At 40.0% G+C, this 72,089-nt stretch overlaps 2 protein-coding genes across 14 annotated transcripts; both read left to right on the top strand.

Annotated features, from left to right (window-relative positions):
- The first annotated feature begins 15,718 nt into the window (after nt 1-15,718).
- On the top strand, nt 15,719-41,063 carry LOC132640812 (uncharacterized). 2 transcript variants are annotated; one of them, XM_060357582.1, is made up of 9 exons: nt 15,719-16,110; nt 16,791-17,132; nt 17,218-17,433; nt 23,297-23,943; nt 32,736-32,832; nt 32,921-32,974; nt 33,064-33,164; nt 37,908-38,116; nt 39,223-40,166. In XM_060357582.1, exons 1-9 carry the CDS (start codon nt 15,895-15,897, stop codon nt 39,339-39,341), a joined length of 2,001 nt encoding a protein of 666 aa, XP_060213565.1. In that variant the 5' UTR covers nt 15,719-15,894; the 3' UTR covers nt 39,342-40,166. The 2 variants fall into 2 exon arrangements, with proteins under 2 accessions (XP_060213565.1, XP_060213564.1); XM_060357581.1 differs by lacking the exon at nt 39,223-40,166 and adding an exon at nt 40,213-41,063 and having other exon boundaries at nt 15,720-16,110.
- Nucleotides 41,064-42,070: 1,007 nt separating this feature from the next.
- On the top strand, nt 42,071-51,424 carry LOC132640813 (probable NAD(P)H dehydrogenase subunit CRR3, chloroplastic). 12 transcript variants are annotated; one of them, XM_060357589.1, is made up of 5 exons: nt 42,075-42,432; nt 42,529-42,668; nt 42,759-42,823; nt 49,062-49,133; nt 50,033-50,083. In XM_060357589.1, the coding sequence occupies exons 1-4, from the start codon at nt 42,194-42,196 to the stop codon at nt 49,113-49,115; spliced, it is 498 nt and encodes a 165-aa protein (XP_060213572.1). In that variant the 5' UTR covers nt 42,075-42,193; the 3' UTR covers nt 49,116-49,133; nt 50,033-50,083. The 12 variants fall into 12 exon arrangements, with proteins under 12 accessions (XP_060213566.1, XP_060213567.1, XP_060213572.1 ...); XM_060357585.1 differs by lacking the exon at nt 49,062-49,133 and adding an exon at nt 51,108-51,320 and having other exon boundaries at nt 42,076-42,432; nt 42,751-42,823; XM_060357591.1 differs by lacking the exon at nt 49,062-49,133 and adding an exon at nt 51,108-51,320 and having other exon boundaries at nt 42,076-42,432.
- The last annotated feature ends 20,665 nt before the right edge of the window (nt 51,425-72,089 follow it).

Consider the following 72,089-nt stretch of genomic DNA (forward strand, 5'->3'; position numbering starts at 1 on the left):
GAAATGGAGCTCTCTATGTAATCTCCGAATAGGCAGCTATGGATCAAGTCTGTCTCCCTGTGCACCTGCGGGCATGACGCAGTGTCCACAAACAAAAGGACGTCAGTACGAAGAATGTACTGAGTATGTAAAGCATGAGCAACATCAATAAATAAGCATCATGAACAACATATGAAATATCATAGGAGGGGGAGACAATAATATCATCGTCATAGCACTTACCTGCCTTTCGTAGGACTTTCCATTTTCGATACATATTTGTACACCTACGTCATCATCCGTATTCCATAATAGTACTCGTACCATACTTGTGCTCATATTCGTATACATGTCCTTATTCGTATTCTTATACATAGTCTTATCACATTCATATTCATATTATATACATAGTCATTTCATATACATAGCATTTACATAGCATACCCGACCTCATAGGATCGGTGTTTCATACATACTTGGCCAACCAAGGCTCAAGGTTACTCATACCTGGCCCTACCAAGGCTTCAGGGTTATCCGTACCATCTGCAGAGGTGTGCGCGCGTTTCGTAATCGTATACATACTTTATACATAATCATATACATATATCCTACCCGGCGTTATAAGCTCCGGGTGTCATTATAGCCCTTGATAGGCACATGTAAGTATAATAGCCCGTAGGCACCTTTAGCATCATTATTATTATCATCGTCATCACTATTATCATCATTTTCGCTACATCTATATCTTATGCTTATTCGTCACATGGGGTGGGTAGTACAATCGTAGCACATATCGAGGATCGTGAGCTTATGAGCTCGGAGTGTCAATCATTTGAATACAACATACTCATATAGAGGATTTAAGAGTTTGGCCAAGGAACCATGCCTTATGAAAGAAAGGTTAGCCTTACATACCTTTTCGTCGGACTATTCTACACTTGCACGCTTCCTTCCAATGCTAGCGTCTATACCTTCATTAATATCATAACAATGGTCATTAGTCATTCACATTATCTAGATTCCTTAATTTGCCTCTAATTCACCCATATTCATGGTCATAACATCCAACTTCATCCATTCGTCTAAAGTGTCTAGTTCATGATCTTAGTACCATTTATAATACATTCATATCCCAACACAATAACATTCATGATTCAATTCAAACTATTCCTCAAAATGTCACTATTCATCATTCATGACCTACTTGACCATATTTTCTACAATCCATGTATTTAACCTCTTCAATACCTTAAACATCATGTAAAAATCATGAATCTTACCGTAGAAGTTGTAGGAACAAGCTTTGGTTAATAATACTCCACTTTGAGCAAAACCCTAGTTTTTCTCCATTTGGATTTCTTGACCTAGATGATCTTTGATGATGTTCTTACTCTTGATTCACCTTGTTTTATGTTGTTGATCCTCAAATATCCTTGAAAACTTGTATAATAAATGTAGAGAGAGGTTTTAGAGAGAAGTGGTGTAATGTTGTAATGAAATAAAACAAGTGTTGGTCCCTTTATTTAATGACTTGCAAAATTTGTGCTGAGGTGAACAGTGGTCGTCCATCATGGTTTACGGCCCGTATTGCATTTTATGGACCATCCCTCGCGATCGTCTTTAACCATTTCCAGAAGTAGAAGCTTTGGCTGCTTGCATGGTGATTTACGACCATGGTTTACGGGCCGTAAATCACTTTACGGTCCGTCTTCCAGGTCATATTTTACCATTTCTCGGCTGGCAGAAAGTTGAAGCCTTGCATGGCAGTTAACGACCTGCTAGTTTACGGACCGTATACCAGTTTACGGTCCGTCCTAGCACTTTACGACCACTGGGCAGTTGCAATTCTGCAACTTCCCATATTTCTTAGACTTCTCATTTTAATCACCCACGTCCATGCACATGCATTGCTCACCTTATATCTCATCTTAATTTAGCCAACTTTCTCATCTCACATCGGATACCTTCAAAATCTCTCCTAAGGTCATCAAACGTCATTTCTTGCTCATGGACATCATGCACTCATACTTATCACTAGTTCGTTCACTTACGTACCAACGGAAAATTTTTTCGAGGTGTAACAGTATTATGAGTCCAGTAAGGCCCATGAGAGGCAAACTGTCATTTTATTATTTTAAGAATCCTGTCGTTCAGTTCTACTTGTACTATGCATTCACTTTCAGTTCTCAGGGGTACAATGAAAGGCACACTTGACAGGGGGTGAGGGTGTGACCTGTGATATTACGTTGTACATGTGAAAGGCACGCTTGACAGAGGGTGAAGGTGTGGCCTATGAGTGGCCTATGATGTTGGGATATGTATATGAGAAAGGCACGCTTGAAAGGGGGGTGAAGGTGTGGCCTGTGATGTAACAATGAAGTGTGTACCTACTAGATATATATATATATATATATATATATATATATATATATATATATATATATATATATATATATATATATATATATATATATATATATATATATGCATGTCCATGTGTTCCGACATACAGATTCAGTCAGATACAGACAGATACTAGTTCATACAGATTCATGCAGATAGTTATTTCAGCTTATGAGTTTAGATCTTATCCATGATTTCTATACATATATACATGTCTTATTTCCTTACATATTCAGTACATTATCCGCACTGACTCCCCGTTGCTCGGGGGGCTGCGTCCATGCCCGCAGGTACAGGTAGACAGGGAGGTAGTCCAACTTAGTAGGACCCTTATCCAGCAGAGATCAGTGCACTCCATTCTATCCGGAGTTGCAGTTTATTTTGGTTGTCCATTCTTTTGAGATGTATATAGATGGGTACGACGGGGCCCTGTCCCGTCCTTTCTACAGCTTTATTCCAGTAGAGGTCTGTAGACAGTTGTATGTAGTAGTCAGACGATGTAGCCTTGTCGGCTTATATTCTTTTGTGTACAGTATATGTAGCAGCCTAGCCGACTTGCATTATTCTTCCGCATGTTGTGTATATATATATATATGCAGATTGTACAGAGTTCGGATGTTTCCTCTTTATGAGATTAGTTTGTGCCATTATGGGCTATTGATGTTCAGCATGTTTCAGATAAGTGTTTAGGGGTGTTTGGTCGCTAGAGGTCTGATCCCTTGTCACGGCTCATCGGTTTGGGTCGTGACAGAAGTGATATCAGAGTAGTTCCGTCCTAGGGTTGTCTACAGACCGTGTCTAGTAGAGTCTTGTTTATGGGCGTGTTGCGCACCATACTTATAAACAGGAGGCTACAGGACATTTAGGATGATGTCATTCTTTCTCTCCTAGATTGTGCGATAGAGCCATGTGTTAGGCGTTCGCTTTCTGATGAATTGTTATGATTTCAGCAATGCCTCCCAAGAAAGCTACAGATGCCCAAAAAGGCAAGAAAGCCACATCAGAGGCCACTAGCCGTACTTGGCAGGCCACTAGGGCTCAGGATAAGATTCAGAGTGAGAGCCCATCCGAGACATCACATACACCGTCTCCAATACCGATCCAGTTCCTCAGTCAGATACATTAGGCCAGGATGTGCGGGATGCTGTACAGTTATTGACCAGATTAGTAGCCTTTCAGGCTCAACGGTAGGGAGCTGGTAGTTCGAGGGTTAAGACCTTCCTTGAGTTAGATCCTCCAGAATTTTCAGTGATAAAGCAGAATATAGATCCCCTAGATTTCATTGATGGTATGCAGAGGACATTGAGGGTTATGCATGCAAGTGAGGTTGAGTCAGTGGAGTTAGCTTCGTATAGGCTTCGTGATATTGCAGTACAGTGGTATCAGACTTGGGAGTTATCTAGAGGGGATAATGCTTCTCCAGCTGTTTGGCGAGAGTTTGCAGATGCTTTTATCTGCAATTATTTGCCTCCTGAGGTCAGGCGAGCCCGAGCAAACAAATTTCTACGTATTGAGCAGGGCAGCATGAGTGTCCAAGAGTATTGTGTGTGATTCAATTCTATGGCTAGATATGCCCCAGCCATGGTGGCTGAGATGGAGGACAGAGTTCACCGTTTTGTGGCTGGTTTAGGGCCACATTTGATAGATGCTTGTACGACTACTGCATTACAGCCAGGCATGGATATTCTTTATCATCCCAGGAAGGCTAATGTGGTAGTCGATGCCCTCAGTCGCAAATCTATGGGTAGCTTGTCTCACGTATCGCCAAAGAGAAGAGAAATGGTCCGTGAGGTTCATCAATTGGCTAGGCTCGGAGTTCGATTGCTAAACTCAGGTGATGCAGGAGTTATCGTTCAATACACAACGATATCATCCTTGGTAGTTGAGATAAAGGAGCGTCAGTACGAGGATCCTGTTCTAGTTCATTACCGAGCTACAGAACCTCAGAAAGAAAAGACACCCTTTGGGATCATAGGTGATGGGGTACTCAGATATCGAGGTAGATTGTGTGTCCCTAGTGTTGTAGGACTCCGGTAGCAGATTATAGGAGAGACACATTAGTCCCGCTATTCTATTCTTCCAGGCTCGACAAAGATGTACCATGATTTTAAGGAGGTTTATTGGTGGGATGGTATGAAAAGAGATATAGCAGAATTTGTCGCTCAGTGTCCAAATTGTCAGCAAGTCAAAATAGAGCACCAGAAGCCTGGAGGTATATTGTAGGCTATGGAGATTCTGACATGGAAGTGGGAGGTCATTAATATGGACTTCATTACAGGGTTACCCCGTACTCAGCGGAAGTGTGATTCGATATGGGTCATAGTTGATAGGCTCATAAAGTCAGCTCATTTTCTGCCTTTCAAGACTACTTATGCAGCTGAGGATTATGCGAGGCTTTATCTTAGGGAGATTGTACGATGCCATGGTATTCCTTCGGCCATCATTTCAGATAGGGGAGCACAGTTCACAGCCAGATTCTGGAAGTCTTTCCAGCAGGGATTGGGGACTCATGTGAGTCTTAGCACCGCATTCCACCCGCAGACTGATGGGCAAGCAGAGCGTACTATACAGACCCTTGAGAATATGCTTAGAGCTTGTGTGCTTGACTTTCAGGGCAATTGGGAGGATCATTTGCCTCTTATCGAGTTTGCATATAACAACAATTACCATTCCAGTATTCAAATGGCTCCTTATTGAGGCCTTATATAGGCAGAGGTGTAGATCGCCCATAGGATGGTTTGATATTGGGGAAAATCAGTTGCTAGGCCCAGACCTAATTCAGCAAGCAGTTGATAAGGTGAAGGTAATTAGAGAGAGGTTGCTAACAGCCCAGAGCCGACATAAATCTTATGCGGATAATCGACAATGTAAGCTAGAGTTCAAAATGGGGGACTAGGTGTTCCTGAAAGTTTCGCCTATGAAGGGAGTGATGAGGTTTGTTAAGAAGGGTAAGTTGATCCCTCGATATATTGGGCCATATAAGATCATTCGTATAGTGGGTACAGTGGCATATGAACTGGAATTGCCTTCAGAGTTAGAATTGGTACATCCAGTATTTCATGTATCAATGCTTCGTAAGTGTATCGGAGATCCTTCAAGAGTTGTACCAGTGAATGATATCCAGGTGACAGAGCAGTTATCGTACGAAGAGGTTCCGGTGGCTATATTGGACAAGCAGGTCCGTCGGTTGCGAACCAAAGATGTAGCCTCCGTTAAAGTCTTGTGGAAGAATAAGAATGTTGAAGAAATGACTTGGGAAGTGGAATAAACGATGAAGATTAAGTACCCGCAATTGTTCCCAGCAGTACAGGAGGTGCAGTCGGAGGCATCACTTTTCTCAGGTATTATTTCATTTCAGTTATCGTGATTGGTCGTGTGAGGCCATAGTATTGTATGTCATAGTATGTGTCCCTATGAGGCATTATTTTGGGTTGTTGCGTACACGACGGATTGATATAAGTACAGGGGAGACTATGCCGAAATCTTTATAACCCAGGATTGTTCGAACATTCAAGGACGAATGTTCCTTAGGGGAAAGGATGTTACACCCCTCGTCTTCGTAGTGGTAGAACTTATAATTTCCTACTTGGGTATGCCTTGGGAATCAAGACCCGAGCCCGAGTTTTGGAGACAGAAAGTGTCTTACCCCGTCTGCAATGACACCAGCAGGAATTCCTGGTGATTTACAGGGTTAGAAGTGAACGAATCGAATCGACGCGATCTGAACCCAATTGGAAAAGCCTGCAGACACCAATCATGATCGACGGGCCGTCGTTGTGCGGCGTCGATAGGGTTCTGCAGCCCTGCATTCTGCAAGCGCAGTTCGACGAGCACGTCGATGTACCGTCGACACGTCGACAGGTCTCGACCCACTCGTCAAACCGGACCACTGAAGCATTTAATTCTCCGAGTATAAATACGTGGTCCACGACTTTATGTCTTATTTTCCCTCATTCCCAGATCAGAAAACCCTAATATTTTGCTCTCCTAACATTTATGGCATAGTAGTGAAGATTTGACAAAACCCGGACCCCCATAAACCCGAGCTTGTAAAGAAGAAGGTTGTTTCTAAGGTTTCTCCAAGAATGGGAAGCTTAGGGAGTTGAAGTTAAAGTGATTCTTGGGATTCTTGACCCCTCAAGGTATGTAAATGATTTCTACCCTTGTTAGTTACTAAGAGTTTTGGTGGTTCATGTGAAGAGCAGATAGCTATGAAAGTGATAAGTCAATGAAAGGTTAAATAGTGCTTTTGGGATTATGTCAAGAGATGATTGAGGGATGTGTTTGGGTATATCTTGTTATGAGAGTGTTGCCATTAATGTTATCCTTGATATTGTCGTTGAGATTGGATGGAATTAGGAGTTGAGGGTTTTCTACGCTTTCAAGGGATATGTTGTCCATAGTTGTTAAGCTCTTTTGTAATCATGATGATTAGTGAGTAAGGTGAATAGCCTAATTAAGGCCTATGTTATCTTAATTGTAGACTTACGAGTTCAAGGAATAAGAGTTGGACGATTGAATATATCTCCAGGTATGTTAAGGTTATTCCCTTTTTTTTTGGCATGATCCTATGATATGAACCGATAAACAAGTAAGAGAGTTTCCATATTACTCTATTCTTATAAGTACTAAGAGAAACACAGTTTTGATGTTCCCGTACCCCGGCTATGGTATTTCCCCATATTCAGACCTTGTGATTTCTTGTCCTAGTAGTATGGGTCCAGTAAGGCCAATGAGAGGCAAACTGTCATTTTATTGTCTTAAGAATCCTGTCGTTCAATTCTACTTGTACTATGCATTCACTTTCAGTTCTCAGGGGTACGGTGAAAGGCACACTTGACGGGTGTGACCTGTGATATTACGTTGTACATGTGAAAGGCACGCTTGACAGGGGGTGAAGGTGTGACCTGTGATGTAATAATGAGGTGTGTACCTAATAGATATATATATATATATATATGCATGTCCATGTGTTCCGACATACAGATTCAGTCAGATGCAGACAGATACTAGTTCATACAGATTCATGTAGATAGTTATTTCAGCTTATGAGTTCAGATCTTATCCATGGTTTCTAGACATATATACAAGTTGTCTTATTCCTTACATATTCAGTACATTATCCGCACTGACTCCCCGTTGCTCGGGGGGCTGCGTTCATGCCCGCATGTACAGGTAGATAGGGAGGTGGTCCAGCTTAGTAGGACCCTTATCCAGCAGAGATCGGTGCACTCCATTCGATCCGGAGTTGCAGTTTATTTTGGTGGGCCATTCTTTTGAGATGTATATAGATGGGTACGACGGGGCCCTGTCCCGTACTTTCTACAGCTTTATTCCTGTAGAGGTCTGTAGACAGTTGTATGTAGTAGTCAGACGATGTAGCCTTGTCGGCTTATATTCTTTTGTGTACAGTATATATAACAGCCTAGCGGGCTTTCACTGTTCTTCCGCATGTTGTGTATATATATGCAGATTGTACAGAGTTCAGATGTTTCCTCTTTATGAGATTAGTTTGTGCCATTATGGGCTATTGATGTTCAGCATGTTTCAGATAAGTGTTTAGGGGTGTTTGGTAGCTAGAGGTCAGACCCCTTGTCACGGCTCATCGGTTTGGGTCGTGACACTTAATATCATTTATAACAATATTATACTCATAACATCTCAAGAATTATGATTCATGTCAACTACTATTCAAGAATACCATATTTTTACACTTGAGCTCCATGTTCCACTTTCTTCCATAATCTAAGTCTTTCAACCATTCAATATGCTAAATATCATGTAATGATCATGAAACTCATCTTTGATTGTGTAGGAGCAAGTTTTGGATGAAAATGCTTCACTTGAAGGAAAACCCTAGCTTAAATCCAAAGAGATTTCTTGACTCCAGCAACCCCTAAGAGCTTCCTTGCACTTGATTTCCTTGGATTAATGATATTGTTCCTTGATTTCCCTTGGATTCTTGAATATGAAATGTGTGGAATGTTCTAGAGCCTTGGAGAGAAGTGGAGAAGTGTGGAAAATGAAAATAATGAAGTGGGAACATCATTTTATACTTGAAATTAACTCAGCCCGTCGGGACTTCTACGGACACTTATACGGTCCGTATAATATTATACGGTCCGTATAAGTGACCGTACTTCACCATCAGAGAAAATGACATTTCTGTTGGGTGTTATACGGACCGTATAACGGTCGTATAACCCTACCTTTCTGAAATTGTTTCCTTCGTTCATTTGATCTCCAATCCTTATGGAACCTTCTTATCACTTGTTTAACACTTCATTAACCATCTAAGGAGCGTTGCAACTTTTCCTCAAGACATCATTAATTCAGCATTAGCTCGGTACTTTGCAAACCCTTTTTCAAACACGACTTATACTCTACATTTTTCAATGAACTTTCTTCGCTTACCTCAAACATCTTTGGAATCTTAATTAGATTCGTTAAGTAGCCTTTCTTACTTGTAGGAACATCGTATACTTCTCACCCGACGTTAGTCTAACTATCACATGACGGCATGAAATTTTTCCGAGGTGTAACATCCTTCCCCCCTTTAAAAACATTCGTCCTCGAATGTTAAGTTCTCGGGAATTCTACGAAAATTTCGCCAGAGTTTCCCCTGTAATATGGCTCTACCATCCTATCACAACAACCCACAATAACCATGCCACACAGGGCTACAACACAATAGCAATAAATTATGGTCACACACGACCAAAAACATGAAAAGAAAGCATACATACCTTATAATGTTGATGTCTCATCTTGTATCTCTTCCGGAGTTTGAAACAAGTGTGGGTATTTAGACTTCATGTTTTCTTCTACTTCCCAAGTCATTTCTTCTCGGTTATTGTTTCGCCACCAAACTTTAACTGAAGCTACCTTTTTATTTCTAAGTCTTCGTAGTTGCCTATCTAGTATAACAATGGGCACCTCTTTTCTTGGAAGCAGGACTTTGTTCACCAGTTCAAACATGAACTAACACTCTCCTTTCAGCTCTTTCTTCAAAAGTCTATCCTTTGACCCAGCATCCTTTAATCCATTTTTGACTATCATATCCTTGAAGTCACTTGAGGCTTCTGCTTTTCCATTTATGGTTCTCCCCTTTAGTAGGAACTTTCAGAATTTCTCCCAATATCTTTTCCTCCAACACAAATTTAGTCCTACTAACTGATGCAATGAGAGTACTAAGATCATCGGAGTAGCAGAGATTTGCATAGAATTCAGAAACCTGTCCCTCATACACACTCGGTACAGGTGGAGAAAATAGATGAATCCATCCCTGAAATTAACAATTTCAATCAGTTCTTTTATTCCAGATTTTTCAGCAACTTCGGGGTCAAACACCCATCCCAGCAACACCTTTTGTTTCCCTAGAGTTTCTCTCCTCCCAATTTCACTTTGAGCAACAATTTTGCTCACCCTTTGCTCGTTTAAGGAACTGGATTTCTTAATCATCTCACTCTTTCTCTTCTTTGAAGGGTTTGATTCATTTGTCGACTTGTCACCCTTAGCTAGTGTGACCCTTGACTTACTGTTCCATTTTTTTCCTTCTTCTTAGCAATTTCCCTCACAAATGAGACATTTTCCGCTTCTGTTTCTTTCTCTTTATCATTACCTTTGGCAACTTCAGTCTCCACATCCACTAACTTAATTTCATCAATCAATCTACCCTTTGTCTGAGAACCCCTAGCTCTTATTCTACCCTTGGCTTTACTTGCTTGAAGAGCTGATTCAAGGGTTGTCTTAGCTGCATGCTTACTCTGCCTAGTTCTTGGTACGGTTCGACCAAAGGTAGTTCTCACTGAGGATATGGATTATTTGGTTTCTTTGACCTTTGACCTTTGCTTTATTTTAAACATCTCAGCAAGAGGTATGACATCATGAGGTGTAGGCTCAGGACTTAGGATCAGGTCTAGGTTCCTCCTAGATGACCTTGGTGCTTCATCTCACACAGGAACTATCATAAGTCCAGTTTTAAGGGTTTCTCGTGAAGAGGAAACTGGTCTCTCATTTGTTTCTTGTGAAGACCTCACATTTTCTAACTTACTCATGGTATACATGGTCTGAACAAGTTCATCCATAAGAGCAATATCACTACTCATCGTCCCTGACCAATCCCAGAAATAGTACCATCTACTTTTATGGGAGACTCATTTATTGACTCCTCTACTCCTTTACCAAGATCAACAGAAGAAGAGTTACCTTGTTCCACATTATTTTTGTCAATCTGAGTGGTTTGTTTCTCTTTGCCATGCGTAACTTTTCCTTCAACAGACCCTAAAGTGACCAGGTCCTCTTTAGCTTGATTTAATTTCTCTGTGTTCTCGAAGGGTTGACTAGTAAATTCTATACCATTGTCCTGTTCTTATCTTTCGTCAGTTGTTTGAAGGTACTTAGACACTGATACTGTATACCCACTGCTGACGGAGTCAGGTTTTTCGATTTGGACAGAGATGGCTGAAGAGGGTACAATTTTTCTACAAGTTTGACTGGAGACAGAGGATTTTGAGGAGGAGGTACCAAGATTTAAATTAATGGAGGTTTGGGATTTTGGGGAGAGCATGCGCCGGTTTGATTCAGGAGGATTTTGGGTGGTGAATCCTTCTCTCAACATAATCAATGGTTTGATTTGAGAAGGAATGGAAAGAGTTTTACGAGAATGAGAGAGAGAAGGTATGTAATCGAAGATGAGAGGTGAGAAGATATATTTGGATTTTCAATTTCAAGTGAGGAGAAGGGGAATGTAGTCGTGGGTATTTGAGAAGGAACAAGGATGAATGGGTTGAGTCGATATAGAGAAGGTGTAGCGTTTTGGGGAGGATTTTCAAAGAGCTAACTTAACACTTAAATGACATTTTTAATTTTATACAAATGCTGAAAAGGCTACCAACCTGGGCTACAGAGACTAGGTTTCTGAGATTATTTCGGCAAAGGCTCTGAAAATGTGTCATGTCATTTCTGCTTGCGTTGACTTGAGACATCCATGCATGTATACCTGTAACAGTATAGAAGTGAGTTAGATATCGCAGAAAAACACTTTTTACAGGATTATACCACTCCTCTTGATCTAGCCATTTTTAGCAGTGTCCTTTCTGCATTCAAACGGCGCACGTTTGGAGCTTTGCTCTGCATCTAGTGAGAATACTTCAGCATTTTCTCTTAGAAGTATCCCGTGTTTTGAATCACAAGAGGATATATTGTCATGTTTTCTAATCCCAGTGACACGCCATCTCCTTAGCAGTTACTTGAGTGAGAAAGCAATATTCATTTTCTTGATATCATCCCTTTTTCACACTCAAGCCTTCTATCACAACTACTGACTCAGCTTGGAATAACGAGTGGAGTGAGTTGAACTCCCCTTTTCTTGTTCAGGAAAGTTTACTACTTCTTGATGCAACAAGAATTCCTCCTCTCTCGATTTCTGTTTGGCAGTGTCTTCATTGTGTAGATAGTTGGAGATGCTGATCTTCTAAAGTCTGTGCCCTTGTCTATCTTTTGTGCTCAAGAGATCCATGGATATGGTTGAGGGACGGGTCTCTTTCAACATATTCACCTTGTTCAGGATTTTCTAGAGTTGATTTTCTCTTGTAGCTTCTTCAACCTGTTCCCTCGAATCTATAATGCACACCACCATATCATCCCTTTCTTACTCGGAACTGTTGAGTTTTTTTAATTATCTCCTTCTTTTCTTTAATGAGTTCATGATGCTCATTTAACAATTTCTTAATCAACGAGACTAATATCTTATGGGACATCCCTTTATCTTCACTTAATCATCAAGAGGATTAACTTCAACCTTCTTTCTTTTACTTCCAGTTTCAGATTGTTCACTTGAAATAGAGTCTGACGCATCCGTTGAAGTTTCATTGTTGTCCTCGCGGTGATTCTGCTTGAGATCTTTGCCATGTTTTCTTCTTTTCAGAGATTTATCACGTCTTCGAATCAATCTTTGAAACCGGTCAGTGAGATACTCCATTTCTGATTCATCATCGTAGCTTGAATCTCTTCTACTCTCATTATCCAGATGTGCCTCATTTTCTTCCAAATCTGACTTTCTCGTAAGCTCATGTATCTTGAGGTAGCTAAGGAGTTCCTCAATGGTCAGATTTTGGAGATCCTTGGTTTCAGTGATGATATTCACTTGGTTCAACCAAGATTCTGGAAGTGCATCAAGTAGTTTGTGAACCAAAAGCCTTGTCTCCATGATTGACCCCAGAGAGTGAAGTTCATTATGATTGAGGTGAATCTAGTATGCATGTCATGAACTGATTCACCAATGTTCATTATGAAAAAGTCATATTTTGATGAGAGCATTTGACGGGCATCCCAGATTTTCTTTTCAGAAATACATTTGCTCCTGAGGCTTGACGATGCTTGCTGGATTCTCCTTCTCCGTTTGATAAGACATCCATTAGAATGAACCTTTCTAGGTGTTAACCTTTTAGAAAAGGGCTTGCTCTGATACCAATTATTGTAGGCTATGCATCCACCAAACACAATATGAAGTGACCTGATTGTGTATCAGTTCCCTTATGCAGTGCAGTAGTAAAGAAGGCATGTTTACCATGGAAAACTCCTTGCTCAAAGGATTAAAAACCACGACCTACCCTAGTAGGATTTCAACTCCACTAACCGAGCAACTTCAGATTACAACCTATTTCAAATTAGGAATTAACTCCCATAATCCCTCACCCTTACAATAGTTGCAACTAAGGAACTAACTCTCATAGTCCCTCAAATTTTACAATACACCGATTGCAAACACCTCCACCTGACTAGCTCTAGCCAAGGAAACTAATACACCTAGGCTAAAATTAGCCTAGTGTGCCACTCAAAATCTTGTGGAACACACACTTCCAACAAACACACTTTGAGAATTTAAAACACCTATAAACAACTTCTAAACAAGAAGAGTAGGTTTACAATTTAAGCACAAATGAACAAAGATTTACAAAAACCTAAAGAACATAGACGAAACTCATATCAGGATCTGGTTCTTTAGCTTGCAAGTAACTTTGTTCTTGTGATCACTTGAATTCTTGCGGCGGCAGCTTTTGCACAAGTTAGATTAGGTTTTTCAAGTGATACCTATTATGTTGCACATGTTGTATATCTAGTGGGAGCATGTGAGATGGATAGAGACCACTCTTTCAATATTTGACCTAAAGCATGGGTCAGCTCAACTACTGTACTTGTGTGTAGTGAGTAGCTCAGCTTTACAACTGTCTCTACTGACAATGCAATATGCACAGAGAGCAGATCACATATCAGGTCTCTATTTGGTTCTGAAGCAATTTGAGAATCATCAAAACACGAATGCACTTGGACTTATCAATAATAATTTCGCAAGGTATAGGTTTCTATGATGCCTATTCGGGTAAAGTTACATAGAACCTATGCCTTGTCCAACAAAGGTTCGTGTAAATAAAGTTCTGCCTTAATTTCGCAATTATGCCTATAGGCATAGGTTCTATATAGTTTCATAGAAACCTTTGACGGCATAGTTTATATGTAACTACATAACGAATAGGCATAGTTTCATATGTATGCCTTGTGACATTTTTTTTTTACTGAGCAGGGGTTCGAACCCAAAACCTCGGGGTATTTTCGGTCACCTTTTTAAGCAAAGGGCAAAGATTAAAGACCAGCAATTTGAGGGAAACGACCTAGCCGGAGGGCCATGACGGGTACCCGGTACTAGCCTACCGAGCACCTCTAGTCTAACATTCCATAAACATTTCTAAGTGGGCCATATAAACAACCAACAACAATAACAAAAATATCAACATCAACAACAACATTGTCAATACCAATATGCTCCATAAAACATCCCTCATGATGTTTTCCAAATTTCTCAACTAACCAACTCGTTATACGATTATTTAATAACCTTATCTCCATAAATAAACCTAAATCAGTATCAATAAAGGAAGATTCATACCTTTCTTCCGGTAGAACCACAATATCTTCACTTTCCACCTTGAGTTCAAGCTAAGACTCGCCGCAATACGATTTTATAACCGCAACTATATGCTGTCTGAACCTAAATCTGGGGATTATACTTGATTTGGGCTTAAAATTTGATGTTGGAAGTTGGGGGGGAATTTTCCAGAAGTTTGGAGGAGGTTTGGGGTGTTTTGGATGAAGAAAGAGGGGGTAAGCCCCTTATATAATGTTCCAGAGTCTGCCTGGACCGACTCAAAAATTGCTCAGCGCGACCGCGCTGCCTTATGGCACGTTCATGTTGAGTTACCGGGTTCTCCCCTGCGCGTTTGCGCCACCTTCTGGCGCGTTCGCACAAGGTTAACTCCCTGCTTTGACAGCCCATCTTAAAATGCTCATAACGCTTGATTCTGATGTCGGATTGATGCGCGGTTTGTTGTGTTAGAGACTAGACTTCCCGAACTTCATTTTAGGCTTAACTCCTAATATACTAAAAGATTTTCTTTCTCCAAGTTAGACCAAAATTATCGTACCAAATCTTACCCAACTTCTCTCCAGAGTTCTGAAAACTCAATCTCCTTGATTCACTTGTTCTCTAACCCTTCCATGACCTATTACATGAGCTTAAACCCTCATAATCATAAGATGAGCGCATATGATCTCATATCTCCTCGACAATAACTCTAGTCTCCACAATTGGACAACTAACACCTAGCGAATCTCAACGTACAAAAACCACAAGGTGTAACAGGACAAAAATTAAAGACCAGCGCCTTTGAAGGCCAATCGTGCAAATTACCCAATCACCAAAATTTGTTGGGCCCATTTAGGCTTAAGCCTAGTAAAGGAACACAAAGGGAGAAGGGCAATTTGCAGGATTGCCCTTCGCTGGGGTGGTGTTTGATTTCTACCCCTCAAATCAGTGGTCTTTAAGTTTTTCCCTTCGCTACAAGTCTCTTGGTTCTAAATTCGAACCCCCGCTCAATCAAATTAAAAAAATTTCGTAAGGCATTAGTTGGGATTCGCAGGGCATAAGTTGGACAATTGGGTTTCAAACTCTGTCTTAAGGTAAAAAATAATAATATTTTGCTAGAATTTTGCAAACCTCTAACTTAAGGCCTAACTTTGGGCAAAAGTTAGGCCTTAAGACAGAGGTTTACCTTAAGGCCTAATTTTGGGTAAACTTCTGCCTCCAACTTATGGTCCAACTTCTGCCTTAAGGCAAGCCTTGCGATTCCCAACTTTTGCCCTGCAATTCCCAACTTATAGCTTCCGAATTTTTTTTGACTGAATCTGAATTCGAATCCAGGACTTGTGAGTGTTAAGCGAATAACAAATATTAAAGACGATCACTTTTTTGAGGGACAAAAATTAAAGACCACCCAAAAGAGGTCCATCCGCGCAAAAAGATGAAGGGAGAGAAAAAATCTGGTACTACGTCATCCCTCTGGTTTTAGACATTTCTAGTACCGTCTATTATCACTACGAGTAGTGAACTTAAGCTTGAAGATGAGGAACAGCCAATAAACCAAAACAGAAACCCTTTTATTTTGCAAGATTAGCATGGCCTTACGAATGCCAGGACAGTTGTTGCTCAAGCCTCCCAATTGTCTGCTACCTGTAGGAAGAGTTAGTGTGATAGTTAGAACAAGAAAAGCTAATAATTCATTGTTTTCAAACTTGTGTTTTTATGGAGTGAACCCCAGGTTGTGCATAAGGGCCTGCAATGATGGAGGGGGTGAAATTTATGTTAACCCTCAGCATTCTTCTTCACCTGCTGTAAGCCTCTCTACTTACTATTTCTCCAACTGGCTTGCTTCCACTTTTTGCTTCTTTTAGATAAACCAACTGTAGCAACAAACACAACATAGTTCAAGTTTGCTTTGTTGGTTAAAGAATCCATTACTTTGTGATTCAAAAATCTTGATATTTCCCTTTTTTTTTCCTTTTCACATGGTGAATTATAAGAAATGAATGGCCTAATATTTCTCTATTGGCAGCAACTGATTGTATTAGTAAGTATGTTATCTCCGAATTAGGCCTGTTCAATATAAATGGTCTTTGTGATTGACTGCCCAATGGTAATATGGAAAACTAGATTATTACTGTTTATGCTCTTTGTGGTTGACTATCGAATTGTAATATGGAAAACTAGATTATTACTGTTTATGCTCTTTGTGGTTGACTGCCGAATTGGAATATGGAAAACTAAATTGTAATATGGAAAACAAGATGTAGTCATTCTTGCATGCTACTCTGCTGGATTTGATTTACTTACATTCAGTAGTTTGGTTGCAGGCATGCTCTTATCATGCTATAATGTTTCAAACTCATTGGTGTTTCTTATGTAAATCATATTCGTTTCGTATACTCCACTTAGAGATAATGAAATGCTCCTATTTCTGTTGGTTCTTTTGCTAAAGGTGTACATGATTATGATCTTCCTTGTTCATTTCCAGGATGTTGATATGTTAAAGGATAGCTCTGGTGATGGTTACATTGCGTTGTTTGTTCGGATGCTTGGCTTGGACCATGACCCTCTGGATAGAGAAGAGGCAGTAATTGCTCTCTGGAAGTATTCGCTTGGAGGGAAGCAGTGTGTTGATATGATAATGCAGTTTCGAGGTTCTGTTAATCTGACTGTGAACCTTTTAAGGTCTGAGTCCGATGCTGCTTGCGAAGCAGCTGCTGGTCTTTTGAGGATGATATCCTCAGTCAATATTTATAGAGATCTTGTTGCAGATAGTGGTGCAATAGAAGAGATAAACGGCCTCCTCAGACGTTCTTCCCTCTCCCCAAATGTGGAAAATCTACCTCATTCTTTCTACTGTCGTCATCTTCTTTTGACACAAGCATTGAGGCAAAAGCTTGAATTTATTTCTGCAGGTGATCGAGCAGAGCTTATGTACGTTATGGAATTTATCTGTGGATGAGAAACTCAGAAACAAAATTGCCAAGTCTGATCTCCTGCCTTTACTAATAAAGTTCCTGGAGGATGAAGAAGTGAGAGTGAAGGAGGCAGCTGGAGGGGTTTTGGCAAATTTGGCATTGACTGCTTCTAATCACAAGAATATGATTGAAGCAGGTGTCATTCCAAAAATGGTGAGGCCAGATGATTCGTGCAATTTTTTTTTTTTTTTTGCAAAGATATCTATTGATCTTGAATATATTTATGAGTTTCAGAACTGCAGAAATTTTATATCAAATCAATCAACTACCCCTCAATCCCACACTAGCTGGGATCAGCTCTACAAAATCCTTTGAATCCATGCTGCTCTATTCATGTCCATTTTGACCCACTGGAAAAAACAGAGACAAAGAATTTGGTTTTTAATGCAAGTTAGCCGATCTCTATATCTCATAGTTATCTCTATACGCACATTCGAGACTTCTGTATTGTTATGCTCTTAACTAAGTCTACATTTTTTGGAGAGATTTTAAGTCTTCTGAGACAACTTTTCTAAATGTAATTTTAGGTTTACATCGTCTCCTTATACCACCTTCAACTTACGTTCTGACATCATAGTGACTCATTATATCAGAAGAATTTGACAGCCATTTCAGAAGTTTCTAAATAAGATAAAGCAGATTAAGAGTTCCATAAAGCAAAAAAGAACTCCGTCACTGCTGGAAGCTTTAAATTGCTACCTGGGAGCGTATTGCTGAGATGCATTCCAGTAGTGAGAAAATCAAAGGTAGTTCTAGGCATGAGCCAATTGATTCCTAAAATACAAAAGAACATGTGCCATAGATTTGTTGTTATCTTACAATGGATGAACAGATGATCAATACTCTCTCCATCCATACCACAGAAAAAACATCTTGAGCAAATCTGGAGACCTCTTCTTTGTAGATTATCTTGTGTTAGGCATGCTTTCTTGGCTACCAGCTGGACAAAACAGGACACCTTAGAGACGGGGGGTGGGGGTAGGTGGATTTAGTCTTCCAATGAGTTTCCAGGGTCAGACCACAGTTAGTAGGCACTTTTGACCGTGAAGGTGTCCTTGCTACTAAGAGTCCACTTAAGCTTGTCTGATGAGTGTGAGGTACCAACAAAAGTGTTTAGAGTTTGCAGAAAAGCTACGACTTTGTCAATCTCCTTGTCATTGAGAGCTCTTCTGAAAATTAAGTTCAAGCCTTGTTGAGTCCATACTTGATTGACAATTAACTTCTTTTTGTGAACTGATGGAATAGAGGTCAGGATACAAGTCTTTTAATGCGTTATGGCCAATCCAGAGGCCTTCCCTTTGGGAGGTCTTTTCTCCATTATCCACCAAAATGCTAGTATGGTTCCTGAAGCTTGGCCATAAATTCTTGATTTTTCTCCAGTGATTATGCACCATATAAGAAGGCGAGGAAAGAGGCGAAGTTAGCAATTACGGCGGCTAAGACTGCAACGTTTTGCCGCTTGTACGGAGAACTTGGGGAAAAAGGCAGGGAAAAAAAGCTGTACAGGCTAGCCAAGGTGAGGGAGAGGAAGACCCGTGACTTGGATCTAGTAAAGTGTATCAAATATGAGGAAGGCAGGGTATTTATGGAAGATGCTCATATTAGATGAAGATGGAAGACGTACATCTGTAAAATCTTGAACGAAGAGGGGGACAGGAACATCGTTATGGGTGAATTGGAGCACTCCAAGAGTTGTGATTTTGGGTATTGTAGGCGTGTTAATGGTGAGGGGGTGGAGGGGTTATGCGTAAGATGAGCAAGGGAAGAGTGACCGGGCCAGACAAAATCCCGGTGGAGTTTTGGAAGAACGCGGGCTGGGCAGTGCAGGCGTGGAGTGGCTGATTCTGTTGTTTAATGTCATTTTTAGGACGTCGAAGATGCCTGAAGAATGGAGGTGGAGTACGATGATTCCATTGTACAAGAACAAAGGGGTATCCAAAATTGCAATAACTATAGGGGTATTAAGCTGTTGAGCCATGCGATGAAAGTGTGGGAGAGAGTGGTGGAAGGGAAGATGAGGAGAAAGGTGTCGATTTCGGAGAACCAATTCAGATTCATGCCAGAGCGATCAACCACTGAAGCCATTTTCCTTGTGAGGAGGTTGATGGAGCAATATAGAGAGAGGAACAGGGATCTGCATATGGTGTTTGTTGACCTAGAGAAGGCATACGACAAAGTCTCGAGGGAGGTTCTATGAAGATGTTTGGAAGCTAGAGGTGTCCCTGTAGCTTACATTAGAGTGATTAAGGACATGTATGATGGAGCCAAGACCCGGGTAAGGACAGTGGGAGGTGACTCAGAACCTTTTCCAGTCATGATGGGTCTGCACCAGGGATCCGCGCTTAGCCCGTTTCTATTTGTTTTGGTGATGGACGCCTTGGCATGTCACATTCAAGGGGAGGTACTATAGTGCATTTTATTTGCAGATGACATAGTTCTGATTGATGAGGCACGAAGCTAGAGGTGTGGAGACAGACACGGGAGTCTAAAGGTTTCAAGTTGAGTAGGACTAAGACAGAATACTTGGAGTGCAAGTTCAGTAGCGTGACTCAGAAGCAAACGAGGACGTGAGGCTCGATATCCAAGTCATCTCCAAGAGAGAAAGTTTCAAGTACCTAGGGTAAGTCATCCAAGGCAATGGGAATATTGACGAAGATGTCACACATCGTATTGGAGCGGGATGGATGAAATTGAGGCTTTCTTCCGGCATTTTGTGTGATAAGACGGTACCGTCAAGACTGAAGGGAAAGTTTTAGAGAGTGGGGGTTAGACCAACAATGTTGTATTGGGCGGAGTGTTGGCCTATTAAGAAAGCTCATGTCCAGAAGATGAAGGTAGCAAAAATGAGGATACTGAGGTGGATGTGTGGGCATACTAGGTGAGATAAGATTAGAAATGAAGTGATTCGGGATAAGGTAGGAGTAGCCTCCGTGGAGGACAAGATGCGGGAAGGGAGGTTGAGATGGTTCGAACACGTGCGGAAGAGATCCATAGTTGCTCCAGTGATGAGGTGCGAGAGGCTGACCGTGGTTGGGCTGAGAAGAGGGAGAGGTAGGCCTAAGAAGTCTTGGGGAGAGGTGATTAGGCAGGGTATGACGCAACTTCAGCTTGCCGAGGACATGACCCTTGATAGAAGGGTGTGGACTGTGGAGATCAAGCATCAGGGTAGAGGGTTAGTAGGTTGCGCACGAATTACTTTCCCGTACTAGGAGTAGTAGTATCTTTATTTTGTCTGCTTATTGTTCGATCCCTAGTACTATCTGATTGTTTCTTTCACTCTGTTATCTTATTATTTTGTTGTTATTACTGCTTATTATTACTGATGCTTTTTCATCTCTCCTTTCTGCTCTTCTTGAGCCAAGGGTCTATCGGAAACAACCTCTCTACCTGTCACAAGGTAGAGATAAAATCTGCATACACTATACCCTTCCAAGATCCCACCTGATAGGAGTTTACTGGGTTGTTGTTGTTGTATCTTCTCCATAAAGCCGAGTCTTCAGTGTTGATCCTCCAATTTCTAAAGCAGGCCTTGATTATGAAGCTTAAGATTTTTAATACCTAGGCCCCATACGTTTTTCTAAGAGTCGCAGTGTCCCAATTAACCAAGTTATAACTTTGCTTTTCTTTGTTGCCTTGCCAAAGGAAATCCTTCCTTGCCTTGTCGATTCTATCCTCCACACATCCAAGAACATATTACCCTTTTTTTGATAAGAACACCCTTATTTTCCATGTAACATTAAGAGCTTGTTTGGAAAGCCACAAGGGATTGGAATTTGTGTAATTGAGCGTAATTACATAGTTTGGCATGTTTGTTTGGCCAGATAATTACCAAGTTAGAGTGGAATTGGGTGTAATTAGGAGAGTGTAATTACACTCCTCAAATTCTCAAGAAGGGGTTAAGAATTGGGTGTAATCGCACCATGTAATTACATGGCAACTTTTCAATTTCTTTCTTTTTTGTTTTATTTTAATTTCTTTTCTTTTAATTTTTTTTCTATTATTTTAATTTCTTTTCTTTTAATTTTTTTTTTTTTTTGCATTGTTTTTTTTTCATTTTCTTTCTTCTCATTTTTCAACTTTTACTTCTTGTGATTCCATGTAACTCGTATTTTTTTAATTTCTTATTTAGTTCCCCCCCTCCCTTTTTTTTTTTTTTTTGCGTTATTATAGTTCTTGAAACTACACTTCCTACTAGTAGAAAAAATGAGTCATTAACAAACTTGGCATATAACGAATAATGTCCTTAAAGTATAATTCGTTGTTGAATGAGATCACAGACTTATGTTTTCCTTTTCTTTTGAATTATATTTACTTTTTTTTGACTTAAGTTATGTTGGAACTTATTTTCTGTATGATGTTATTTGACATGGGAGTATTATGTTATAAATAATAAATTAGATTTTGAATTCGTCACATTTTCGGTTTCAATTTATTTGTTTTAGTAGCATTGACTTGTTATTTCACATTGCAAGCCGCTCATTTTTCAATTAAAATTGGTAGATTATTTTTTTTGTCAAACATTTGCATAATGCTATGGCATTATTATAGTTATAAATATTAATTTTCTTACAAACATGCGTCCAAGATATACTTACAAAACATATGTTTTTAGTTTTTATAATTAATTAAATTAAAATATTACTCCCTCTGTTTCAATTTATGTGAACCTTTTACTATTTGGGGAGTGTACGAGGTACTTCTTTGACCACGTTTTTCTTATATTTTTTCTAAATTATTTGAATTATAAATTATCATCACTTATAACACTTTTTATGTAGTTTCTAATTATATAAATTTATTTTTACAAACTTGAAAAATCTATGTCAAAACTCACGGTTAAAGTTATAAAGTCTGACCCTTGTACTCCGAAAAGGTTCACATAAATTGAAATGGAGGGAGTATTAATATGAAAAATATATATCGATTATATTTTACAATATTAGTTACAAATATATGATTACTAATTAATGTCTTGGTCTTGGTCACTACCCAGTGTAATCCCACAATAGTGGGGCCTGGGGAGGGTAAGATGTACGCAGCCTTACCCCTACCTGGGTAGGGAGGCTGTTTCCGATTGACCCTCGGCAACCCTCCTCCTTTATCCGGGCTTGGGACCGGCAATGTGAGCGAGCTCACACAGGCGGAGTTTTCAAGATTACTAATTAATGTATTTTCAAGAAAAAATATGTATCTTAAATATCTAATTTTAATTTAATGTTATTTATAAAGGCACATATTTGTCAATTTAACTTTTAATTTTTTATAATTATTTTTTATTTTCAAAATTTAATCAAACTGTGTAATTACACATGTGCAACCAAAAGTACGCTTGTAATTACACATTATGACAAACAAACAGGCCGTCGTAATTACTCTACTGTGTAATTACTAGGCTGTGTAATTACTACCCCAGTAATTACACCAATTCCAATTACCAGGTGGCTTTCCAAATAGACCCTAAGAAAAAGAGATCTAGAATATAAGTAGTTGGTTCTTGAACAAGGATATGGAGGGAAAGAACTTAATAGATACAAAAAAGGACTAAAATAAAATTTTGTTGGTTCTTGAACAAGGATAGGGTGGGAAAGAACCTAATAGAACCAAATAGATACAGAGTAGGATTGGAAAAGAAACAGAGGTCGTGGTGCATGATGTACATGCTAATGCTGCAAACCATGTAAATGATCAGACGAGTTGACAATGTAATTAACTAACAACACATTCATGAAGAGATTTTTATACCAGTTGGTTTAAGCAAGAATGTCTAAAGCTTCACTAGCCTCATCTGTTGCTTATAACTTATATTATAAGTGATTTGCTAGGTCAAGACATTGTTAATTTGTTGAATCATTTGTAAGTTTACTACAATGTCCTCCAGAAAAAAGTTATTTTTTTTTCTTCTAATTATAGTCTGTGTCACATTTTGGGCAGGATTTTTTAATCCATCTTTTGGTGCTTAGTGTCTTTGGTGCTGCAAGTCTGAAGCTTACAAATTTCATTGCCTTGGCCTATGCAGGCAATGCTCTTGAAAACTGAGGTGGAGGGATCTCAGGTCATTAAAAAGGAAGCGAGAAATGCGTTGCTGGAACTTGCTAAAGATGAGTACAACAAGATTCTCATCATGGAGGAAGGTCTTCTCCTGGTCCCTTTAGTTGGTGCAGCTGCTTACAAGTCCTTCAGACCAGCTCTGTATTCGTGGCCTTCTTTGCCTGATGGTACCAAAATTGAACAGAACCCAAAACCTTCAAGATATGGTGCCTCTGAATTACTTCTTGGATTAAATATTGAGGATAATAATGCGAACATTGAGGAAGAAAAGATGAAGGCAATGGTAGGACGCACTCGACAGCAATTTCTTGCACGTATTGGGGCAATAGAAACTGAAGAAGAGAATAAATCCCGTGGTGAACTCTCTTCAAATCCAAGGTTTACTCTTTTGCCGTGGATGGATGGCATGGCTCGCTTGGTTTTGATTCTTGGACTTGAAGATGAGTCAGCAATTGCTAGAGCTGCAGATGCCATTGCAGATGTGTCTATTAACGAACATATGCGGGTTTCTTTTAAAGAAGCAGGTGCTATAAACCCTCTTGTTCGGCTAATTAACCATCCCAGTGACACTGTTAAATTAGCTGTTATTCGAGCTCTAGAGAGACTGTCTATCAGGTAGTTATCAAATTAACTCTTAACATGTTATCCTCTTCCATGTAGTTATTGAGACACATGACTTATCTGGTTAAGCCTTTATGTGATTATGGCTCTCTGGTAAAGGTTCATTGCTTTACTTTATGCAGTGATCTGTGAAGGTTCTCTCCTTTTTGTAATATTGATGTTAAGGGCATAATCATCTGATAAGTGCACTTTAGAAATGGTGATTTCTTCCTCCATTATGTGCTTACCTTGAAACGTAAATAATTCATGGCTCTGGTAATGGACTGAGTTCTTAAAAGCATCTTGCTGTAAAGCAACTTGTTCAATCCTTGTGATTCTGTTTGGTTTGCTGTTATTTGGCGAAACTTGACATGTAATTCTTGTATTCCATGTAGTTATGAGACATTAGTGACTTGTTGCAGCTTAGTGTTCAACTTTTGTGACTCCCTGCAATGTTTTAAAACCTTCTGGTAGCAGAAAAAAGCTCTTTTCATTCTTTGGACTTTAGTGTTGTTAGAATAGGAATAGGAATAGGATTTGTATATAGTATCCTACACGAAAAAGGATTAGGAAGTAGTGTCTATAAATAGGGCTCAATATAATAATGTAAATATATAATTCAACAATAATATTTTCTCCCATATTTTCTCACATGGTATCAGAGCCATAATAGAATATTATCACTGGAACAATTTTTCCGACATGAACAGTACGCGTGAACAGTGTTTCCGGCAGTTCAACACTATTTTTCCGGCGATACAGCACCGTGTTCCAATCTGTTTCTCTTCGGTTGAGGTCTTCCAGGTCTTCTGAGCACTTTATATTAGTTGCAAAAGATTCCGATCGCCGGAATTAGGGTTCCGGCTAAGTTACTCGGACTCTCCTAAAATGTCATCGGGTGCGTGTCGGATCCCTCAAAAATAGTGTATTTTTGGAGGATCCGACACGGGTACGACAACACTTTCGAAGAGTCCGAGTAACTTAGGGTTCCGGTGACTGCTGCACTATTTCCGGCAGATCTTGTCACGACCCAAAATCCCAAGTCATGATGGCACTAATCCCGTACTAGTAAGCCAACACAACCATAAAAGGAAATCTAAGTGTGGAAATAAAGCATACAAGTCATTTCATAAGTCTTAATAAATCTCAAAAAAAATACTAAGTAGTTATTACAATTAAACCCCCAAAATCAGATGTCACCATAATACAAGGACCAAAGAGTAATAAGAGTCTAATACATCATAAGCTGTCTGAAAATAAGAAGGACAGTGAAATAAAGATAAGGAGAAATCCAAAGCCATCCAGAAGCCATGGAGCTCACCCCGAATCTCAACGAGCAGCTCTAACCGGGAATCTGATAGTCACGGCCTCCACTAGTGCTAGTGATCGAGTCTGCACACAAAGAAAGGTGCAGCAAGTGTAGCGTGGGTGCAATAAACAATGTGTACTCAACATGCATCGTTGACCGACCCTTTCCAAAATGGAGACGAGGGTTGGTCTTCGACATCACAACCACACTTGTCCGCGATTAGTCCAAACACAAGAAAACATAATAACAACTAAACCCAAGTAACAAACAGATTTTCAAGATAAGGCCAACAAATACCAACAATAACAACAATGTAGAAAATGGATGAATGATATGCAATGCAATGCAAGACCTTTGTTTCCACTTCCCGATATACACACGTTTGAATATTAACGAATCGTGACCCATAGGGGGCTCATGAGGCCCATATATCACCGCTCCTAAAAATCATTGGATCACGAACCGCTTCGGTAGCAACCTTGGATCACGGTTTTCACATATCATATCTCAAGTATCTGTCACTTAACCGACCAGACCCATATGTCAACGGAACGTGCTAAAAGCATCATCGCTCGTCCAGAACAAGATCCCATCAGACTCACAATCATATCCTCAAATCGTATGCATGAATACATATAACGTATGAATATGGCATACATCAAGTCAAGAACAAGCATGTAAGCATAGAATCCATCCTCATGTTTACAATATCATAAAGGCTTCACCTTTTTACTTTAACGAGGATATATGAGTGATATGCATACAAACAGACAAGACAGGCAATAACAATAAGAGACATAAAGTACAGGCATCGAACCCCAATCACAGATCCAAAGGATTGTACTATTCTATCAGCTAGTGCCCAAAGCATGGCATTCAGACCAACTATACAATTAAAATTGCACAAATACCCATAACATGATGACCCAGTATCCGATACTAGTACTCGTCACCTCACGAGTATCGGAACCCCCTTAATTCGCCCCAATTCCCTCTTATTAGGTTCATTTTAGCCAACACACACATTCAAGAAAGAGTTCAAGGTCTCAACATGCCTGGTAAGCCGAATCTCGAGTCACGACGCCCCTTGCCACTCCGAGAAGTCTCCAAACGAACAAAGTCTAGTCAAATACGGAATGTACATTAGAACACGAGTCCAACAACATTCATATTGCTACATAATCCAAAACCCCCAAAATAAGCCCTAAAATTAGGATTCCGAACCTAAAAGGGCAAAACAGTAAATTGAGCCTAAAATCACGATCCTTATACTTCATATAACTCATATACCAAAAATCATCCATAAACAATTACGAATTCATGCTCAATTGATCAATTCCCAATTCTCAATTTGGGTTCCCAAAACCCTTCCATAAACCTCTTAATTTCAACATTCTAAACATGGTTTAAGGATCTAACTCATTGCAATAACCTTAAAATAGAGTTAGGATACTTACCGAATAGTTGTTTCTTGATTTGCCTTCAATTCTCCTCCAATATTGCTATCAAATTTAGGGAATTTCGAATGGGTTTCTAATGGAAGAACATACTAAAAATCACATTCTTTCGGCGATTTGCGCACCTGCACATTTAAGTTAGCACCGGCGGACACTCCATCGCTGCGGCGAGACCCACTAAAATATCTCATTCTCGCCGCTGCGGACAACCTTCGCGGCTGCAGGCTCGCTACGACGGGAACACCTTCGCTGCTGCGGACCAAGGCTAGATCCACAGGATCTCGCTCCTGCGAGCCTCCACTCGCTGGAGCGTATCCGCAGGGGCGGGACCACTTGCACGCTTGCGGATACACCAGAACCAACAAAAAATTGGTTTTTGACTCTCTTCACCCGAAATCCCGAGACTCTCCTTGAACCTTCCCGACACAAATCAAATATGCAGACATATGTAAAAATGCGCTACGAACTCTTCCGCGCACTCGGAATTCCCAACAGAGGTCTTGTTGACCAAGTCAACCCCGAACGGGCGAAAAACAACTTTCCAATCAAATGACCAAAATGCCCCCAAGACCCTCGAGAACTAAACCAAACACTGAAACAGCCTATATTTGACATTCCAAAGCTAATGGGATCGCGAAATTCCCAAAAGGACACAAATACCCCCGATGATGCTTAAAGCCAACCCAACTCATAAGAATTCTTTAACGTAGCAAATTTCCAGCTTAAGAGATTTTAAACTACCCTGGGAATTGTGCCAATCACGCCCATTACACAACAGTCCAAAACAAGCAAAGGGGCGGGTTCACAAGGGCAAAATGGGAAAAAACGAGAAAGTAACCAAAACGATCTAACGGGTCGTTACAGATCTGCATTTTTTTTATGACAAGGGAACCCGCAGCCGCTACCCTTTGGGTGCGCACAGGGTAAATCACGCTCTTGTGTAATAGCCCGTAAACAACACAAGAGAGATAACCTGCACTAGGCAAGCCATGTGTGACGAGCTCGATCCAGAAGACAAATCCCCTGTTGTCGTACGTAGGGGGTTTCAAACCTGAGACCTCCATTATGGAAGCCTCATGCTCAACCAACTGAACCACCCTTGCGGGTGTTACAAATCTGCATTTTTCCGGCCACTATTTTGATTTTTTTTCCCAGCCTGGTGTGTCAGCAATTCCGCACCTACCCCAGCAGTTATTTCTGACTTCCGATCACTTTTAGATTTTCGGCAAAAATTTTTGGCGACTGATTTCTTGCGGCTTATAGATCTCTATTTTCTTAGCATCACCAGCTAAGTTTTGTCCCTGTTTTGTGTCTTTCTTGAAGTTTTGAGCCATGACTCTCGGATATGATATTTTTGGCTCTAAAAATACGGGAATCGAAACTTCAAGCCCTATGATTACTTCCGAACTGTTAATGGGAAGTTTAAACTATTTAGCTTGGGCTTCCTCGGTTGAGTTCAAACTTAAAGAAACAGGAATCAGATTTGTCTACTTACTTGGGACAGGTACGGGCAGTCTTGGAGGAATTTGAGCAGTTGATGCCAGTCACTATGAACGTTGAAATACAACAGGAGCAAAAACACATTGTTTCTAGTTCTTACACTTACTGGACTTCCGATTGACCTTGATTCGATGCGTGATTAGATTTTGGCTAGTCTTACGGTTCCTACAATTGATGAACTATTTTCTCGTTTGCTTCGTCTTGGTGCACCTCCTAATCACATAGTGGTTTGATCACCAACCGTTGACTCCCCTATTCTCGCATCTCAAACCATAGAGAATCGAACATCTCAGTCTATGGAAAATCGACGAGGAGGTCGCTTTGGAAAATCTCGAACTAAGTGTAGTTATTATCATAAATTTGGACACACTCGCGACGTATGTCGTGCTCTATATGGTCCACTACCCAATGATGTTCAGTGTAGTTGTTGTCATAAGTTTGGACACACCCGTGACGTATGTCGTGCTCTGCATGGTCAACCACCCAACAATGCTCATGTTGCTCAGACTGACACTACGGGAAATCCGAGGCTTTTATATGAAGTTGAATATAATGAGTACCTTTAGTATCGAGCAAGTAAGCAGACATCTCCACCAGTAGCCACAAATTCTTAGCCTAATACTTTTTGTTGCTGGTAATTCCTTCGCTTGTGTTTCATAGGCTAGTATCCCTCCATCGTGGGTCGTTGACTCGGGCGCTTCTGATCATATTTTTGGTAACAAATCACTTTTGTCAAATATTATTTATTCACAGTCTCTTCCTCCGGTTACTTTAGCCAATGGGATCCAAAAAAAATCAAAAGGGGTTGGACAAGCTAATCCCTTATCTTTTGTCACTCTAAACTCTGTTCTTTATATCCCTGGTTGTCCTTGTAATCTTGAAACTCTGTTCTTTATGTCCCTGGTTGTCCTTTTAATCTTGCACCTGTCAGTCGTTTGACACGTGCCCTAAATTGTGCCATAATATTTCTTGATGATTCTTTTGTTATGCAGGACCGCCGTATGGGATAGGTGATTGGTGCAGCATATGAATCACAAGGCCTCTACTATCTAACACTTACCTCTCCTAATTCCTCCACAGCATGCTCCGTTACAGATCCTTCAGACTTAATCCATAAATGATTGGGACATTTGAGTCTGTTCAAGCTACAAAAGATGGTGCCTAGTTTGTCTAGTCTGTCCAAATTAGATTGTGAGTCGTGTTAACTTAGGAAACACACTCGCACTACATTTCCACGTAGTGCTGAGAGTTATGCAGAGTCTGTTTTTTCAATAGTTCATTATGATATTTGGGGTCCTAGTAGAGTCGGTTCACCTTTAAGATTTCGTTATTTTGTTAGTTTCATTGATGATTTTTCCAGATGTACTTGGCTCTTCTTAATGAAAGATCGTTCTGAGTTATTCTCTATATTCAAGAGTTTTTGTGCTGAAGTATAAAATCAATTTGGTGTTTCTATTCGTACTTTTCATAGTGATAATGCCTTAAAATACAAAATCCTCCCAGTTTCAGCAGTTTATGACTCACAAAGGAATTATTCATCAAACATCTTGTCCCTACACCCCTTAGCAGAATGGGGTAGCAGAAAGGAAGAATATGCATCTCATTGAGACTGCTCGCACTCTTCTCATTGAATCCCATGTTCCGCTGCATTTTTGGGGCGATGCAGTCCTCACGTCTTGCCATTTAATTAATCGAATGCCATCATCTTCTATTCAGAATCAGATTCCATATTCCATAGTATATCCTCAGTCATCTCTATACTCTCTTCCTCATGTTTTTGGGAGCACATGGTTTGGGCATAACCTAGCTCCCGGGACAGATAAATTAGCTCCTCGCTCTCTTAAATGTGTCTTTCTTAGTTATTCTCGGGTTCAAAAGGGGTATCGTTGCTTCTCACTTGATCTCCGTCGATATTTTATGTCTGCAATGTCACATTTTTTGAGTCTCAACCTTACTTTAGGTCTCTTTCTGATCATTCTGATATCTCTGAGGTCTCACCTATACCTCAGGTTTTACCTACACCGACCTTTGAGGAATCTACATTTACTTATACATCTCCAGTCACAGTGCCACCACCGCTTTTGACTTATCATCGACGATCATGTCCAGCATCAGACCCAACATCAGGTCCAGATGATTCATGTCATGCGTCGGACCCTGCACCTAATGCGGACTTGTCCCCTCCTGATCAGCCGATTGCACTTCGAAAGGTCAGTGCACTTGTAATTTCTAACCCACATTATACCCTTTTAAGTTATCATCGTCTATCATCATCCCATTATGCCTTTGTATTATCATTGTCCTCCGTCCTTATTCTTAAGTTTGCAGGTGAAGCCCTTTCTCATCCCGGATGGCGACGCGCTATGATTGACGAGATGTCTGCTTTACACACGAGTGGTACTTGGGAGCTTGTTCCTCTTCCTTCAGGGAAATCTACTATTGGTTGTCGTCGGGTTTATGCTGTCAAAGTTGGTCCGGATGGCCAAGTTGATCGGCTTAAGGCTCGCCTTGTTGCGAAGGGGTATACACAGATATTCGGGCTTGATTACATTGATACTTTCTCTCCCGTGGCTAAAATAGCATCTTTTTGTCTTTTTCTATCCATGGCTGGTGTCCGCCATTGGCCTCTTTATCAGTTGGACATTAAGAATGCTTTTCTCCATGGTGATCTTGAGGAGGAAGTTTATATGGAGCAACCATCTGGTTTGTTGCTCAGGGGGTGTCTAATCTGGTGGGTCGATTGCATTGGTCACTTTATGGTCTAAAACAGTCTCCTTGAGCCTTTGGTAGATTCAGCACAGTAGTTTAGGAGTTTGGCGTGACTCGCAGTGAAGCAGATCATTTTGTGTTTTATCGACATTCTGCTCCAAATTTGAGTATTTATTTGGTGGTTTATGTTGAGATATCGTTATAACTGGCAGTGATCAAGATGGTATCACTAATTTAAAGCAACATCTCTTTCAGCATTTCCAGACTAAAGATCTTGGTAGACTGAAGTATTTTCTAGGTATTGAGGTTGCCCAATCCATGTTAGGTATTGTTATTAAGCGACGCAAGTATGCCTTAGACATTTTGAGGAGACAGGAATGATAGGATATAGACCCATTGACACTCCTATGGATTCGAATGCTAAACTCCTGCCAGGACAGGGGGAGCCACTCAGTGATCCCGGAAGATGTAGGCGGCTGGTTGGTAAGTTGAATTATTTCACAATGACTAGACCTGACATTTCGTTTCGTGTGAGTGTTGTAAGTCAAGTTTATGGATTCTCCCTGTGATAATCATTGGGATGCAGTTGTCCGCATTCTGCGATATATTAAGTCAGCTCCAAGTAAAGGACTGCTTTTCAAAGATCGAGGCGATGAGCAGATCGTTGGATATACAGATGCTGATTATGCAGGATCACCCTCTGATAGACGTTCTACATCCGGATATTGTGTGTTAATAGGAGGTAATTTGGTATCCTGGAAGAGTAAGAAACCGAGTGTCGTTGCTCGATTTAGTGCTGAATCAGAATATCGAGCAATGGCTGTTGCAACTTGTGAGCTAGTTTGGATTAAGCAGTTGCTCGGAGAACTAAAATTTGGAGAAATCAGTCAAGTGAAACTTGTGTGTGATAATAAAGCGGCCCTTGATATCGCATCAAATCCGGTATTTCATGGGAGGATTAAGCATATTGAGATTGACTGTCACTTTGTCAGGGAAAAGATACTCTCCGGAGCTATTGTTACTAAATTTGTGAAGTCGAGTGATCAGCTTGCAAATATTTTCACCAAGTCAATCAATTGTCATCGTATTGATACATCTGTAACAAGCTCGGTACATATGACTTGTATGCACCAGCTTGAGGGGGAGTGTTAGAATAGGAATAGGATTTGTATATAGTATCTACATGGAAAAGGATTAGAATGTAGTGTCTATAAATAGGGCTCAATGTAATAATGTAGATACATAATTCAATAATAATATTTTCTCCCATATTTTCTCACAAGTATACTATGGAAAAGGATTAGAATGTAGTGTCTATAAATAGGGCTCAATGTAATAATGTAGATACATAATTCAATAATAATATTTTCTCCCATATTTTCTCACAAGTGTTAAGGGCATCGTGATCTAGTCTCTGCATTTTGGAGAGGGCAAATTCATCTACCATAATGTGAATTCTTTTGAGTGAATACGGCTCTTGCCGCTTTGGTATTAAGCCGAACTCTTAAAAAATGTATTTGTTAAATCTATGTTGGAAAGATTAGTTAACATTATGATGCTGATGCCCAGACTTCAACTACCTCTATCAGATAGTACATTTTCAGCTTCTCACTAGTTTCATACTCTCATACTCTCATTCTTGCAGTTTAATGCAATTTTTCCATGTTGTGTGTGATTGTTCACACTATAACTTCTAAGAGTTTGGAATAAATTCTTATTATAAACTTTGGTTCCTGTTTTGTACTCTCCTATGTTTAAAATTAAGTTGATCTAATCTGGTTCAAAATGCACCTCTGGCTAATTTATATTGTTTCATGTCTTTATGGATGAAGTAATGACGTTTGCCAAAGGATGGAAGCAGAAAATGCTTTGTACTCATTGATTTCCTTGCTCAGTAACTCAGAGATCTCTAAGAGCTTGACAAGAATGGTATTGCAATTTGTTTTGTTTTCCACTAAAATGTTGATCAGTCAGATTCTCATTCCACAGAGGTAAAACGATATTGTTTCCTATGCAGATATTGGACGTTCTTACTCGGATCCTAGATCCGAGCAAAGAAATGAAATCAAAGGTCTGTAACAATGGCTCGTTAGTTTTAAGAGGAAATCAAACTCTTTCCACAACTTCTCTGAGTGACTCTTTTCTTTCTGGGTTATTCAGTTTTATGATGGACCAGTTAATGGGTCAATGAAGGCATGGAGTGCAGCAAGAAATGCAGGGTTGATGGGAAATGAAAACGCGAAAGTTGCATCAACTACCAGGTTTCATGTTTGTTTCCACATTCTACCCCCCTCCCTTTGTATCTATGCGTTTCACCATGACCTTGAATTGCTTAGTTCATGAATACCTGTTCCAATGATATCAGTTCTGCAGTGTTTTTGATGAGACTACAGTATATTCAGAAGATTTAGGTCTTAATGATAAGAGCAATCACTTGCTACATTTACAGGCTCTTGATTTCAGATATCTGATGCTGAAGAGTGGGATGGGAGGAGTGATGAGGCTGATTAAGATGGGCAGGAAGGGAGAGTAAACATTTAGGAACTGGGAGAGTTCACAGGACAACCCATTAGGCTTGGTGAGAGGGTGGTAACAGCGCTTCTGATTCCCCCAGTACTCTCTGTATCTGTAGCCTATTACTTAAAGTGGATTGGATTTTTTTCACCATCAAGGATGTGGATCACTTTATGTACCCGTCCTATACTTGAGAACTGAAACTTTTCCTAGTGGAATCCGCATATCTAAGGTCACCAAGATGTAATTTGCTAGAATATCAAGTGAGTCTAGATTCATATACGTCTAGACAATGTACAAGAGGTGCTCCTTCCCTCTGGATCAAAAAGAGTGTCTACTTAGCCTTTTTCTCTTAAGTCAAAAAGAGTGTCCACTTATCAAATCAAGAAATAATTAACCTTATCTTTTCAGATTTGTCCTTATTAAGTGTTATGTTTGCCCTTATTAAGTGTTATGTGACCAAATCCCAATACCTATTTAATTAGGGGCAGTTTAGTCAAATTATTTATTTTTATCTAGGAGTTGGTATTTTCTTAAGGGGTGTGCAAATGGCTAAGTGGACACTCTTTTTGATCCGGAGGGAGTATCTAAAATATAATAGGTAACCAGTCTCCAAGCTAGTAAGGTAGGTAATATTCTATTATTCAATACAGAGTAGCTAAGGTATCGTATAGAATCTTCTGTAAGATTTTCCTTGTTCAAGTATAATGAATATTGACGTGTATTCACTTATTATTCTAATAATAGGCTTCCTCAAAATCCAAGTGGAAACATAAAAAGTTGACGCATAAATCCCTTTAGAATAGTGTGGAATCACCGAGAGAAAAGCTGTGCTAGGATTCTTTCCCCTAGATTATCGCTGGTGCATAGCGAAAGTAGAAAGTGCTTCTTGTACTACGCACAGAGAGGAATCTATTCTCTGTCACCATGAAGAGATAGTGTTGTAAATCTCCAAAACTTTATCAGTTTAACTTGAATTGGCAGAACAATGACAAGAAATTCAAAGATTAGAAGAGGGGGCTAGTCGTGTAAAAAATAGCAATGCCTCTCGCCTAAGAGATGAAATCCTAGAGAGACAAGTTCCGCTTGAACAGTCGTCCAGAGATTGGGGAACGGTTGCCAGAAAGAGGAGCAAAGCCGGGCACCAATAGGAAGAATAGAAGAAGAAAACATTGACCTGACGGGCAGCACATATCGGCCGGTAGCATTAGTCGGGAGCGGAAGCTATTTGAGTCTCTACCAAGATCATAGATGCTCTGGTACCATGTATAATAGAGAAAAACCTTTCTTACAAGAGGTGCTCCGTATATAAGTCTTAGGCTGTGTTTAATATGGTAGTGAATTAATCTTGATGCTAATGATGTATGTATACAACAACAACAACAACCCAGTGAAATCCCACATCGTAGGGTCTGGGGAGGGTAGAGTGTACGCAGACCTGACTCCTACCAAGGTAGGACGGCTGTTTCCGAAAGACCCCCGGCTCAATAAAAGCATAAAAAGAAGTCAGATAAGGTTAGATAAGGTTAAGAGATTCGGATAAGATATTTAAAGCGATATGGAAATGAAATAATGCAAGCGACACAGGTAATACAGGATAATCAAAGCACAGAAAATAACCGATAATAGCAGAAATCGGAGCAGATGACACAGGATAACCAAAGCACAGGAAATAACAGATAATAACAGATAATAGCAGAAATTGGAGCACAAGAAATTATATTGCAATAATGCGACTACTAATAAGAACGGATAACGAGACTATCTACTAGCCTTCTACCCTAATTTGGGTCCTCCAAACCCTCCTATCTAAGGTCATGTCCTCGGTAAGCTGTAATTGCGCCATGTCGTGTCTAATTACCTCTCCCCAATACTTCTTCGGCCTACCCCTACCTCGTCTGAAACCATCCATGGCCAACCTCTCACACCTCCGCACTGGGGCATCTGTATCTCTCCTCTTCACATGCCCAAACCATCTCAATCTCGTAATGATGTATGTATATTCTATAATTTTTTTTTTTGAGTAATGTTAAATTCTATAATTAAAAAGAGTATCCTAAGGTATCTTATACAATTTTTTGTATGTTTGTTTCTTTTTCAAGTATAATAAATCTGGACGTGTATGAATTTAGACACGTATGCACTTGATATTCTAACCTAGCTTAGTTTAAATGGATCTCCAGTAATGCTCATTGCTTTTGGTAATCTAAATTAAGAATTTTAGATTTTCCTAACGCGAGCACATAGAATTAGATAACAAGGTTACTTACCCACATTTGACAGTTGTGTGATTATCAAATCGTTTACAAGGCTACATTCTCTACTATCGCCAACTTGGGCTTGAGTTTTAGGGTAGGTGAGGATGAAACTGTTAAGTTGGCTGGGCACTAGTTGGAACTTGCATCATTGTAGTTCGAGTTGATGTTGATTTGTGTTTCGCAACATATGAGGGTGATGGCCGTCATGTCTATGTCCATTATTAATTAGGATTTCAGAGGTTATGACTAAAATGATGTTTTAAATATATGCTCTTAGGTCCAAAGACTCATTCCTTCATCATCCTTCTATATTTTAACAAGATATATGGTAAAGGGCATATCTAGGCAAGCTTTGGTTCCTTCTCAATTTATACTGAAAGTATTCTTCCAAATGATCTTGTTGACATGGTAAATAGAGGTGGATCCCGAATTTGGAGGTTCCGGGTGCCACTGTGCTATAAATGTAGACGTATCGCAATTTACACAGGCCAATTAATAGAGTAATTAAACGTTTGATCGGTTTTATCAATTTTGGATTGCGGATTGGGTTATTTGTCTTTTCGGTTTACGTAGAAAAATATTATATAGAAAAAATTACACTCATATAGGTACATCAACTCAAGCATAATTGCTACTATAACATAATTACTCCCTCCGTCCCATAATAAGTGTCACCTTAGCCAAAAACACGCATATTAAGAAACCAATAATGAAGTGTGAAGTTTACCAAATTACCGTTTTCCTCTTGACGATTAGAGCATGCACAAGCAGTCCATCTTTTGACATCGGGAATCCAACAATCATCATTTAGAGTACTACTACTTCTTTTGCCTCTTACTAATCCTATCTTCCATAGGCCAAAACTTTCATTTTCAAGTGAAACCCAAAATTTGACATTGTGAATCCAACTTTTGACCTATGGAATTACGGCTGATATAAGAACTTTAACATGCCAAATTTCAACTTAAAATATTGGAGCCAAAGTTCCATTCTGGTTTTACAAAATTTGAATTTTGTGTTCATCATTTAGCTTCCCACCAAAAATGTCTTCAACTTTACCTTGACTTTTAAACTCTCTCTCCATTTTACAATTTGAGGAAATTTCATTCAAGATTTTACTAGAGTAGAAGAGACTAGTATTTATAGGTTGAAATAAATGTAATAGAATAATGAAAAAAGAAATTCCACATAATGTGAACAATTGTTGGGTTCCAAAAACTGAAAAGGAGTACAACAGTGATAGTTCCAACACGTTCACTTTAGTAGGAGTAAATGTTTCTTGAATAAAGAAACTCCCATTTTTTATCTAAGGGCAAAGTTGGAAAAAACTAGTCAATTTGTACATTAATTTCCTAAGGTGACACTTATTATGGGACAAATATTTTTAGCTAAGGTGACACTTATTATGGGACGGAGGGAGTATTATTTTTAATTCGCGTGAACCAAGACTAAGCATACCCTTTTCTTTTGCATTTTGTTAAACCATTTAAATAAATAAAATAACTAGTAAAATTAAAGATAAGAAACAATGACGGAAGAGAGCAGCAGGGAAAAAGTTATTAAAATTTGACTAAGAGAGATGAGAAGATTCGGGAGAAGAGAAAGAGTTTTTATGGGAAAAGAGAAAGAGTTTTTATGGAAGAAGAAAACTATTTATTGTCTTGCTAAGATTGTATGCTTAAAAAAAAGGGAGAGAAATGGGAGAAGATAAATAAAAACTTGTTCATTTGTTAAATAAATTACCATATTCATGTGATAAAGAAAAAAGGAAGAAAAAGAAGTATAGCCGCAGGGGTTCGAACCTGTGCCCCTGCGGTGGAAAATCAGGCGCCTAACCATTGGCACCATAGCCTTCATTGTTATTCCGGGTGGCACTATGATCTTTTATAATATATCTTACACATATATACATACATATACATAGTTTCAACTGAGGCGTGGGGTTGGCGTGGCACTCCCACGCCACTACATAGATCTGCCCCTGCATATAATTTATGTATTGTAAGTTGAATAATAACAGCATTTGTTCATCTTGCAATTATCTTTACTTCATAAAGGGAGATTTTTTTTAATCTCTTGCAAATGAGCAATTTAGTCATTCTGCAGCACTTTCGAGATATTTGAAATGCAGGACTGTATTCGGTGCTTCACTAGTTGGTGTTACAGCAGATATAAGATAAATGTATTTACTATTTCATGCTTGGAATCAGACTTGCGTTTCACTTTTTGCAGTTGGGAAACTGCCAATGTGGGGGATCTCTTAGATTCTACTGTTCTATCTCGCCTAGTTGATATCATGAGGACATCATCCCCGGATTTGCAGAGGAAAGCTGCTTCTATCCTTGAGTTTGCTGCAGTTATTGAGCCATGCACGGAAAAGATCCTGTCCATTGACCTAGAAGCTGGTCTAGATGCTGTTTTCCAGCTGAAAGCTTTAAATGGTATGAGAGGCTACTCGCCCTAATCCTCATCAAGACCAAGTCTTTCAGAAAGTGTGGCTTTTTTCTCATTTTTTCCTTTTAGTAGGTCACTTGGTCCCTCTTTGAAGTATGTAGTAGTTTGGCACTGCTTCTGTTCAATATAAGATGGTAATCTAGAAGTCTTAGGAATTCTGGAGAATACCATCTCAAAGAAGGAAACCGTGTTCTTCTGTTAGATTTTAAGTAGATCAATGTGTAAATTTCAAAAGTAGTGCCTCACTACCAAAGTAGGAGGTTAGGACATTCTTTTCTGGCATATAGGCCTCAAATTGTGCCCCAACTTCCGGTTAATAGTTTTTTCAGTTCACCTAAGACATTTACAGGTTAGATCTTGGATTCAGTTGTGATCCACAACATTTTACCTTCCATATACACTAAATTATTGTCATTCACTTACCAATTCCTAAATTAATGAAGTTATCTCTCTCTCCCTCTCTTTCTCTCTTTTGGTTCTAGGTACAATTCCAATTTCCACCTTCCAGTTTTTTCACTTGTCCTATTGTCCATGCTTTAAATTCCCTGAATATGCTCAGCAAGTTCACCAATATTAATGTTCATGTTTCTCTTGTGTGAGTGTGAGAGGAGAAATTGAGAGGGAACATTGTTTGATTATTCCCTCAAGTTATTAGGGTTAAGTAATAGGGTTTATATATTCTAAGAAGGAAGACATCCAAACTTGTGGCAGTGTCTCCCGAGAACATCTTTTCTCCTACGAAATGATAATTAATGTCCATGTGTTTGGTCCTTTCATGAAACACTGAATTTAGTGCAATTTAACCAATCTCACAAATGTTAGTTCTTTCTTTTATTGTTTGATCCATATGAGTTCACACATAAGTATTGTCATAGCTCAATATTCAGTTTCTGCACCTGATCTTGCAATTGCATTTTGTTTCTTACTGTTGGAGTGGTTAAAGGGTACATGGCTCCTTAGATGGTCTTGGACAATCCTCTCCTCATGAGCCAGCTTTTGGGGTTGAGTTAGGTTCATTTCTTTAACATGGTATCAGAGTGAAGCCCACCCAATTCTTTGTTTATGATGTTTGGCCCCGTCTTATATTGTCTAGGCTCCAGATGTCCAGTCCCGGGCGTGCGGGGAGGGGGGATGTTGGAGTCCCACATCGGTGGGTTAAAGGGTACATGGTTTTCTTATATGGTCTTGGGCAATCCTCTCCTCATGAGTTGAGTCCACATTCAAGGGTCAAAGAGTTCTAGAAAACGTTCTTGATGGGAAAAAAATGTGAACGAGGGATCCCACTGAATTGGATTGGATCCATGAATCAAGGGTCAAGCAGTGTGTACAACGGCAAGCCATTCAGCATTTTCAAATTGCAACAAATTGATCCAAACTGATGTGTACTATATTTACAAGATTCTAACAGTGAGAAAATGTCTAACCTCCCAAAACTGCTAAGCATGTACCAAGTTTTTGATAATAATGGTGCGCCTTTTGTATTCATTGCTTTAATGTTCTGTAGAATATTTCTCTTCTGTTCTGTGGAAATGCTCAATCTTAACCACCACAGGTAAATTTTTGTAACTGAGTAAACCTGTAGACTTACAGATGACTCGAAAATTCTTACATATGTTACCAGTTCACTCTTTTCCTCAGGTTCTCGCTGAAACTAGAAGATAAACTCGCTAGTCAGTGATCTACATTATAAGACGTGACATTTGTGGGCCAGGGTGTTCCATTCTAGGGCTGCAGAAACTTACATGAGTCTCGAGTGTTTTCTTTAGGTTTGTATAGCATAGACAGCATTCTGGAGTATAGTTCAAGTAGTTTCTACTAATGATTATGCAAATTTTGACACGTGAACAATTTAATAGCACTTTGTTGGGAGGGGATCCCATCTTTTGTTATTTGGCTAAAGGAAGAAAACTTGAAGCATGGTGGATGACATGATGAAATTTAGTTATTTGTTCTTTGTTTACTTTGGTGGTGTGGAGATCTTATGCTAAAATATTAGTCTATCAAAACTTGAGGATATTTACATTATATTCTGTTGGTTCCTATTGTTGGACATAACTAACTGGAGTCAACTATGATATTGTAGACACAGAATCTGAAATAGATATGCAGAAGCCAGAACTACATGCCCTTGAGGTAGAAGAGGCAGGTCATGCGATATCTTCAGCATCCCGATTATTTACAAGACTGCTGGACTTTGAGCAATTTTGTCATAAAGTAAATGCACCTCATTTCACAAAGTTGCTGCGGAAGGTTCTCAAATCCGATATCCCTCTTTACCACAAAGACTGGGTTGCTGCCTGTCTTGTGAAGCTCAGCTATCTCTCTTGTCCAAATTTTGACTATGATAATCCGATCAACTTAGAGGTAACTCTTTACGAGACGATCCCAAGGCTGATAGAACAGATCAGGACCTCGGTGTATTCACCTGAAGTACAAGAGGCTTCTGTTGTAGAACTCAACAGAATAATCTCTGAAGAGGTGGTGAATTACACTAGAGCGGTAGCTGCAGAGGGAGGGATATTTCCATTGGTGAAGCTGCTTGAAAATGGCAGCGAGCGAGCTGTTGAAGCAGCTCTGGCAATACTGTATAATTTGAGTATGGACAGTGAGAATCATGCTGCAATTATAGCTGCAAGAGCTGTGCCAATTTTGAGAAGACTTGTACTAGCTCAAAGGTCACATTGGATGCGAGCTCTGAGATTGCTTAGGACATTACCTACATGACCAATTCAGCTAAATCCTTTCTGACAGTTGTAAAATAAAAATATTGAGCTCATCTTGTCAGTCGTTTAGTAACCCTTCTTTATACGAAATCCTGTATTTGGTCTTCAAGGTAATTTCTTCTGTGAATTGAGCCAATAACAAGTAACTAGTGCTATATTTCTAATAAAAAGAGAGAGATGTGGCATCATTGACTCTTTAAGTTTTGGGTTATTCGTGCGTGTTGGGTGGCCTACTTCGTCCAGTGGACTATAATTTTCTTTCGAACTGCACAACTAGATAAACTTAGTTCTTATGGGTGTTTGCTTTGATATTGTAAGAATTGCTGTTAGTTCTTAATTTAATGAGTAACAATGACTACAAAAGAATGTAGTAAGAATTAAGTTAATAATTATAACAAGCACCTCAATTTCATCTTTAGCCAAATTTCGTGCTACTAGATACGAAGAATAGAAAAGAGAGATTATTATTCTTTTTATAATTATTGAATTAGGCCCAGACTAATTTTATCAAACCCATAATTTACTAAGTGATTGAGTTCATGGATGGGTGCGCTATATTGGCCAAATCCATTGTATATAACTCGGATTTTCCGTTTCTCTACTTGAAGGTGTATCTTGGGAAAATGTTTTCCCAAGCTGGATCGTACACAGAATTCCCTCTATTATGCAATACTCCCTCCGGCTCAAAAGAAGTGTCTACTTGGCTTTTCGTACATCCTTTAATAAAATATTAACTCGTAGAAAAAATAATTAGGTATTTTGACTAAACTACTCTTAATTAAATCCTACCTAATCAATATAGTTTTTTTATTACATAAAAACTCATTTATCTAAATAGGGGTAAATTTGGAAGACAATTATTAATGCTTTCTTGATTATGTGAGTGGATACTTTATTTTGAACCAAAATAAAAAGATTAAGTGGACACTTATTTTGAGCCGGGGGAGGAGTAATAATAATATATGTAGTACTCCCTTCGTCCATGTTTACTTATTCGTGTTTGATTTGTTACACTCCTTAAGAAGCAATAAAAATGATAATTTTACTATATCACCACTAATTATTAATAAGTCATCTCATTCTTTAGAAAATGAGTTGGAAATACTATTTAATAATAAGAGTAAATAGATATTTTTCAATTTGCACAAGTACAAATGAACGTCTAATTTTAGTACAATGAATAAGTAAAAGTTTATATAAAAAAACAAAAGCCACTAATAGTGCGAAGCAGGCTTATCCCAAGAAAGAATAGATATTTTGGAGGATTTGCTCCCAAAGATATTTAAGTACTAGTGTGTAGATATGATAAGAAGAAGAAGAAAAGTGTAGAGTTAATCCAAAATGGTTGGAGTGAAGTGCATCTCCATGGCTAAGGTTTACACACTTCATGCATCTTCATCTCTACCCACAGACCCTTCACCTACACCTTCACCTTTAGTTCCTCCTAAGTTAAAACCTCTATCCCTCAAAAGCCAAACAACACTTGAGAAGAAGACGAATCAAAATCAAAGGCAACTCTCAGTTGCAGAGATTGAAAGAGCCATTGGTGCTGGCATTTTCAGAGACAGAGATACCATCAGGCAATCTCAATATAATATACCCCCCTCCGGCCCTCCCCCCCTTACTTTATCAGACATACTACAGTTTTTGCTCATTTTTCTTTTTGGTTTGTTAAGGGATGCAAAGGAGAACAAGACTTTGTTTGATTCAATTTTGTCGAATTCAGTTGGGGAGAATGAAGGGGATGTGGAGAAGAAGCTAAGACAAACTGGTGAATGGCTTATAGATAAAACTGAAAACACATCTGCTTCTGCTGGTAATTAAAAGTCCCTTTTATAATCTCATAGTACTATTACTTCCTTGTAGTATTAAATAAGTACTCAACAATTTTGTCACAGGAAAACAGATTTTAGTTGCTGTGTTTCAATGGATTCTACCAATGTGGATTCTTGCATTTCTTGTGGCTTCTGGGTTGGTCAACCTACCAATTAGCACCCCACTTCTTGATGACTTGCTTTTGTAAAAAATTATCTTATCTGTTTCAACTTATGTTTTTATAAATAAGTGGAGTATAATACAAGTACTACATTTTTTTATTTTTTTTTGCAAAAAATAAAGAGGAAATCTTGCCCATAGACTGCTTAACAACTGAATAATAAATTGAAAAAAATGTAGTGGAAGCTAATACTAAAAAAATTATAAGAAAAGCAGAATTGTTATCTGTATGCTGAAGTGTCCCTCTGAGGTCCCATAAAATTGGAAAAATTACAGGGTTCTCGCCAATCATATAATTTACTAATAGTAATCACTTTTACCTCTGGCAGAATTCTCATTTCTGGTATAATGTGAAGAGAATGCGTTGAGAATTGCGATTCTACATACATTCGATTTCTTTGCACTATTGTGTACGTTTCTCACAAATTACATGTCGAAAATGATTGCTTACGTCTAAAACTCGTCCTAAAAAAGATAAGCGGTTGTTGCAAATAAATCTACTTTAAATCCACAAAGACTTGTGTTAGTTTTCGCTGATTGATTTCCTTAATTTCTAACACTCAAACAATTCAAATATAAAAGGTTAAACGTTGATTGTAATCTGAATATTATAACTAACAATTAAAGATTAATTAAAATGACTAACTAAATTAAACAAATAATTAACCAAATTAAATAAAGAGCATTCGGTGAGTAAAAGACCTAGGATAATAATTTTCTCAATTACCTTAGGATAATAATTTTCTCAATTACCGCACTAACCAATGGCACTCTCTACTTAGTTTACATTTAATTATAGTCCGTCAATCACAATACATAGGGTTATCACTAGTTCCTTTCGAAAATCTAACGATAATTCTTAGAATGCTCTCCCAAGCATAAATGGATACTTTAACGGCTCGTCTAGATTGCAATAAGGGTCGAGGATTCCTTGTCGACACCTTTAATCTATCTCTTAGATCCCTCTATAGATTGGAATGTTGTTTAACTAACTCTAATCTAAAAATCCTCTGAGATAATTCAAGAATAAAAGGACGTGAATGGTTAATGGCTTGTCAACTAATTCTCAATCAAATGCAATTAAACAAACAAAAATAATAAAACTTCAATAAAGAAGAACGAAATCAAATAAAAATACAACAGTTCTATCAAACTCCTAGAAAAGGAGTTTAATTACTCATAATCATGAATAACAACTCAAAATTCATACGAAAAAGGTGAAAAGTTAAAAACAATGAAAGATTGAAGTAAAACTCTTAAGGTCCTCACCTCCAAACTCTAGTCATCCTCGTGCTCTTCGTAGGTCAAGAATTACCTCAAAATCGTGTTCTCGTATATTTATATTGTGTAGAAATGCCCTTAGACCGAAATAAGCTTAATGAACCAAAGCAGGATCGCATAGGCCAAGATTAAGTCTGGAATGACGTGCCACAAGACTTAAGGCACGTCGTGCCAAGAGGCTTTTCCTGATCCCAGAAAATAAACAAGAGAAGCAGAGTTGTAATCTGTAGGCTTAAGTGTCCTTCTGAGGTCCCATAATATTGGAATAATGCATAGTGGTAGACTCTAGTGTTAAAGATGCAGTCTATATTATTTTTTGGTAAAGGAACATTTTATTGATACCAAAGTAATATTTACAAAGCCAAATAGGAACAGACCACCTATTTCTAAGATAAAAACGTACAACTATCTGAGGTAAACAGTTGACAACTTCCTAGTCTATCCGAAACTATCAAAATTCAATTGCATCGAAATACATGATAAACCAGAAAGAAAAAAAAAAGAATACCAACCAACAATGCACAGATTGGTAAAAAAACAAAGCAGCAACTTCATGGCATGCTGTTCAAGCTATCCAGTGCTGTTTTCTATTTCTGCAAGCCTCTGCCTCTAATGTGGATGGGGATTGCTATCTCTCTGCATGTTTTGTCATTCTGGAAGTGACTTGATTGATATCTTAGATTGTTTTTTTTTTCTCACACCACCATAGCAAAAACACAGCTTACAATTGCACCTCTACCAATCCTTTTCGTTGCCCACCTACATGCCCATTGAAGCTCCTCCTGCCATCTCCCAATGGATCTTTAGAATCCTAACCATAATAATAATATGCTCCACAAGCCATTAGTAATGGGACAAGAAAACAATAAATGATCTGTAGTTTTACTGCTGCATCACAGAACACACAATCCATTGGGACATGAATTTCAAATCTAAGCAATCAATCAACAGTAGTCAATTTCCTCCATGCAGCCAACCATAAAATGAATTTGTGGATATTCTGGTGAAGTGAAATACTCTTCCAGGTTACCTTTTGGTAATGTGGCATAAGGTGAGTATAAAGCAGCTTGATAGAAATTTGCCATGAATTGCCATAGAATTGAGTCTTGTAGTAAGTCACCCCCGCGAGGAGCTTGCCTATACCATGTATTTCCTTGATTACAGTTTTTTCCTCATTACCCAGGTTACATTTGCTGGTATAGTGCAAGTTTCCACGGTCTCACCCTTCATGTAGTACTCATTGTATACGGTAAAAATCGGGTATCTGCTGAGCCGGTAATACCGGTGACCGAGGGAAGAAAGAAACGAGGATATGCACGAAGGCTTTCTTTTTGAACTGGAGGAGTGTTTTGACCAAAGAGAGGGAAGATCTTCATTTGGTCCGGTTTCTTCATAGCCGAGCTGATCGTGGCCGTTCCTCCGTTTGATCGTGGCCGTTCCTCCATTTGGTCGTAGCCGTTGGTCCGGGAGATCCGTTACGCGATTGCCACGTGTCTATAGCGTCCTGCCATGTTCAACTGTCAATCGTACGGGTGTCAGATCGTACGATCAACCTAATCCAACCTGCTCCACTTCAGAGTTTTTTCTTTATTTTTTAGACACACTTGTTGTATGAAGCCCATGGGGCAATGCTATAAATAGGGGCCATTGCCCTACTTTTAAAGGGTTGGCTTCCTCATATCAAGAACTCTTGCAATAGAAAAATTGTTATAGTCCGTATTCTGTACGTTCGGATATTTCGAGGTAGTCGTGGTAAGTTAAGGGCAAGACCATTTTCCAAAATTATTTTAATGTGCAAGTTGGTTATGAATATTATTTATGAATACTATTAGTATGGAAATATTGAGAAAGGCTAAGGGTAAAAAGGGAAATTCGCAAAATGGTTCATGGTAAAAATCGAGGAAGGCTAAGGGCAAACTTGGAATTGGAAAAAATTATTTTTCATGAACCACAACAAGCCAAGTTGGCCGTGTGGTGGTGTGTGGGACCCATCCTTTCATAAGCTATGTAATTATATATATGGATCAAAGCTTATATAGCAAGACAATTAGTCATCTTTTAATTTAAGAAATTTAAAGAAAAAGGGAGAAGGGACATGTGTCCACTTATTATTTGAAGAAGCTATGTATATATATATATATATATATATATATATATATATATATATATATATGTGTGTTAGCAAGAGCAAATCATCTAGAGGTTTCATTTTCTTACAACATAAGAAGACTTGAAAAAAAAAGAGAGAGAGAGGGGTGTTCGGCCATGGTTGGCCGAACTTGAAGCCATGGAGAAGTTGATCCAAAAATTATTTTCTTCTAGCTTTTCTACCAAATGGAACGTCCTTAACAACATGGAGTGGTTGTTGAAGCAATAAAACCATTCATTCTTGCAAGGCACAACTCTAGCTAAGTTGAAGAGCTAAGTGGAAAAGGTAAGGCTTAATCCTCTTTTATATGTTATGGATGATTTATGCATGTAGTTGGGTGTAGAAATGAATGAAATTCTTGAAACAAGGTGTGTTGATGTTGTAGCCGTGAGTGGGCTATTTTGTGTAGAAGGAATGAATTAAATTTTACTTAGTATTTTAATTGTTGTTGTGGAAGATTCTATGATGTAAAATGAGGATTTAATGGTTTGAAATGAAGTTGTAATTGTTTGTGGATTATGGAAGAAGTTAATGTGATATTAGTATGGTTTCTTATGATTATAAGAATGGAGTTGCTAATGTGTAGATTGTTGGTGCAGTTTATGAATTTGAAAGAAGAAAATATGTTGTTATTGTTTTTGTTGAATTTGGAAGGTTTCGGGTGAAGTAGTATGTTGGTTGGGTTGTTTTGCATATTATGTGAATTGGTTGAAGTGTTCTTGAATCATGTTAGAATGATTTCGGATTAATACTTTGATGTGAGATCATTGATCTTAGCCTGACTATATGTGATTGAATTGAATATAAATGAAATGTCGTGGAATTTTGTGACAAGGGTTGTAATGTTAGAATACATTTGGATTGATTGTTGAAGTTGTTAGTAAGATTGTTGGTATTGTTGTTGATAATTTGGCCGAGTTGAATTCTCGGATTGTTGTTGATAAATTGGCCGAGTTAGATTCTCGGGGATGGTGTATTTACAGGGGAAATGCTGCCGAAATTTCGGCAGATTATAAGTGAGTTTATTTGAAAGATTAAGACAAGTGTGTGACAATGTGTCTGATGATTATGTAAATCTCCTTGAATGTATACTAACAAGTTTGGACGAATAAGCGTAGCTAATAGGACGTGGAATAGGTATGTAAGGCTTACCCTTTCTTTCTTTTGGGCATGATCTTTATGAAACGAACAAATGACGTATATGTATGATTTCAAAGAAATTCCCATTCTTAGAGCCACTAGGATAGCTAATATCCTTGATTTCCATAAGCTGTTTCATATGATGTTGATGCGTATCTATGATGTCCGAAGATCTATTTGATATGTTTCCGAATTGGCATTCGAGAGATAAGTAATATGATTAATGTCATGATTTTCAAATGATAGCACGTCTGATTATTCCGTTAAGTCTTTGATATATTTTGATATGTACATATGGTTACAAAAGCTTTATTTGATTTGGTCCATACGATATCCGAAAGGTACTTAATATGATTGTTGCTTCGATTTTCCAAAAATAGCTTCTGATATGTTCGTAGAAGGTTCTGTACTTCAAACACTCATAACTTTCTTATACTAAGTCGGATTGACACGAAACTTGTTTCTGAGCCTTCAGGTGTCGGTAAGTATACTTGTCTATCGAGTCTTGTTTTGTGTGCATATGGTTTCGCACTACTCTGTTCGTGCAAGCCTCAGTATGTCCTTCACTGAGCCCGGGCCAGGATATGTTCGCGTGCGTACTTCTCTGCATTGTTCACCGCGTCCCTCTCACTTGCGGGTCGGGGCATGATATGATATGATGACATTATGATATGATGATGGGGTGGTGGCCAGGATGGCATATGATGACTCTATTCACCGCGTCCCGCAAAAGAGGGTCGGGGCACGTTACATGCATATATGATACATGACATTGGCATACATGATTTCATTCACCACGTCCCTCAATGGAGGGCCGGGGCACGTTATATGTAAATGTGATACATGATGATGACATACATGATTTCATTCACCGCGTCCCTCAATGGATGGTCGGGGCACGTTATATGCATATATGATATATGGTGATGACATGCATGAACTTACTCACCGCGTCCCTCACTATAGGGTCGGGGCACGTTATATGACATATGATATACGATGATGGCATACATGATTTTCATTTATGATTTATGATGACATACCTGATTTTCTTTTGAGAAGGCAAGTACTGTGATGTTTTAAAAGTTTATACTTGATTCTGGTAAATCTCTGTTTCAGCTATGATTCTCTTTTTGTTATATCCCGGGTTTTCGCACATTTGGAAAATTAGAAATAATCTTGACTTGTAAGAAATAAAGTCATAATTGATTCCATCTAACGCACGAGTTGTTTTTGAAAGAATATTAACGTGAAAGGGTCGAGGAAGGCTAAGGGCAAAACGTGAAATTTTGGAAATTAGTTTCGGGAATTACAAAAATAAAATTTGTAGCCAATTGGGCTTGTAAAATAAGAAGCAAATGAGGCCCAAATCAAGGGGGGGGGGGGGGGGTGGCCGGCCAACATGGCCTTGGCCCAAACCCATTTAAGTAGTCATGTGCTTGGTCATGTGACAAACAAAACAAAAGGGGATAAGTCTTCATCTCTTCAAGAAAATTCAAGAAAAAAATCAAACAAGCAAAGAGAGAGCAAAGAGTAGAGGGTTCGGCCATGTCCATGATTTTTCACCCCTCTAAAATCTTGTTCTAAAAATTGTTGTCTTGTGATTTTCCTACTAAACTAAGTGCCCTCTTCAACTTGGTGTAGTTGTCTTGGAGGAAGAAGCACTTGGATCCTCAATTTGATCACCTATTGAAGTGAAGAAGACTAGGGAAAAAGGTAAGAAATTATCCCTTGTTCTTGTGTTATGAAGTCATGTTTATGTTGTAGTATGTAGGAATGAATTGATTGTATGGAAATATGGAAGTTTGCAAAGTGGGTAGGAGATATAGTATATGGCCGTGTGTGTATATATGTTGTATAATTATGGTGAGTTTAAATTATGTCATATTCTAGTAGTGATTGTGGTAAAATGCATATTGGGAATGAAAGTTGAATGAAATTGATAGAAGTGGTTAGTGGGGTGTTTGGCCGTGTGGTTTGGAGTGTGTGGAATGGAAATGGATTAAGTTTGTTTAATGTGTTATTATGATACTTGCAATGAATATGGAGATAAAATGATATAAGTTTGTATCGAAATGGAATATTGAAGCTTATGTCGTTTTAGTACGATTTTACGACATTATGAAAATGAAGTCATTAGGTTGCTAATTATGACAAGTATTGATGAACTTGGAAGAAGGAAACATGTTATGAATGCGTATGCCAAAGATTAGGAGTTTTGGATAAATTATGACTTTGGCGGAAAGTTTGTATATTATGTATATCGTGTGTATAATTTGAGGAAAACGATATGAAATGCTTCTAAACTATGTTGTGGTGATCTAGATTGATAATGAATGTGAAATCGTTGAGATTAGTTTGAAAGTTAAGGTTAAAGTAAAGGTTATGGCATTATGTCGGCAAGTAGAACTAGTTGTGCCATATTGTGTTTCTAGTGTTTGTTGTTGATGTTGATGTTGTTGTTTGGGTTGTTGTTGATGATTGTGAGCTGAGTTGAATTCTCGGCGGTGCTATATGTATAGGGGAAGTGCTGCCGAAATTTCGGTAGACAAATATGAGTTGAATTGAATTCGTAGCATCTATAGCTTACAATTGGTAAATGTGACCATTTGCAGATTTTTGACGAAACGGAGAGTGAGCTTGGATAGGCTTAAAAAGCTCAAAAGGTATGTAAAGCTACCCCGATCATTCTTTTGGCATGCCTAAGTGTATTAGGATCGAATTCGGGCCTCGAAAGACTTTCTGCCCCTTGGAATCCGCAAGTGAAAATATCACTTTTTCTTTCAGTAAGATTGAACTCTTTTGGTATGTTTTCTTGGAAATTATGCAAACCTTCTCTAAACTCCTTGGAAAGCTACAGAATGTCCGTAGAACCTTTATAGGTGATCCCATAAGCTTAAAGGGCGTAATTTGGACCCATCGCCTTGCTTGTCCCGAGGTGGGCCCACTATTCCCAGTTTTGCCCTTAATGTACTTAAGTCTTCTTTTCGAATAGTTCTTAAAAGAAACGTTTTGAATACCATTCTAATTACCTAACAAACGTTGTTTTAAATATTCCATTAAGTCTGATAAATTGTTTTGATACTCGAAACTCATTTACTATGATTCCTTCCGACTTCATTGGATCGGGTTGTCTTTGATATGCCTCATCGAGTCTATGGAAACATTCATGATATTTTAATTGCATTAGTCTCTCACTACTCCATTCGTGGATGCCCCAATGTTTCCCACACTGAGCCCGGGCCAGGATATGTTGTCAAGCGTGATCCTTTGCATTGTTCGCCGTGCCTCGATGTGAGGGGGCAGGTATACGCGTACATGGGTTTGTGGAGTATGTTGTGCCATGTACGTTTGTTCTGATATGATTTACTATGGCCATCTGATATGACATATTATGTTACGGGGTTATGCCCCTATTCTGATTCTTCTGTGTTGTGGCACCAGCGTCGGGAGGGTGGCCACGTTCTGTCTGCCGAGTCCCTTGGCAGGGGCCGGATTGGATATGACATATGTTTCTGTACACACTCCGCATGTTTTGAAAATATATATCTGATACTTTGTATTTTCTGTTTACTTTCTGTACGTTCTATACCAGTTATGATTTTGTTTCTGCAACACAGGCTTTACATATTCAGTACATATTTCGTACTAACCCCCTTTCCTCGGGGGCTGCGTTTTCATGCCGCGCAGGTACCGACGACAGGTTTGCTGATCCGTCTGCTTAGGATCTCATTCTGCTATTTTTGGAGCGCTCTTTTATTCAGAGCCATCTTTTGGTATAGTCTGTCACTTTTATATATGTATATTCTCGTTCATGGGTACGGCGGGGCCCTGTCCCGTCATATGATTCTGTCGGTCTGTTAGAGGTCTGTGGACATGTTTGTGGGCTGGGATCTTTCTGTACAGCTGTGTGTATATGTTGTGTTTGGGCGATCCCATTCGCCGCGGCGGCCGGTCCGCATATATTTAAATGTTACTCTGTTGGCCCTGTGTGGCCTTTGTTGGTATTTTCTGCGTGCAGGGTATATGGGATGGTCCGTAAAACAAAGGAAACTCTGCCGAAATTTTTCTGGAGATTATCTAAATTGGAACTAAAGCCTTGTCGGCTTCTGCTATATACTAGAATGTGATTGAGTGCCCAGATCGGGCACTAGTCACGGCCTACGGGGTTGGGTCGTGACACTTTTACTGTGATCCTTGCCTTACATGCTCAGTACATTTTCCGTACTGACCCCCTTTCTTCGGGGGCTGCGTTTCATGCCACGCAGGTACACCCAGATGAGTTGAAGCTATTATAGCAGATGTTTCAGCAAAGATGGCAAGCTCCATTTACTCCTGGAGTGTTGCCGAGTCAGAGCATATGTGCTATGATTTCTAGTTGATGTTAGAGACTTTGCAGACAAAGTCGTGGGTATAAGATGTCAGTTTTGTAAGCGGCTCCATCAGCCAATGTGTCTTTATGTATTATGTTATGGATTCCATAAGATTACAGATCTGGTTTGATTTGAGAACGATAGAACAAAGATTTTGAAAGCTTATTATGTATTTTGCTTTTATTTGATCTCAAAATCTGAAGAGATTATGTGTGTGATAAGAGTTTGGGTTCGCTCGACTCCGGATATGGGGTCGGGTGCCCATCACACCCTAGGGAGATTAGGGTGTGACAAAAATTATATAAATCTCTCTCTCAAATATCTGATTTCGGTCCACATTTGTTGTGTTCATCTCTTCAATTTATTCAATCAAGTAACACTCATATGTTAGTAAACACGCACCTCTACAGCAAACCACCGATTATCAGTTGCTTCTTCGTAGTTTATTCATATATTTCTTTTCTCTATCAAATAGATTCAAGGCACAACCACATATCCTATGCCTCACTCACAAATTTAATTGATTATCCAAATTCGGGGTAAACAGTTTGGCGCCCACCGTGGGGCTAAGATAATAGTGGTCTTTGATCTTGATCCCTATCTTACCCATAAAACAAAAAATATCTTCTGTTCGCCTCTGAAAAAACGGACCAAATGGCTGACAGTGGGCAATCTGGTCACGTCAACAACAACGAGATCGTGGCCGAAAATGAAGGCAGCGGGCCACGAGGATTACCAAATCCCGCTGACCCTAACCCCGTTAATTCGAGGGAGGGCCTCGACCGTCAAAACACCGTGGACCAGGAGAATGCCGCCCAGCCGGCCACTGACCCTTTAAATACACACAATTCGATTACTTTGTCCTGGACTTAGGGCCGGAAAGAACCGGATACCCCGAATGATAATGTTGACTTACATTTAATCTTTGATATGTTGCAGGAACAGAGAGTGGCGATTGTCAAATAGGGAATCGCAATAGCCCGATTGCAAAACGGAGGGGATAAAACGACCTCGGAGGAGGCAAAGTGTGTTGCTGAACCCAGAAGAGATGAGGCATGGATGGTTGAGAGCGATGGGTCTAGAGCTGGGTCCTCCACCGAGGTTCTGAGAATGCTCGAAACTTTGGAAAAACGGGTAGACTCGACCGAGAAGAGGGTGGAAACATACAACTCTCGGGTGGACCAAATCCCGAGGGCTCCGCCTTTACTGAAAGGGCCGGATTCGAAGAGGTACATCCAAAGGACTTTTCCTCCGAGTGCAGCTCCAAAAAATAATCCCGAAGATGTTCAAAATGCCGGATATCCAAAAATATGATGGCACAACGGACCCACACGAACACGTGACCTCATACACCTGCGCTATAAAAGGCAATGATATGGAGGAAGACGAAATTGAATCGGTATTGCTGAAAAGGTTTGGGGAAACTCTATCTAAAGGAGCATTGACATGGTACGACCATCTGCCCGAGCATTCGATTACTTCTTTCGAAATGCTCGCCGATGCCTTCATAAAAGCTCACGCCGGTGCCAAGAAGGTGTAGGCTCGTAAGGCAGATATTTTCCGCACAGCCTAGAGAGACGACGAATTACTGCGTGAATTTGTCAACCGATTCCAAAGGGAACGAATGGAGCTCGCCCCGGTTCCGGAGGAATGGGCTGCACAAGATTTCACAAAGGGGCTCAACGTTCGGAGCTCAACAGCTTCGTTCAAATTAAAGGAAAGCTTGCTGGAGTACGAGGCTGTGACATGGGCTGATGTCCATAACCGATACGAGTCGAAGATTCGGGTGGAGGATGATCAACTCGAGCTTCCCCTGGGGCCAATAAATGTGAACAAAAGTTTTGTGAGACCAAGGAAAGGTTACGAAACGGAGGCCGGATCGTCGAGGGAAAGGTATCGGCCATACTCCCATTCGGAGAAGCCAAGCTTTAGAATGGATAAATCCAGGGTTGGCCCGAGCCACTTCTCCGGTCGGGGTGATAAACGGGTCGAGCGCCCGTCGAACAATCGGGGTCTCTCATTCAGGAGCGATGCTGGAAGCTCTGCCGGCAACAAGGATTTGCCGAAGATATCGGAGTACAACTTCAACGTCAGCACCTCGGGCCTCGTGTTGGCTATTGGTCGTATCCCGGATGTAAGATGGCCAAGACCTCTAAGGTCGGATCTGGGCCAACGGGACCCGAGCATGGTGTGTGAATACCATGGAACCCATGGTCACAGAACCGAGGATTGTCGCCAGTTAAGAGAGGAGGTAGCCCGGTTACTGAAGAATGGTCATATCCGAGAATTGCTGAGTGAACGAGCCAAAAGTAACTACAAGGAAAGGGAGACTCATAAAAGGGCCGAGCCAGTAGAACCCCAGCATATAATCAACATGATAGTTGGGGGTACCGATGCCCCTCGATGGACGGTGATGAAACGGGCCAAGGTTTGTGTTGTTCGCGAAAAACGCAGCCGGGATATTTTACCCGAGGGTTCTATCTCTTTCAGCAACAAGGATGCAGAAGGCATCATTCAACCGCATGATGCATTGGTAATTTCTATACTTATTTTTAAAACTTAGGTTAAATATATTTTGATTGACCCAGGTAGCTCGGCCAACATCATCCGGTGGAGAGTGGTCGAACAGTTAAGGCTACTCGATCAGATCATACCGGTAGCCCGGGTACTCAGCGGGTTCAACATGGCGAGCGACACCACAAAGGGGGAGATCTCATTGCCGGTAAACATCGATGGCACCATCCAACAAACTGTGTTCTATGTAATCGAACGGGACATGAAGTATAATGCATTGCTGGGTAGACCTTGGATACATAGCATGAGGGCCGTGCCCTCAACATTGCATCAGCTGCTGAAATTCCCGACCCCAGAGGGGATAACAACCATCCGAGGTGAACAACCCGCTGCAAGGGAGATGTTCGCGATCGAGGAGGCGATACCTCAGCCCAAAAAATCGGATCACAAGGAAGAAGATCCAACCGGAGGAGCAGACACCAAATAACAATCAAAGCACACGGGTTTGTACCCGGGGTATGAAGAGGATGATTTCGATGTACCCAGATCAGTCGTCATGTCGGATGACTCGGATGCAACCAAGTCGACAGTAGAGGAGCTGGAGCAGATCATTTTGTTCGAATATCTACCGGACAGAAAGGTATACCTGGGCACGGGGTTAACCCTGGAGCTCAGGAATAAGTTAATTGCATTTCTTCGAGCTAACGCAGATTGCTTCGCATGGTCCCATATAGATATGATAGGTATACCACCGGAAGTAGCAGCTCACAAGCTCAGCTTAGACGGGAAGTTTCCCCCCGTGAAGCAGAAGAGAAGACCCATGGCGGAAGCAAAACACGCCTTCATAAAAGACGAGGTAACAAAGCTTTTAAAAATAGGTTCTATCCAGGAGGTAAAGTACCTGGACTGGCTAGCTAACGTGGTAGTGGTGCCCAAGAAAGGTAATAAATTTCGAATGTGTGTTGATTACAAGAATTTAAACAAAGCATGCCCGAAGGATTCATTTCCGTTGCCTCACATCGATAGAATGATCGATGCAACGGCCGGGCATGAGATGTTAAGTTTTCTCGATGCCTACTCCGGGTATAACCAGATTCGGATGCACCTGGAGGATCAAGAGAAAACATCCTTCATTACCCGATATGGGACTTACTATTATAATGTCATGCCTTTTGGATTAAAAAATGCCGGTGCGACTTACCAACGCCTAGTTAATGGGATGTTCGAAGAACAAATAGGGAAAACAATAGAAGTTTACATTGACGACATGGTGGTCAAGTCCCTGGAAACAGAGGACCATTTAAAACATTTGCAGGAAACCTTCGATATGCTCCGCAAGTATAACATGAAGCTCAACCCGAAAAAATGTGCCTTTGGGGTCCGGTCCGGCAAATTTTTAGGTTTCATGGTGTCAAACCGGGGGATCGAGATCAACCCGGACAAGATCAAGGTCATCGAGGATATCGAGATGGTGAATAGCGTCAAAGGAGTACAAAGGCTCACCGGGAGGATAGCGGCGTTGAGTCGCTTCATATCGAGGTCCTCGAACAAGAGTCATCGCTTCTTCTCCCTGTTGAGGAAAAAGAACGACTTCGTTTGGACACCGGAGTGTCAAAGAGCTTTACAAGAATTAAAGAGATACCTGTCCAGCCCACCGGTGTTGCACACGCCAAAGGCGGACGAGCAACTCTTTCTCTACCTTGCTGTCTCGGAGATAGCGGTAAGTGCCGTTTTGGTCCGAGAAGAATCAGGTACGCAGTTCCCTATTTATTATGTAAGTAGAACTTCGGGGGATGCGGAGACCCGGTATCCCCACTTGAAAAAATTGGCATTGGCATTGGTAAGTGCTTCTAGAAAGCTCAAGCCCTACTTTCAATGCCATCCAATATGTGTAGTGACTACCTACCCCCTAAAAAACATCATGCATAAACCGGAATTATCGGGTAGACTAACTAAATGGGCCGTAGAAATTAGCGGATATGATATCGAGTAGAAACCTCGAACGACCATCAAGTCCCAGATCTTGGTCGATTTTGTGGCAGATTTCACCCCGGCTATGGTCCCCGAGGTCGAGAAAGAACTTCTGCTGACCCCGGGGAAAGCCTCGGGTATTTGGTCGCTACATACGGACGGAGCCTCGAACTTCAAAGGTTCTGGGCTAGGAATCGTCCTTAGAACCCCAGCCGGGGATACCGTTCGACAATCCATTATAACTGTTAAATTGACTAACAATGAAGCCGAGTATAAGGCTATGATTGCAGGTTTGGAGTTATCCCGGAGTATGAGGGCCGAAATAATCAAGGCAAAGTGCGATTCGCTCTTGGTCGTAAATCAGGTAAACGACGTCTTCGAGGTCAAGGACGAACGGATGCAGAGGTATCTGGAAAACGTCCAAGTGATACTACACCGGTTCAAAGAATGGACCATACAACATATACCGAGGGAGCAGAACAGCAAAGCCGATGCATTGGCGAATTTGGGATCTTCGGTCGAAGGAGAGGAAATCAACCCCGAGACTACGGTGCACTTGTTTAACACGGCGATAGAAAACGAACATGCCGAAATAAACACAATGGGTTTAACTTGGGATTAGCGCAACAAATACATCGACTACTTGCGTGATGGGAAGCTCCCGAATGACCCAAAAGAATCACGGTCATTAAGGACCAAGGCTGCGTGTTTTTTTCTTGGTAGATGACCAATTGTATCGACGGTCTTTGTTCGGGCCCCTGGACAAATGTCTGGATCCCGGAGAAATGGAGTATGTGATGAGGGAGGTGCACGAAGGAACATGCGGCAATCATTCCGGTGCTGATGCTTTGGTCTGAAAGATTATCAGGGCTGGTTATTATTGGAACCGGATGGAGGAAGACTCAAATAATTTTGTCCAGAAATGCGATGGGTGTCAGAGACATGCTCCGATGATTCATCGGCCCGGGGAGTTGCTGCATTTGGTGGTGTCACCCTGGCCCTTCATGAAGTGGGGAATGGACATTGTCGGTCCATTACCATGGGCACCAGGTAAAGCCCGTTTTATTTTGTTTATGACTGATTATTTCTCCAAATGGGTTGAAGCGTAGGCCTTTGAAAAAATCAGAGAAAAGGAAGTCACTCACTTCATATGGGATCACATCATCTGTCGTTTCGGCATCCCTGCCGAGATAACATGTGATAATGGTCCAGTTTGTGGGCGGCAAAGTCAACGATGTCCTCGAGGGGTTGAAGATCAAGAAAATTGTATCAACTCCATATCACCCGTGTGCAAACGGACAGGCGGAATCCACGAACAAGACAATAATCCAAAATCTGAGGAAAAGACTTGAAGCGTCAAAATATCACTGGAGGGAAATATTACCGGAGGTGTTGTGGGCATACAGAACCACATCAAAATCAAGTACGGGAGAAACTCCTTTCTCGTTGGTCTACAGGGCTGAAGCCCTTATTCCTGTAGAAGTTGGTGAACCCACTCTCCGGTTCAGCTATACTACCGGGGATTCAAACGAGGAGGCCATGGCCGTAAAACTCGACCTCATGGATGAACTTCGTGAAAACGCGTTAGTCCGTATTGCAGCCCAGAAACAGAGAATGGAAAGGTACTACAATCGAAGAGCCAATTTTCGGCATTTCCAAGTTGGGGACTTGGTGCTTCGAAAAGTTACCTTGAACACTAAGAATCCCAACGAAGGAAAACTGAGTCCGAACTGGGAAGGTCCATGTAAGATAACTGGGATAACGGGCAAAGGATCGTACCAGCTGGAGTCCGTGGACGGGCAATGATTGCACAATAATTGGAACGTGGCTCATCTGAAAAGATACTACTGTTAAGATATGGACTCCCCATGTTTTTCTATTTAACCTTTCTCTTTTGCAGAAAAATCGAGAGCCGGATAAAGTTAGAGTTTAGGCCTGAAAACACGTGTTGCACTCTTTTCCTTAGTACGGTTTTGTCCCAAAACGGGTTTTCCGACAAGGTTTTTAATGAGGCAACAAGTACAACGTGTTATTTGACGAAGACGAAGACAAATGCCCGGAAACTCGGGGTCACACCCAACGAGCAAGGACTTAATAGCACTGACTCGATCTTGTAGCTCGGATTAGAGCTAGGGGACTATCATACCCACTTCGAAGTTTAGCCCGACTAGCTGAAACCGGAGGCCGCCCTCAACAAAACAAAACCGGACCTTCAATATTAGGTTCCGATGTAAGGACCAAACGATCAGAACGAATCATGTCTACACAATATTTGCTACGGCAAAACCAAGAACCGGACCTTCTGCATTAGGTTCCGATGTAAGGACCAAACGATCAGAATGAATCGTGTCCATTTAGTATTTGCTATGGCAAAGGCAGAAGGAAAAAATTCATTCTCATGTATGCAAACACTTGCAATGCAAAAATTATCGAAAGTTTGGATAACGATATCTCGGATATCTTCCTGTTAAAACGCTTTACACCGATGATAACCGCCGTATTTCGGCACTACTTCATTCATACACCCTATACCGGGCACTACGGTCGAAATTCGACAAAGGCAACAAGGTCATAGCGAATCGAGCCAAAATCGTTAAAACCCACAAACGGAAACTTTTACATCAAAATTTAGCTAAGGCTGAGACTCAGGTGTCCGAAATATACCGGACCTAAAAAACGCCCGTCGTGATTCGGAGACGTCTAAATTCACAAAGCGTAAGATAAGTCCCATGGGCAAAACCTCCATAAAATTCCCGGACGACATACACCGGAGGAGGAGAAAAAGCCGACATGTAGGCACAGTCAGAAATAATGACTCCTTAAAAACGAACCGACAATTCGGGCGGAAGTCATAATAAACATTCATTCGAAGAAAAGAATCAACGAAAATGCATGTTCTATTTATACAAAGGATTTTACATCGGAGACCACGACAAAGGCAAAAAATAAAAAGGCCAAGTACAGGCCCTAGTCTATTTGGAATGGCTGGAGCCGGAGTGTTTGGACACTGTCCGCTCAGAGTCGTCGGAGTCATCCCCGAGGGCACCCTTAGCCTCTTCCTCGATTCTTTTAGCCTCGAGAATAAGGGCCGGAAGATCCGTAAAGCCATGCTCGGCTAGCTCAAGGGTGATCCTCCGAGATTTCCATTTTTCATATTCAGCAGCAATAGTAGCATGAGCCTCGGCGGCCTCTACGCTCTTCAGAGCCTCTTCCAAATCGGCCTCGGCCTGGGCTAACTTTCCCGCCAGAACATCCCAAGCCTCTCCGAGGACATTTTGCATTTGGGTGGCCGACTCAAGCTCGGCCTTAAGAGTTTCATTAGCATCATCTGTCTCTTCGAGCTCGGCTCTTAGATCAGCGCATATCTGGGACCTCTTCTCCGCTTTCTCCTCAAACACCCTCATACGCTCTTTATACCGGGCACTTTCAGATTCGAGCAGCCGATGCCTTTCGGCCATGCTCGTAGCATCGGACTTGAAAGAGTCCAGCTCCTCCCGGAGTTGAGTGACGGTGGTTTCGATCGCACCGAGCCGTGAGGATAAATCAGTGTTGTCTCGGCTAAGGCCGATCTTGTCCGCTTCGAGACGCCGGTTATATTCGACCATCTCGGCCAGCTCACCCTTCAATTGACGATTCTCGACCTTTGTCGCATCGAGCTCGGGTCGGAGGTTGGAAAGAATAACAGCTTGGTTCAGCTCATCCTCCTTCAACCGAAGAAGGTGCTGATATTTCTCCGTCTCTCGGCTTTGAGCGTCCAACTGGCCCTTGAGATCATCCACCTCTTGCTGGGCGCAAACGAAAGCCTCGTTGACGAGCACCACACTCTCCAAATAAAGCTAGTTAAAAGCTTGAACAAACGAGACTGAAATTCTCAATGAAGTTATGCAAAGATGGCTGATAGGTTTACCCGATTTCCCACGTGCATACCCTCGTTAATGAGGCACTGCCAAGGGACCCCGTTCATCTTTCGCTTGTCCGAGTCCGAGACCAGGGGCCTCAGGTAGCTTGCCACACCCACTGGTCGAGAAAGAAAGCTGCAATCCTCGGGAACGGTGATCATAGCTGACCTCGTCCTGCTCGGTTCCACACTTGGTGCCGGAAAGGTGCGCACCAGGCTATCTCTGGCACCGGACTCGGCGGTTTGACTAGCCGCCCTTGTGGCTCGAGGGATTGGAAGATGTCCAAAACCTACAGCTTCACCGGTTGCTGGAGGAGTGTCCAAGAACATATCTTCGAACTCATCTGACCTTGGGGGCTGAATTGGGGAACCCGGATGGACTTCAGCAGCTTCGGCGAAAGCAGGGATCTCCGAAGTTGCGGCAGTCTCATGGTCCGGTAGCGGACCAGCATCCCTGGGGACGTCCATCTCGGGGACTGGCTTAGTCCTTTGACCGGCCTCGGCAGGAGCCCTCTCGGATCTCCTCGTCCTTTGCAAAGGGGTTTCTTCGGGCGAGACGTCACCTGAATTATCGATGAATTCAACCGACCTTATAGGAAGCGGACAATGAATTTCTTCCAAACCTGTGTATAACGCCGGAGCTGAAGCCACTTCCCCGGCCGATGGAAGAGGTGAAACGGTGAAAGCCTCCTCCGAGATCGAAGCCACGGAGGGGACAGCGCCGACTCTCCGAACAATAATATCGGGCTCTGTTTCGTCCCGTAAGGTCAGTGTAACGCTCCTCGCCCCTTTCTTTGACTTCTGCCCTTTGTCGGAGGGCCTTTTTCTCTTGGTAGCGGCAGCAAGGATACGAGAGGCACCCACCGAGTCAAACTCGGGTACCGACGTTGCTGGTTCTGCTACTGATTCCGGCCTTACATCCACAGAGCCCTTAGGTAAGCCTGAAAATCGAAGGTGTTACTAAAACGTAGAAGATGCAATGGGTACGGATAGAAGCGAAGTATTACCGTGGTTCTGGGCGATCCATCGGCCACGGGACAGATGACCCCACGTCCGATCGTCATGAACACGTTGGCTGAGGAGAGCAGTAACCCATTCGTTGAGATTCCGGACGACCGGAGGAATCCAACCCACGGCTAATGGAAATAAGAAGACAAGTAATGAGAAAGTGGAACTGAAGTTCGGCAAAGCATACGAAAGCAATTATTAAAAGAATTCAGACTTACGCTAGTTGTTCCACCTTTCCGGAAAAGGCATGTAGTCGTCTGGGACAATGTCTGAGGTCCGCACCCGGACATATCGCTCCAACCAGCCCCTGTCTCTATCTTCGTCCATTTTTGAGAAAAATGGATTTCGGATACGCTTAGCGAGTTTTATTACGCCACCCTGGAACAACCTCGGGGAATATAAGCGTATCAAGTGGGCCAGCGTGAGCTCCTTCCCGGCATTATTGGCCAACAGCCGGAGGCAATCCACGACCCTCCAAACGATCGGGCCAATTTGTGCCAAGGTTACGTTATAGGTCCGGCATATGTCTAAGATGACCGGATCGACTGGGGGGTCGAGCTTGAGAGTGAAAGGGTAAGTATAAACGTATAAGAAACCTTCCCGATGGTCGGTAACTGATTCGCTTAGCCCGGGGGCAGAAACTTGAACTTAACGGGTGTCCCACCCGCAATCAGCCCGGACTAAGTCGAGTTTTCCCTCGGTAATGGATGAGGGATATCGTCTCACATCAAACCCTCTATCGGATACCGGAGAAGGCTTTTCAACCTCTAAATCTTTGTTGAAGTTCGGTTTAGCCGGTATGATGTCCGATGCGGTGGGTTCGAAGGTAACCTTCCCCTTGGCCGGAGAAGTTGGCTCGGTTTCTTGAGAAGAAACCGAGGGGACATCATGGGAAGCGGTTTCAGTACTGGCAGACATTTGAAGATATGGGAAAAGAGAGTTTGGGAGAATGCAAAAAAGAAGTTAAAAAGTGAAGGTGACAGTAGAAGAATTCAAAAATGGCAAAGAACTAAAGGAGGATGCAGCAACACGCAAGAACGACAAGTGGAGAAATTGGCAGTATCGTTCCTTTTTCACGTAGTGCAAACAACAAATCAACAACAAATATGAGTTTTCAGATGATTAAGAGTTAAAAGATGAAATGGGTAAGAGGCAAAAAACTTGAAATAGAGAGGTGAAGAGGTGAAGATGTAAAAATGTTGAAGTGAAGAGGTAAGGGACGTTTTATAGGCATGGGATTGGGCGGTTACAAGAGCCTAGCCAATCGGGGAAGGCCACATGTCCCATATTTAATGAGAATCGACTTGAAACGACGTGCGTTACGGCGGTTGTCAGAGCTGACCATCCGGGATATGACACGTGGCCGATGGCAGAGGGACGTGACGCAACTGTTCCCGCCAAAATGAAAAGATAATAACAGACGAATGGAGCCACCGGTTCCTTGATTCATCCACTTCCCGTTACTCCGATAAAACTTCGGTCCGGAAAGTGTTGGGACTATCTGTATACGGTAACATTCGGGTATCTGCTGAGCCGATAATACCGGTGACCGAGGGAAGAAAGAAACGAGGGTATGCACGAAGGCTTTCTTTTTGGACCGGAGGAGTGTTTTGACCAAAGAGAGAGAAGATCTTCATTTGGTCCCGTTTCTTCATAGCCGAGCTGATCGTGGCCGTTCCTCCATTTGATCGTGGCCGTTCCTCCGTTTGGTCATAGCCGTTGGTCCGGGAGATCCATTACGCGATTGCCACGCGTCGATAGCGTCCTGCCATGTTCAACTGCCAATCGTACGGGTGTCAGATCGTACGATCAACCTAATCCAACCTGCTCCACTTCAGAGTTTTTTCTTGTTATAGCCCGTATTTTGTGCGTTCGGATAATTCGAGATAATTGTGAGAAGTTAAGGACGAGACTATTTTCCAAAATTATTTTAAGGAACAAGTTGTTTATTAGTATGGAAATATTGAGAAAGGCTAATGGTAAAAAGGAAAATTCACAAAGTGGTTCATGGAAATATTGTGGAAGGCTAGGGGCAAAATGGAAATTTAAAAAAAAATGGTCATGAAGTTACTATGGCCGTGTGGCATGTGAGGGAGTGTATGTCCACATTTTTATTTAATGGAGCTAAATTATGTAAATAGACCAAAGCTTGCATAAGAAGACAATTAGTCTTCTTTGTTTATTTTTAAGAAGTTTCAAGAAAAACGGAGAAGAGGGCCATGTGTCTACTTGATATTGGAAGGAACTATATATATATATATGAGCAAGTGTAGAGAAATCCATATATTTTCATCTCCCCAAAACTTAAGAAACTTAGAAGAAAAAAAAAGGATAGCATTCGGCCAACCATGGCCAAATCTTGGTCCAGGGAAATTGATCACAAAAAATTATTTCTACTAGCAATTCAACTAATTGGGAGGTCCTCTTTAACATGGAGAGGTTGTTGAAGCAAGCAAACAATTCATTTGTACAATTTCAATCCTAGTCGAGAAAGAAGATGGGTGGGAGAAAGGTATGTGTTCAACCCTCTTTTACATGTGTTATGAATTATTTGTGTATGTTGGAGTATGTGGAATGGATGAAATTCATGAAATATGTATGTGTAGGGTGATGGCCGAATAGGGGTGGTATTGTGAAGATGTGATGAATTGATTTTATTTAGTATTTTGATTGTTATAGATGTGGATTCCATAATAAAAATGGAGATTTGGTGGCTTGAAATGAAGTTGTAATTGTTGTGGGAGTGCTGAAGAAGTTAATTTTAAAAATGTATAGTTTCTTGTAATTATGAGAATGAAGTTGTTAATGCATAGACTATTATTATAGTTCATGAATTTGGAAGGAAAGAATGTGTTGTTGTTGGTTATGTTGAGTTGAGAAGGATTCGGGTAGTAGGTATAATTCATGAACTTGAAAGAAGGAAATGTGTCGCTATTGTTCTTGTTGAATTTGGAAGGTTTCGGGTGAAGTGGTATGTTGGTTGGGTTGTTTGAACATTATGTGAATTGTTTGAAAGTTCTTGAACCATGTTAGAATATATTTTGGATTGGTTGTCGAAGTTGTAAGTATGGTGGTTGGTATTATTGCTCATAATTTGGCCGAGTTAAATTCTCGGATTGTTGTTGATAATTTGGTCGAGTTAGATTCTCGGGGATGGTGTATTTACAGGGGAAGTACTGTCGAAATTTCGGCAGATTATGAATGAATTCATTTGAAGAACTAAAGCAAGTGTATGACGACGAATCTAATGATTGTATGGATTCTTTTTGAATGTAGACTAGCAAGCTTGGATAAATACGCATAGCTAATAGGACGTAGAGCAGGTATGTAAGGCTTACCCTTTCTTTCTTTTGGCATGTCCTAGAACTCAGTAAGGTATGACATGACACGCACTTTGGGGTAACTCTACTCTTTGATTCCGAGCTTGGTTATGATGCTTATTCTCTTTTGTCATGAGCATGTTTCATATGGTTGAGTCTATTGTATGATTAAGAAATGAATAAGCTACTTCATATGGTTTGGATATGTATCCATGATTCCGAAGCTCCGTTTGATATGTTTCCGAGTTTGTCTATGATTCTTATTCACTTTTGATATGAGTACGCTCGATATAGCTGAGCTTATTATATGATTGAATAACGAGACGAGCATAAAGAATTCTGTTTCTAAATGAGTTCTGTAAGTTTTAATGTCCCTAACTTTCGTAAAAGATCTTGGATTTTCTTTGAAACGTTCGTAAAGGTTTTGTGGTAAAAATGTCCGTAACTTTCTCATACTAACTCGGATTGACCCGAAACATGTTTATGATCCTTCAAATGTCGGTAAGTGTACGTATCTATCGAGTCTCGATTTATGTGCATATGGTTTCGCACTACTCTGTTCATGCAAGTCTCAGTATGTCTTCCACTGTGTCCCGGGCCAGGGTATGTTCTCGTGCGTACTTCTCTGCATTATTCACCGCGTCCCTCTCCCTTGCGGGCCGGGGCATGTTATATATGATATGATGACGGGGCAGTGGCCAGGATGGCATATGATAACTCTATTCACCGCGTCCCGCAAAAGAGGGCTGGGGCACGTTACATGCATATATGATACATGACATTGGCATACATGATTTCATTCACCGCGTCCCTCAGTGGAGGGCCGGGGCACGTTATATGCAAATATGATACACGATGATGACATACATGATTTCATTTACCGCGTCCCTCAATGGAGGGACGGGGCACGTTACATGCATATATGATACATGGCATTGGCATATATGATCTCATTCACCGCGTCCCTCAATGGAGGGCCGGGGCACGTTATATGCATATATGATATATGGTGATGACATGTATGAGTTTACTCACCGCGTCCCTCACTAGAGGGCCGGGGCACGTTATATGATATGTGTTATACGATGAAGGTATACATGATTTTCATTTATGATTTACGATGACATACTTGATTTTCATTTAAAAAGGCAAGTGCTTTGATGTTTAAAAGGGTCATACTTGATTCTGGTAAATCTCTGTTTCAGTTATGATCTCCTTTTCTGTACTCCATGCCTTACATGCTCAGTACATTTTCCGTACTGACCCCCTTTCTTCGGGGGCTGCGTTTCATGCCACGCGGGTACACCCAGCCGAGTAAAGGACATTACCAGAAGATGTTCCAGCGGGATTGGCGAGCTCCACTTCCTTCTGGAGTATTGCCGAGTCGGAGTTTGTATGTTATGATTTCTGATTGAAGTTAGAGACTTTTTAGACAGAGTCGTGGGTATAAGATGTCAGTTTTGTAAGCGGCTCCATCAGCTGATGTGTCTTTATGTATTATGTTATGGATTCCATAAGATTACAGATCTGGTTTGATTTGAGAACGATAGAAGAAAGATTTTGAAAGCTTACTATGTATTTTGCTTTTATTTGATTTCAGAGTCCGAAGAGATTATGTGTGTGATAAGAGTCTGTGGGTTTGCTCGGCTCCGGATATGGGGTCGGGTGCCCATCACACCCTAGGGAGATTAGGGTGTGACATTTCTTTATTTTTTAGACACACTTGTTGTATGAAGCCCATGGGGCAATGCTATAAATAGGGGCCATTGCCCTACTTTTAAAGGGTTGGCTTCCTCATATCAAGGACTCTTGCAATAGCAAAATTATATAAATCTCTCTCTCAAATATCTGATTTCGGTCCACATTTGTTTTGTTCATCTCTTAAATTTATTCAATCAAGTAACACTCATATGTTAGTAAACACACAACTCTACAGCAAAACCACCGATTATCAGTTGCTTCTTCATAGTATATTCATATATTTCTTTTCTCTATCAAATAGATTCAAGGCACAACCACATATCCTATACCTCACTCACAAATTTAATTGATTATTTAAATTCGGGGTAAACACTCATGCACCCATTTGATCCATACGTAATCCCTTTGTTTTGCATTGACAACTCAAAGTTGCTTCAGAATAACACCATGATTCCAATGTTGTAAGATTAGTATGTTCTGACCTCCAACAGCTCTTGGTAAGCACATCTTGTCCTAAGAGACGAGATTTCCTTGAGGTGATAGTTGATCCTGTCCAAAGGAATGTTCTGTAAATGCTGTCAATCATCTTGAATATCTTTTTCGGTATAACAAATATTTGTGCTCAACATGTTCGAATATCAAAAATCCCTGATTTTATCAATTGAATTCTTCCAGCATAGGACAAGAGCTTAGCTGACCAATATCTGATCCTCTCTATAACTTTCTCCACTCAAGGCAAACATTGAGAAATTGTGAGCTTTTTAGAGGATAAAGGAACTTCCAAGTACTTGAATAGAATTTTCCCCTCCGTGTAGCCAAATATGGCTATTATATCTTGCTTTAAAGCTGGGGAAACACCAGACATGTATATAGAGCTCTTATGAATATTGGCCTCAAGAACGGAAGCAAATGAAAATCTCTAAACTTCCCCTTGCATAATTGAATTGATTTTAATTCTGCTTTGCAAGACATTAGCATATCATCTGGAAAATAGATATGCACTACACTCATTTTCTTTCACCTTGGGTGGAATTTGAAATCCTTTTGCAGTTTTAATAATGAAAGTTCCCTTTGGAGGTATTCTATAGCAATCACAAAGAGATTAGGGTACATAAGATATCCTAGTCTAATCCATCTTTTTCCCTAAAAGGATTTGGACAGACCACCATTAATTAAGACCAAGGAATAAGAAAAAGTAGAAATGCACTCCATTACCCAAAGGATAAATTTGTATGGGAATCCCAGTGCAAGCATGCTTTTCAAGAAGCTCAATTCAATGGAGTCATAAGCCTTCCTAAGATCTACCTGCATAACACATATACAAGAAAGACCTTTCTTGAAATACCATTTTCAACACCTCATGAATAAGAGTATATTATCAATGATACTCCCACCCTCAATGAATGCAGACCGTGAAGGACTAACTATAAGACTAATAATCTTTTTAATCCTATTTGTTAAGACTTTGGTTGGTGCAACATGCTATAGGTCTATAGTATTTAACACGAGTAAGTGTAGGAATTTTAGGCACAAGGGTAACAACAGTGCAACTATAAGCTCTGAGTAGCTTTCCAGTTACAAAGAATTATTTAACAGCACTAATAGCATCATCTTTAATCCATGTCCAGTTTTGTGTGAAAAATTGAACTGGAAATCATAGTCGCTATCCCAACGGCCCATTTGGTGAGTTATCCTAAGAGTTCTGACTTGTGAAGGATACTCTATAATGGGAAAGTTTTGATAATAGAAATAGGGTGACACTGAAAGTAAGGCCTAAGCTTACAGGAAACTATGATTAGTGCCAAGACTAATTTTTCAAAGTATGTATTCTAATTTCTATGTCTAAAAGTGTCTTACTAACATGATATATTAGATATTGTGTACCTTTGTATTCTTGGACAAGATGGTACATACCGATACTTCTGAAACTGCAATGTGACTAATAACTGTTCTCCATCTTAGGGTTTCACGAACAACGGTGCATTAGGTAAATAACTCTCTAGGTCTCTTGGAGCTTGCTTGTAATGACCCGTACTTTCGAGATAAGATTAGAAGTTTTCATCATGCTAAGTAGGCCATGTTTCTTATGTATGAGCAATAACATCTAAAGGTTATGAAGGTATGCCAATTCCATATTATTGGTCTTAGGAATCGACTCTGTGTTACGTTGTGTGTTTAAGTATCAATACTCCATTTAGTTGTTCCACTCGTATAATCAAACTTCTAGAGTACGGTGATGGTCTTATAGTGTTTTCTGTAAGATGAATCATATCAGTAGCCTTAGATGATCTTTGAGGAGTTATAGTTCATAGTTCATATTTAAGATGAATTATAATGAGCTTCCAAAGTCTTAATCATTGGATCATAGTATTTCCCTTAAGATAAATCATATCAAAATAGATGTTCCAAGTCTTCTATGAGGATAAGATTATTCGGGTGATAATGTGATATGTCACAGACCTTCTATTCATATAAAGGATTGTTTAATTCTCATCGTTAAAAGTGTAAGGATTATCAAAGTACGTCAGTTCCAGGTTATTGATTTCATGAGTCGGATTAGAGCCATGTCATGGAAGTAAAAATCGACATTTCATTAAGATATCCCATTCCTAGGATCGAGTTTCTAAAGTACAGTTAAAGGGTTATAGATCGTTGCCTAAGATGAATGATATCGATGGCTTCAAAGGTATTGTTGAGGGGTTATAGATTGTTACGTAAGATGAATTATATTAATAACTTTCAGGTGTTTATCGTTGAGTTGTAGTTCGTGTGTAAGCTGAATCATATTGATAGTTTATGAATTACTATTAATAGATTATAGACGGTTACTTAAGATGAATCATGTTGATAGTTTTCCGGTGACTGATGATGGGGTATAGTTCCTACTTAAGATTAATCATGATGATAGTTTCTAGGTTACCATTATTGGGTTATAGATCGTAATGTAAGATGAATCATGTGAATAACTTCAGATGTTCATCCACGGGTTATAGGTCCTATTGCAAATGAATTATATGGATGGTTTCCAAGTATCGTTAATGGATTATAGGCACTTAATTAAGGTGAATCATATCGATAGCTTCCAGGATTACCATGAATGGGTTGTAGTACCTTACCTAAGGTGAATCAAGTTTAAATAGTTGCTCTAAGTCGTTTATGAGGGTAAGATCATTCGGGGAACTAATGTATAGGCTGTAAAAGCATCGAAGCAGCATCATAGAGCAGTAAGTACATATGTCCATATAGTATTCATCGATGCGAAGTCCTTCCACGTGCTTCTTTATCTATATGAACTAGTATTAGTACCCACGCGATGCGCGGTCGGTTATCAAAAGAAACTAATCGTAGAAAATTATTATATTATTTGTTTGATATAAAAATAAATTTATCATATTCCGTTGACATATTTAAAAACAATAAATTTGTAAAATATTAAAAAATAACTGTTAATATACTATATTTAATGTCATCAATTATGTAGAACTTAAATATAAGTATGTATTAAAAATATAAATGCACACTTAATATCCTATCAGGATTGTAATTACTTTAGACGTTTTGATATGAAAATAAATAATGTATTTTATTATATCCGATTGAGATATTTTAAGAAAATAAATTATGACATTAAAAAATAATTGTCTATATCATAGCTGACTTATACATTTGTTTGCTTAATCTGTTGACCTAGGAACATAGTTTTTATCTTTCACATTAAGTTCAAAATAATCTTTGAATTAAAATTCCCAAAAAAACAATATTCAATAATTTTTTTTTTGTTTCATCTACAATTCAAAAGCTAATCGTACTTAATCTTATTATATTGCCTATTAATATTTTCAAAAAAATTGTCACGTCACATTTTATCATTATTAGCTCGTTACTTGGCATAATATCATTAATCTACTCTCCTTTAGTCATACTTTTCAATTTTACCTTCTTAACACTAACCTCCTGTGTAATTTGCGATATATTTATCTCCCTTATTTTGATTTTTTAATGATACTAACTCTTTTCAGTAATCAAAGTTTTAAGATAATATTTGATAGTTTTAAATAATTTAGATAATAAGAAAATATATTTGGTTGAAACCTGGATTTATGTAATGAATTTATCTACATTGAGATTTTATATTGGAATATTAATATGTGATCTAATATATAAACGAACATAACTAAATTTGATAGAATTTAGGCTTTACCTATATATCTGTGATAATAGTTTTTAACCTGAATCTTTATGAAACTTTCTTTTCATGTTCTTCAAATTCAAAAAGTTTATTTTAATAAAATATATATTTCTAATATCATAAAAAAATATTTTTCAACTAAAATTAAATATTGTTACATAGCCTGTTAAACATTATCCCATAAAGCGCCACATGAGAATTGTCATTCTAATATTACATGCGATAAGCAATTACATTTTCTTCTTTTTGTTTTAAACTGAATCTGGTTTAAATTTTAATTAATTTTTTTGGTAATTAGGAAATCTTCATATCCCTTTCACACAATATACATGTTGGATTGACATCTATGTTTACCCAAAATTTGGATAATCAATTAAATTTATGAGTGAGATATAAGATATGTGGTTGAACTTTAATCTATTCTTGACTGAGAGAAAATGGTTTAAGATGAGCTATAAATAATCTGAGTAGTGATTGATGGATTGTAATAAGGCGTGTATTTAAATAATATATGATATAGCTTTATTGAACAAATCTAAAAAGAACACAAGAAATCCGGACCAAAATCAGATAATAAGTAGGAGAATGTTGTATATTTTGCTATTACAATATGTTCTAGATCTAAGAAGCCAACCCCTAAAAGTAGGGTAATGACCCCTATTTATAGTTTTGCCTCATGGGCTTCATACAACATAAGACTCTAAAGAATAAAGAAAAACCCTAAAATGGATAAGGTTGGTCGTACGGTCTGACACCCGTACGATTGGCAGTACAATGTGGCAGAACGGTATTGACGCGTGGCAATTGTGTAACAGATCAACCGGACCAACGGCCACGATCAACTTGGCTATGGAGAAATCGGACCAAATGATTTTCTTCCCTTTCTTCGGTTCAAGCACTCTTCCGGTCCAGAAAGAAAGTCTTCGTGCACATGCTTGTCCCTTTCTTCCCTCTGTCTACGGTCTTACTGGTTTAACATATATCCGATTTTTACCGTATACAGATAGTCCCCACACTTCCCGGACCGTAGCTTTATCGGAGTAACGGGAAGTGGATCAATCAAAAACCGGTGGTTCCGAATGCTCGTTTTTATCTTTTCATTTTGGCGGGAACAGTTGCGTCACGTCCCGTCTGCCATCAGCCACGTGCCCCATCCCGGATGGTCAGCTCTGACGACCGCCGTAACGCACGTCGTTTCAAGTCAGTTCTCATTAATTATGGGACACGTGGCACTCCCCGGTTGGCTGGGAACTGTAACCGCCTCGATCCCATGTCTATATAACGTCTTCCAACTCTTCATTTTTTCATTTTACGATCCCTTTAATCTCATCTTCAATCCTTTACTTCTTATATCTTCAATTCTCCACTTCATTTCTTACAGCTTCAGTTCTTCATTTCTTCACTCCTTGTTGATTCATTGCTTATACGACGTGAAAGAAAACTCCTTGTTGATTCATTGCTTATAAGACGTGAAAGAAAACAATTCCGCCAACTTTTCACTAGCTGTTCTCGTTTTTTAGCGTGTTGCTGCTGCTGCTTCTCATTCTTTACCATTTTGAAATCTGTCTTGATTGTTACCTTACTCCATTTTTAACTTCTTTTTCGAATTCACCCAATCTTCTTTTCCATATTTTCAAATGTCTGCCAACACCGAAACCACCTCCCACGATGTTCCATCGGTTTCTTCTCAAGGAACCG

The sequence above is a fragment of the Lycium barbarum genome, chromosome 5, assembly GCF_019175385.1.
Source record: "Lycium barbarum isolate Lr01 chromosome 5, ASM1917538v2, whole genome shotgun sequence".
Classification (NCBI taxonomy): domain Eukaryota; kingdom Viridiplantae; phylum Streptophyta; class Magnoliopsida; order Solanales; family Solanaceae; genus Lycium; species Lycium barbarum.

Bases quoted from the DNA above. Each gene is read 5' to 3' on its own strand.
- LOC132640812 (XM_060357581.1), top strand. From the start codon at position 15,895: ATGGCCTTACGAATGCCAGGACAGTTGTTGCTCAAGCCTCCCAATTGT. The intron at 17,434-23,296 runs GTGAGGCCAGAT...TGGCCTATGCAG, and splicing joins CAGGTGTCATTCCAAAAATG to GCAATGCTCTTGAAAACTGA. The intron at 32,975-33,063 runs GTCTGTAACAAT...TGGGTTATTCAG, and splicing joins GCAAAGAAATGAAATCAAAG to TTTTATGATGGACCAGTTAA.
- LOC132640813 (XM_060357583.1), top strand. From the start codon at position 42,194: ATGGTTGGAGTGAAGTGCATCTCCATGGCTAAGGTTTACACACTTCAT. The intron at 42,433-42,528 runs GCAATCTCAATA...TGGTTTGTTAAG, and splicing joins AGAGACAGAGATACCATCAG to GGATGCAAAGGAGAACAAGA. The intron at 42,669-42,758 runs GTAATTAAAAGT...ACAGGAAAACAG, and splicing joins AAACACATCTGCTTCTGCTG to ATTTTAGTTGCTGTGTTTCA.